Here is a 72,089-nt window from a genome sequence, read left to right on the forward strand (position 1 = left end):
GTGCTGGCACACACATGCTGTTTTTCGAGGCGATCGACAAGTCACTGTCAAATACCTCGCAGCCAACTGTATGTCTTTGTTCGTTGCGCTGACACAATTGTCCTCGAGTTGGGGCACTAAAAATTGTGTATCTCTTGGTTCCTCAGCGCCTAATGGAAGACCATAAAGAGCACATCTGTCCGGAATTGTTTGAGAGTTATAGGTCTGATCGTGACAATTTTTGTCCAACATCGCCACCGACGATGGAACATCCATTCACCTCTTGGAACCGGAAACAAGACACACCACTTCTCCTCAGGAGAAAAGCTCAAAGCCGCGCGCTAAGCCGGCAAAGTCATGGCGGCTTTCTTCTGGGGCTCTGAAGAGTTCATTCTGCCTTCCCTCATGATGCCACCGTCATCTCTGAAGTATGTTGTGTTACCTTCAGGGAACTGAAGAAACGACTTCAGCGTGTTCGTCGCCACCAAAATGCAAACTAAACTTTTCTCCATGACAACGCAAGGGTTCACACAAATCTGCGGATCGGAGACCAGCTCACAAAACTTGAGTGGACTGTTCTTCCTCATCCAACCTACAGCCCATACCTCGCACCTCCCGAATTCCATTTGCTTGGCCCAGTTAAGGATGCACTCCATGGGAAGCAGTATATGGACCACGGGAAGGTTATTACTGAGGCAAGACGTTAGCTCTGACCACGACCAATGGAGTGGCACCATGTGCACATACAAGCCCTCCCACGAAGATGGCGTAAGGCCGCCGCATCCAGCGGGGATTATGTTGAAAAATACAGTTCTGTAGGAAAAGGGGTGCATTGGAATCCTGAAAACAACTTACCTGCTTACAGAAAAAAATATATTGCATTACTTATTCAAGGTCCCTCGTGTTTCACTGGCCAAGGTTGCGACTGTTGGGCGTTACGCTATCTACTTGAAGGAATTCAGATAAATGATTCAGATGGCTCTAAGCACTGTGGGTCTTAGTATCTGAGGTCATCAGCCCCCTAGACTTAGAACTAGTTAAACCTAACTAACCTAAGGACATCACACACACCCATGCCCGAGGCAGGATTCTAACCTGCGACTGTAGCACCAGCGCGGTTGCGGACTGAAGCACCTAGAACCGCTCGGTCACAGCGGCCGGCTTGAAGGAATTCTATAATACTGCTAGACGTTGAAATATATTTGACTGTAGTTATACTTCGAAATATTTGCGACAATCATCGAACTTAGTGTTACTCTGATTCATGGGGACTTCAGAACTCCAGAACGACCAATGGTTCAAATGGCTCGGAGCACTATGGGACTTAACATCTGTGGTCATCAGTCCCCTAGAACTTAGAACCACTTAAACCTAACTAACATATGGACATCACACACATTCATGCCCGAGGCAGGATTCGAACCTGCGACCGTAGCGGTCGCATGGTTTCAGACTGAAGCGCCCAGAACCGCTCGGTCACACTGGCCGGCGAACGACCAATGATGTGTGTCATGTCAAAAGGTATAGTCTCGTTCCATATGGGCAAGACGGTTGATGGAGACATCATCTCTTTCTGGAAAGACCGCTATAGAAGCGAGAGCGCTTGTCATAGGCAGTAGAATGGGATTTGGGGCGTTGAGAGCTGGAGGGTTAAACCTGACATATATCTGAAAAAGTCTTATGGCATGTGCGAAATACCCAAATGCTGTTGTCCTCTGTTGTATTGAGTGCTACTAGCAGAGCGTGCTTTTTGCGAGTTAAAACATTTCTACAAGCTTTCTAAATCACTGTAATGAATGTCAGAAACTGAAGACATCCAACATGATGACCCAGATGTGTACAGACAAGGTGTGTCTCCTCCAGGAAGGTCACTGTACATTTACACCCTTGTCAGTGAGTGCTAGCAGTTTGTCTCTAATGATATCATTGTAGATCCAAATGATGATATGTTAAACTCCACTCATTTTTCCTATAAACAGAAATAAATCTACTGTTCAGTTTTGCGAGCACTGAATTTGTAAGTGATAGTCAAGAGTTTACTAACACAAATTGTAATTGTTTTACATTGTACCTAATATATCGGACATTTCCAACAGTTTTATAAATGGAGGTAGATGAGGAATCTAAAGGTTTGATCAACTTGGCGAAACTTTTTCGTTGTTGTAATCGACTGGTGGTGTAATGGGTCCTTTTTTTTAGCAATGTGGTTTTATATGGAGCCTGAACGTTTCCATAGGATTTTTGACGAATACTGGTGTGGTACGTTCAACTAGGATACTGGTTCGGAAAGTCCGTTGCCAGTCAAGACTGAAGGTGTGAGAAGAAGACACACACATGACCACTTAGAAAAATCTTCCACTGCAGTTGTACTTTCAAATATTCCTGACTATTGTCCAACTTAGAGTTATGCAAGATCACGGGGACTTTGATTTTATGAATGCTACAATGAGGTATTTCACACAAAGTTCAGTCTGAATATATTACATGAAGTGGAAATAGCAAGGGAAATACAACAATTCGTATGATGATCATTAGGTATTACAGCTACATGGGCCTCACTTTTGGTGACTGTGTTAAGGAGCTAATTAACAGAGTGGACTGATAATGCTAAGTTATGCTATTGTACTGTGGATACTGTTATTTCATCCCAAACATCTACACATCACAATAAAACTATAACTCTTACAATAATAATCTATCATATTGCCCCATTGTAACAGGAAATTGTTATAAATTTCCTAGAGTTATAGTAAAATTGAAACAAGAAGGCCCTGTTTATTTGAATAAACATAAGAGTTGTATAGCTTCATGTATACATGATACAGCCCCCTATGTACTGCTCCCATAGATACTGTGAGGACCAAATTAGATTAATTATAGCATGCATGGAAGCATTTAAACAATTAATCTTCCCAATCTCTATATATGAACGTACACTGGTACAGTGGATGCCTCCTACGCCATACATTTCACATTGGTCTACAGAGTAGAGATATAGATGTAGAGAACCCCCAAAACTATTACCCATATATATATATATATATATATATATATATATATATATATATATATAATCTCTACATCTATATCTATACTCTGTAGACCAATGACACATGTATGACGTAGGAGGCATTCACTGTACCAGTAAACGTTCATATATAGAGATTGGGAAGATTAATTGTTTAAATGCTTCCATGCATGCTATAATTAATCTAATTTGGTCCTCACAGTATCTATGGGAGCAGTACATAGGGGGCTGTAGCATGTGTACATGAAGCTATACAACTCTTATGTTTATTCACATAAACAGGGCCATATATATGAAGTTTCATGGAAATAGGTCAGTTGAGCTAAATGTAGAATCCAAGATGAAGACTTGTAAAAATTCAAGGTGAACACTAACTATAAAATCCAAGACAGTGATCCAAGATCTTTATCGAGTCCACTCAAGTAACAGTCCGAGGTAATGGGCCTTACTAAGTCTTCTGACAGCTTACATCACTTGTGCTAAGTTTAGAATCTAAAATGGTAATCCAAGATGATGATATGGTTGTCAAATTCTCGATGACAATGTGAGAGTCCAAAGTTGCGAACCAACACAGCAGACCTGAAGTTACATTTGCAGCCTGCAATGTTGCCATCCAAATGGATTACTCCAATTTCTGTGGCACTGCAGACACATACTCAAACCAATCATCCATAGCATCCAGACCTACTCGATGTCAAATGGACTCAGCGCTCATGTTATGTACACCAAGTGACAGACTGAACGTCATGATGTGTCATCAGAGATCTGCAGAGAAAACTGACTCGCGCAATCGATTGTAAGTATCAACCCATTCCTCTCTCAAAATTTTCATTATTGTTCATTGTGTATATGCGCGTGTATTTTCATGGTTTTCATTTATTTCAGCCTCAGCACAGTATCTCCCTAACATAGATGATGCAGTGCCTAATACATTTGTGCTGCAGCAGAAATCAAGTCAGCACATAGCTGCGCTTGCTGATACAGCTCCCAACACGTTGGAATATAAATTCAGGCTGCACACTGAACTGTTTCCAGACTTGAAGTTTCCACTACTCCGACGTCTGCGCTACTTGTGGTACCACTGTTCAGTCATTTCTGAATTATTATGTTCACCACTATTTATCATCTAACCACCAAAAGATCAAAACTTGTTAATGTTGGTGGAGCACCCGACATATACTTTGAAGTAATAGTAGACGTAGAGACTGACCAGCTGTGTAGATTGCGTGACAACCATCTAAAACCCCTTCCCTCAAGACATCGATATCTTCAATAGCAGCACGGCATCTATCGACAACATGTTTGGAAGTGGTACACTGAAGTTAACATCTCAAGATCCGGCAAGTGCATATATTTCCAATGTCCAAATGTTATGAACCAGTGCCGCTTATACACTACAATATGGATCACTATGGACAGACTCAGTCTGTGTCGTACACATTTTAAAGCGTTCTAGAAGGATTTGTTATGTATCTGCTGGAACATAAAGTTCAGTGGAGGAGGAGCTAGACAAGTGTGTGAGTGTTCGTATCTGTGTTATAGCTAATTGCGCTTATATAACTCCTATGAACAGGAGTTCCTCGCAGGTGGAGTTTACTAATGGCACATTTAAGTCTATTAGCGATCCTGTGGGTTTTCACACCATACAACGTGGACTTAAAGCATAGAAAAACCAATCATTTTAAAAATATTTCAGAGTGTTGAACGTGATTAGTGTAGAAACATAAAAACAGCAATGTTTTAAAAATACTCATTTATTTTCCACCGTTAATAAAGAAAAACATATGACAATGTATAATCGTTGTGTGGAAACATGCATTTTGACATATAGCATGTATAAAATCTTTACGTTTCTCAAGTCACAAACACTTGGAAGCTTGTTCAGTCCATGGATTGTGCTGGAGCGCATGAGGATGTGAGGGCAAGTATACACGTTGCCAAGGCTCCAGTTGATCACATCTCACCACCGCAAGCGTGGATCTCCATTTTAGGCATCAAGCATATCCGCCTGTCGTCTGAGGCCAAACAACTGGCTCCCACCGCGCAGAATAGCCACGCGGTGTGGGACACCTTGTCACTGTTTGCTCGGCTCCCCCCGCCGGAAGTTCGAGTCCTCCCTCGGGCATGGGTGTGTGTGTGTGTGTTTGTTGTCCTTAGCGTAAGTTAGTTTAAGTTAGATTAATTAGTGTGTAAGCCTAGGTACCGATGACCTCAGCTATTGGGTCCCATAGGAACTTACCACAAATAAAAATAATTGGCTCCCTGCCAGCATTATCTATCACTTCACACCAATAGTAGGAGACTAGCAGCGACCAACGTAGGGAATTACCTCCACATGCGTAGGTGCTGATAACACCTGAACGAAAATAGTTTAGTTTGGAGAGGTGCCGTGACTTGGAATCATTGACTGCTGATGAATGGCGTCGCATTCTGTTCAGCGATGAATCACCTTTCTATGCTACAGGGATGGTCATCGTCTCCGAGTATGGCGGCATTCCGGGGTGATAACCCATAATTAGAATGTTTCGGAGAGGTACAGCTGTTTTATTCTTGGCGGAGCCATCGGACATGACTTCAGGTCACGGCTAGTAGTGATCGAGGAAACTCTGTAGGCAAAACGTTAGGTCACGCATGCTGTGTCCTCATGTCTCATGCAACAGCGTCGTAGTGTTATTGTCCAACAGACAGTTCTCGTCCACATATGATCTGTTTCTGAACTGCCTGCGTGATGTTGAGATACTTCCATGGCCAGCCAGATCCCCAGATCTGTTCCTGGTAGGACTTAGTATCACACAACTCGGATGTCAGCTCTGTCTCAGCGCCAGTAACCAGGATGTGAAGGACCAGCTGCAACAGCTGTGGGGTACCTTGCCTCAGAAGAGAACATAACTGCTTTATAACTGCCTTCCCGACTGCATCCAGGTCAGAGGTGGTGCAACGTCCTACTGATAAGCGCGCTCATCAAGCCAAGTTGTCCGTCAAGTTGTCTCTAGTTCATAACCAATGAAATAAGTCACATGCCCGATCAACTAGCCTCATTTCCTTTTGTCCTCCCCTTCTGGATGGTTCGGTGGTGGTGGCGATAAGTTTCGTGTGGGACCTAACTGCTCAGGTCATCGGTCCCTAGGCTTACGCACCACTTAATCTAACATAAACTAAGTTAAGCTAAGGACAACACACGCACACACACACACACACACATCCATGCCCGAGGGAGGAGTCGAACCTCCGACGGGGGAAACTGCGCGAATTGCTGCAAGGCGTTTTCCTTTTTTTGTCAAGTAATGTAGTTAAAGATCGCAATGCGGTGTTTGATAATTGTATAGGTACTACATCACTGCTTCGTATGTTAACTGCACGTTTCCTCTACATATCTCCACACCAAGTTCTACATCACGACGCTCCCGCAACAATTTCTATTAGGTGGAGTATTTAACGCGGACTATATGCTAAGGCGCTCAGCAACTACCTGCTCCAGCGGCAGACTCACAGAGAATCTCTTAATGTTGCCAAATACATATCTACTGAACAGAGGGCAGACTAACCATTACAGCACGCATGTAGCTGGACTATAGTTTACTTTTACGGGTTATGCTGAAGGACAGATGGTGAACACTAGATGTATACAGAACGAAACATTGCGACCGCCCACAGCTCTTCCTATGATGTACTGTGATTTGAGATTTTACCATAATTACTTCAGTGCCCTAAATCACTTAAGGAGGCGGCTGCTGTGGCCGAACGGTTCTAGGCACTTCAGTGCGGAACCGCACTGCTGCTACGATCGCAGGTTCGAGACTTGCCTCGGGCATGGATGTGTGTGATGTCCTTAGGTTAAGTTGGGTTTACGTAGTTCTAAGTCTAGGGGACTGATGACCTCGGATGTTAAGTCCCATAGTGCTTAGAGCCATCTGAACCATCACTTGAAGGCTAATAACATTTAAGTAATGTCAGATTTCCTACAGCATCTTTGATTTATCTGATTTTCTACTTAGTCTTTTATAAACTCAACATCGACAGGAAAAATAGCTAATCTCTCTTCCTTCCTTTTTGTTTGCAGTTACGGCGAATCCCCTTAGTGCCGCGCGCGCAGCAAGTAACGACCTAATGCTCTCATTAAGAGCCAGATCTAACGTTACAACCACATTGTGATATTTCAGAAATTTGAATATTTTTCCAAGTAGTAGTAGTGATTCTGTTAGACAACTACTTCTACTATAAAAATCCTTTGAGTCCTCCCTACAAATTGTCAAATGTTCAAATGTGTGTGAAAGCTTATGGGACTTAACTGCTAAGGTCATCAGTCCGTAAGCTTACACACTACTTAACCTAAATTATCCTAAGGACAAACACACACACCCACGCCCGAGGGAGGACGCGAACCTACTCCGGGACCAACCTCACAGTCCCTGACTGCAGCGCCCGAGACCACTCGGCTAATCCCGCATGGCCCCTACAAATTAACCATGTCTTTACGTGAAATGCCGTGCAATCATGGGCGGTTGCGTCCCTGAAGGAATTTAGAGAAACCATAGATGATAAAATGAGAACTGCAAACGCCCTGCTCCCGAATACTATTCTACTGTCTTAACCTCTCTGCCATCTTGCGCAGCAGTATTTAAGTCGTTACTTGTTACGTTGCGCATCATCAGCCCACACCTGGACTCTCCTGTGTTCTACGTTGTTGCATTTACACACCAGAATCTATAAAATCCAAAGTTGTAAATGTTTAAATTATCTTCTTGAGTCTTATAGAAAAACATTCAAGACTAGAGGTAGCACTGCCCAGTAAGGACAAATAACAGTAATAGTATTAACACTATTTTCTTGTTTGTTTATATCTTTCAACAATTTTTCGAACTTCAGCGCGTTAAGCCTGTAAGCATTACGGAACACTGTTCACGTATTCAAGTTCTCCACACTTCAAAATCAAAAAACATTGAGATTCATTTGTCTATATGAGGAGCCTAAACAATAGGGAAATATTGATGTCTGAGCAACGACAATGTTGTTGAAAACAAAGAGGGTTACATTGACTTCTAATTGTAAAACAGAACTATTGCAAGAATACAGCCTGATATCCGAGTTGTTCGTTATAAGAAAAGTTTATTCTGTCTTGTTCCCATACATTGATTTCCGTGCCCACGACAAATAGATCAGAAATTCTGATCAATCGATACAACATAACTGCTAATGGATAGTAGAAAAACTTTTCCACAGTAAGTAAACATACTCACAGTGTTAGTTGTATCAAGCGTAACATGTATCGTTATCACTCCTAAATGAATACTTCCACTCCTCAGAAGGAAAAACCTGTGATATAAATTTATTTATCGATGTAACTTTTTCTAATCTAACATTAGCTTATGTACATATGAGCTATCTTTATTTTTACTGTTATAGTTCATCAATCAAATACCGCTGTTGACCGTAGATTTCTAAGCATAGTTTTCTGGAATATACACAAATGGCAAGTTTGTTCAGTCCAACAGGTACTAGTTATGACTTCAACTTTAATTGCTATACAAATTTTGATGCTACTAAAACGTAGCACGAATACATAGATAGTAAGTAATGTATCGGTGGCTCTTTTCTTGTTCTGCTAAATAAACAAGTAGATGAGAAGCTCATGTAAACATATTACGTCTGAAGCACTCCAAACCATATAGGTACAACGTGAAAATTGTTTGTGGGGAATACTTTTATTTCGTTGAAACTGACGCCACTGGTGGTTACAACAACGGCCAGCGATGTTATCTGACGCGCATCGCTTTGAGAGAAGAATTGTTACACGGTTCTGCGTTGTCTTTCCTGTATTATAACAGCATTATACGCACCACGGTACCCCAGGCCATTCGTCATTTCAGTGTAGGACAACAGATATGCGCTAACAGCTACACACCTTAGAAACATTTCTTCGGCGCGTGTGCAAAAAGTACTGTCTCATAGAGTAAGTACCTCTCTTGATTACACATCACAACACAGAGATCACCGCCGGCCGAAGTGGCCGTGCGGTTAAAGGCGCTGCAGTCTGGAACCGCAAGACCGCTACGGTCGCAGGTTCGAATCCTGCCTCGGGCATGGATGTTTGTGATGTCCTTAGGTTAGTTAGGTTTAACTAGTTCTAAGTTCTAGGGGACTAATGACCTCAGCAGTTGAGTCCCATAGTGCTCAGAGCCATTTGAACAGAGATTACCACATGAGCAGGAAACTATGCACTTGCCTTCCAAGGTTACAAGTAGGTATATGCAGCTGATGACTCGACGTATATTTGGCCAGTAACGAGTACGTCGGGAGTCAAATGAGGCAATGGATTCTTCTTACCATCTTAGGTCAATAATGATATTCTCATGTGGGAAATGTTTATGTTAGAGAAATAAGGCCCATGGTATACCAGTGACTCTCCTCAAAGGCGAAAGCTAAAGAAACACTACTAGGCAGGTAATGCTCAATATTTTGTTTTCCGTGCAAGAAAAGTAATTTCAGCGCGACATACAACCTCCTAGGCTCAATTCCACCTCATGTCGGTGAATTGTAAGCGGCTGTTGAACAGTCATGCACGAGTATAGCCCACCATCGCTAACGGTATTTTGTGCAGAGCATACCACGTCCAGTCACCGCCGTCACTACAACGAAAGAGTAGCATCACCCTACTGTAAAATAGATAGGCGCGTTGTCTAGACCTGATATTTAGCGGCGCTTGTATTTCTAGAATCTGATAAAAGATTAAAAAGTACTCCATAAAACACAGGAACATGAATTCTGTGGTTTTAGGTACTTCAGTGAATGACTCCGATGGGTTTCAAAAGACGAAATACATTTCACTCATCGGTAACAATGTTTTGCGTCTAGGCTACTTTTTAACTACGTCACCCAAATTCTTCGAAAATAAAGATATTGTGACACTGTATGAAATGGCAGCTTTTACTCCGCCACTAATGACACTGATATCGCAGAACATTGATCCGCGTCAATTAAGAAAATATTTGATTTGAAAACTGGCACAAAAAAATCACAATATATCGCCAAGGTCACGCCCAGGAAATAGAACATTCACATTGAACTTGAAAAGCTATCCTTGCAGTTCTAATCTAATCTGACATATGATAATCGCCACAAAAAACCCAGCGAAGTAGCCGCCTAAGAGGCCAAAGTTGGTTGAAGAGAAATTTCGCTTAAAGTACGACACCGGTGTCTCTAATAAGGCGGAGCTATCCTCCAATATTTTCCATCAAGCATAGAAAATGAGGAGAGCTACAACACCAAACGGTGCTCACTTAAGCGACACACGGGGACGTGCTACTGACAGACACGTGCTGGTCGGTCCGGGTGCAAGCAAGTTCAGATGATTGCGCAATTCTTATCTACGTGTGAAGACATACTTGGCGAGTTTTGTAAACCACTTACAGTGGCTAACGCGTGCAGTAAACTATCTTCAGATCAAGTGTCTCACTGAAGATTTAAAACGTTGCTGTTATTACGTTTCCACACATCAATGCCTCGTCCAGATTATTTGTAACGCAACATGAAATATTACCTGTATGTTTCGCTGCGACGACAATTGATTCAAATACGAGGTATGTCCACAAAGTAAGTTCCGTTTGGTTATATAAAACAAACATGTACAGATACAGAGAAAATATTTATTGTACAAAAATCTACAACTGTTAAATTACTTTCCTACATAGCTTCCGAAACTTTGTAGGCACTTGTCATAGTGTGGCACAAGTTTTTGTACGCTTTCTTCATAGAAGGTTGCCGCCTGTGTATTCAACCATGTGGTAACATGTGCTTTCAGCTCGTCATCATCATTGATGTGTTGACCACCAAGGACAGATTTTAGGTGTAAGAAGAGATGAAAGTCGCTAGGTGCGAGGTCCGGGCTGTCCGGAGGATGATCAAACGCGTCCCAGTGAAACTCCCGTAAGAGTTGTTTGGTCATATTCACCGTGTACGGTCGGGCTTTATTGTGAAAAAAAACACCTTTTGACAGTAATCCTCGGCTCTTGTTCTGTCATTAAACCTCGCAGATTTATCGATGAATTTCCTTTGGTTTAACTTTCTTTGCATTTAGAAAACGAATCACAGATCTGATTTCACACATGGCGTCATTTTCAATTACGGCTGACATTATAAAGAAGCACTACAAAGCACACGTCGGCAGCAGAGATCTGAAAATTTGGCGTACATGTCCTCTCCTTGAGTCAGAGCAACTGCCGCGCATGATCGGAACTGCGATCGTAGCGCTGCCGCGGATAGAAATAGAAACGGAACTTACTTTGTGGACGACCCTCGTACCATGTTTTTAGGTCATTGCATATTAGAAGGGTGGACCATCTATGTACGGAAGATTTTCTGATTTTTAGTATTTATGAACACATTTAAACTTAACACCTCATTTGCATTATTCACTGTATTTGAGCTTGAACTGTTTACAATACGCGGTGTTGATAATTGTCGTTTTATGTCTTTCGTTCGCCTTTCCTTTGTGTTGTGGTGACTGTATGCACTTTAATATTATTTGTGTGTTTGTGCACGTGTGTGTGTGTGTGTGTGTGTGTGTGTGTGTGTGTATGTGTGTGTGTGTGTGTGTCAAAGAGAGAGAGAGAGAGAGAGAGAGAGAGAGAGAGAGAGAGAGAGAGAGAGAGAGAGACATTTTACAGGGGGTTGTTCGTGGGTACTGAGTTACTATTTAGTCTGTTAGAAAAAAACTAAATCTGTAATGTAATAATAAATCCGTAATTATCTGGTTGGTGCGTTTTTGTTTTGCATGCTGGTGTTCCGGTTACTTTGGGTTTATTTATCGTCTGCCATTTTTTATTTTAAATTCACTGTTGCTGTTTGAATTTACAATTGTCATTTTGTCCTTTGCATATAATGAGTGGAGTGCCAACTAGAGAAATAGCAACATTTCAGACATATTCTTGTGGTTGCGTTCAATAGAGGGATGACAGCAACAGAGGCAGCCCAAATGACTTGCATTGTTTATGAGGGTAATACTACTCGACAAAGCACGGCAAGAAAACGGTTTTCTCGTTTCAAGGAGGATCATTTGACATTTGTGACACTCTTCGTTTAGGAGGTTTAATGAACATCGTTTAACGCGCTAATCCATAATAATCAGCATCATTGTACTCGAGAAATCGCAAATGCGGTGTTATCTGATCATTCCACCGTCGTGCACATCTGTATGAATCGCGATAGGTTCAGAACCTCGTGAACAGGTACCGCATGCTCTAAGCCAGAATCGCAAAAGACAGTGGGTGGCCAGATGCGCATCTCTGCTTTCTCATCATTAGCTGCCTTGTGAAGAAAACCGACCATTCCCTTTCTGTATTGTTACTGGTGACGAGAGGTGATGTCCTTGCGCTAATGTAAGGAAAAGAAACGAATGCTTGAGCCCAAACAAAACACCAACTGCCTGTGTAAAGACCTGTTTTCATTCCCAATAAACGATATTAAGCATCCAGTGGAACAGCGATGGTGTGATGTACTACCAATTGCTTCCCCGAGGTGTTACCATCACTGATGATATTTACTATTAACAATTGAGACATCTTGCCGACGCAATCCAAAACAACGACTAGAAAGCCTAGTCACTTTATCATTACCTCGACAACACATTTGTTGTCCAGTCTCAACGCCCGAAAAACTGGAATACTTCTTGGACCAAATCACCGATATCCATGACCACATTAAGTTCACAATGGATTGGAGAGAGATGATGGTATATCAGTCCTTAATATCCTTGTCTGCTGAAAATAAACGGGGATGCCTCAGTAAAAGAGTTTACCGGAAACTGCACGCTACCATCGCCCAGCACAGATTCATTCTGCTCTGAGGACCGTTGCTGCATCGAGCGAAAGCCTTTTAAGACACAAAAATCTTGCTGAAATAACTAAGTCACTTAAAGAAAGTTTTGAAGGAAAACTGGCAAAACAGCTAACTAATTTCGAGTACTATTTCACCCATGACTCGTATGCACAAGAACCTTGACTGTTTGCCGTTTCTGTGGCTCAGCAAGCGGGAAAGATCAGCTACCACCTAAAGAAGCTTGAAACAGATTCAGTCCTCACACCTCTAACAAAAATTCGAGAACTCCTAGTGAAAGATCATGTAGACCTCTGTATGCAAAGAATATATAGAATACCGCGTGGATGCGGAAAGTTACATTTTGGGTAGATTTTGTGCAGTATTGAACAGTGCCACATAAAACACGAGAGGTGTTTTGGCAATGGTATCCTGAAAAATTATTATAGGAGAGTATGCTCTGGAAAAAGGATATCTAATTGCATTCGACGAAACAGTTACTATTAAATGAACATGTGCTTTGTTTTACTGCCTCATGAAAGAAATAGTCAACATAAAAATTTCTGAAAACACCTCAGTAAGGACAGTGATGTGCAGATAAGCAAATCTTGGGACCTGGCAACTGGAAGGTTGAACCAGGTGCAGCGGTCTTGCATCCAAAACACACCTTATATAACGTAGGAAACCACTCAACGATCACCACTTGGCAATGGCCGAGCAATACTTGGTCAGTAGCACATGGGTTTTAATGTACTTTAGATGTCTGGAAGCCTTAGACAATTTTATCGACAAATTTCTTTCCTTACTTTCCCATATTGTTAGTTTTCAATTTATAACTGAAAGATTGTCGTGTCCTGTCTACACCTACATCTGCCTGACTCATCTGTTTCTTACTAAGATAACATGTCAAACTTATTTTCGCCTACATCACAAAGCTGTCAGATTATGATGCATGACTCTTCCTGCTATTACCTGTTGCCATTACCCATCCCCCCCTTTCCCCTTCCTCCCCCTCAACACAACTGTATCTATGACTGCTCAGAGAAACATAATTATTAATTATACATTTTATTGAAGAACAAACTATAACACTCTTAGCAATATACTGCAGCGACAACGCCACACGAGCGTGAGTGGAAGCAGTGATTGAGAAGGCGCTGATGCAGCAGGGGGCCCATTGTCTGAGGTGATGCCAATGGTTTGGCAAGAGCGCCAATATGCATTGTGTTTAGCAGTGCACTTTTTGTCAGAATTCAGAACAGGGAGGCATGTAAACGCACCTTGATCCTTGTAGAGAAAGGCACCTATCAGCAAGAGTGCCCACCCATGTGAGTCAAAGCATACAACGACTGTATGTCCTTCATAGTTGGAGGTGAACGGGGAGCTGCACCCGTCTGGTATTGGATACTTGCCCTCCAGGTAAAAAGACTGGAGGGGCTGGAAATAGGCCGAAAGTGGCCCACTGCTTGGACGGCAGTGGCATTACAGCCAGCAAAAGACCTGCAGATAATCAATAATAAGTCTCTCGGTGGCAGCTTGTGGAATCATGTCGTCTTGAAGACCCCCATAGACGGTGGCTGTCAACCTGCGATTCCTTTGACTAAAAAAGAGCGTTATTTATATTAGCCCAATACGTTCTTGTTCCGACTTGCATTGGACCTGGCCACGCAAGCCACAAGTCCAGGCCTATGGTGTGATGTAAACAGGACGCCCCTAGCCTTCCTGCTGCATTGATGTTATTTAAGAACCCGTTGCCTCCACTTGGTTAAAACAAGAGATAATCATCCTGATCCTTCAGCAGTCGTGCTCGTTGCATCAGCAGGTAGCCCTGGCTTATCTTCTGCCCAGTCGTTAGCCATGACCTGTTTCTTTGCTTACTGCGTTAGCCAATGAAAGTGTCCTAATTTTACAGAGCTGCACCAAGTAATTTATTTGCAGTGCAACATATTCTATTTCACTTTTTACCAACAGTAGGCCACCCTGGTTCATAAACCAACATTCCCTATTTTCATTACATAAATATGTGAGAAATTGATATATTTTTAGAACTGTAGGACACTTACAAATGCATACTTTTGAAAATGTCGTAAGTTATGAGTGTTGTGGAAAATTTGTTTAATAGCAGGTAACCATTTGTTGCTTACAGTTATTGGAAAAGAATGGTTCACACACTGTTTCAGTGTATATTAACATGTATGATAGTTTATTTTTTTGGATTTTTGGACGTTTGTATAAAATATTTCATAGTTACGGTAGCACATGCTATAACTAACACATGGTGTTACATCGAGTTTACCCTCTCAAAAGAATATACAGCATCTACATTTTTCGTTAATTTATGCAATTTTCTAGTTTGTTAGCGGCCATAACCTCAAAAAATTTTGGGTAACTAGTAATTTTTACCTCAGATTTTCGTGTTGTATTGACAGAAATCTCGTTTCGTGTACTAACTGCTTCGGTTCTTAAAACGAATTAATAATTTTTTAGCTCATCAGATTAAAAGATAATCAGCAGGCTTAGTTATTACTCACCGCCCTGAAAACACTGCAGCAGCCACAATGCGGCCTCACTGTGGATTGTGCGCTCGAACATGGGATGAGTTAGTTGACGTTCGTAAATCACTGGAAATCGCACTGACAGTCCTTTACTGTGGAGCCTGTTTTCACTGTGGGAAGTACGGGATCTGTCATTACTCGACCAGGTGACTGCGAGTGGCGCATCAATGGTAAGTCTAGGCGCACTGTACATCTTAGCCAGAGACCGAGGGGGACTTAGGGTCTTATATCGATTCCCCTAACGAACAGGTTTGAGGTGCTGTCTTCCATTCAAACTGAATCATAGCCCGTGCTATTCACTTCACCCATTGGAAAACCTCCTTCGTCCTTTGTCAAGAAGAGGCAAACTCAGAAGAGTAGGAGTCTGACAGCAGTCGGCAGTTCAAACGTACGGCGAATAAACGAATCCCCTAGGGAAATGGCAGCAAAGGCCAGGAAGGAATGCAAGTTGCACTCACTGTATATGCCTGGGGGCTCCATTCAAGATGCGGAAGAAGCTGTTCCAGCAGCCGCTGAGTAACAATGTGCAAGAAACTGCACTTGATGAAGTACATTGGAAAAAAAGATGCCTGCCGACTTGGCTCCGAAATCATACTTGAATCATTCTAGCGACTTGCAGAGGAGGTTGCGAAGACCAGCCTTGCCCATGGTGTTTCACTGAAGCGTACAATTTGCAGCATTGTCCCCAGGACTAATGGTGACCCCTGGTGCTCAGTCAAGAGGAAGCATTGAACCAGACACTTCGAATGTTCTGTGACAAGGCAGGCTGCGATTTCATGGACATGGACATGGGTCTCCCCAAATTGGTCAGGTGTGCACTACATATCAGAGGTACGTGGTATCCCTTAGGGAAATGGTAGCGAGGAACAGGAAGAAACACCAACTGCACTCACTCTGATGTGTCAGTGCCCACTTTCGACTTTGCTGCGTACTTTGATTGTGCGGAGACGTAGTTGTTTCTTCAAACATACCAGCCTGCTTCGTTTAGGGATGTGCCAATCGACCCGATCGTAATCTAAAGTTTAAAGAACCACATTTCGTTCGTAAGTGGAGCAATACAAGGAATGGACATGAATTGTGGTTGTGCTGTTTACTTTTATTGTTGTGTTTTTGCCGTGCGGGATTAGCCGAGCGGTCTAAGGCGCTGCAGTCATGGACTGTGCGGCTGGTCCCGACGGAGGTTCGAGTCCTCCCTCGGGCATGGGTGTGTGTGTTTGTCCTTAGGATAATTTAGGTTAAGTAGTGTGTAAGCTTAGGGACTGATGACCTTAGCAGTTAAGTCCCATAAGATTTCACACACATTTTGTAGTGATTTTGTTTCTGTCATTTGACTTTAAATTTCCTCTACTTTACTTAGTGTCCGTTCTTTCTCTTCTTTCCTGTATTTTTCATAGCCTTCCAAACCGCAAACGCTTAGACATCAGAGTCACACTACATCAAAGGTGTTGTCTCTACACAGGGCTACGTAATCGCTCTGGTTGTTGGTGCAGCATATCATGACCTAAATTCCTCCCGACGACAATTATTTATTGTTCACATTTCCTTCCTATTTTAAAGAAATTATGGCTGGAACAGCCGGAGAAAGCGGTTATGTGTGTGTATGATTACATGAATGTGTGTGTGTGTGTGTGTGTGTGTGTGTGTGTGTGTGTGTGCTTTGGTTCCCTTCCGAAGAAGGATTTGGCCGAAAAGTTATGTTACTACTCTTTTCGTCGTGCCTGTCTGCTGCTCGGCGCATCAGTATCAGTCTTCACAATATTGTTAATCTCTGATGACGTTTAATACAATTAGCTCATCCACATTAACAGGAACAATGATGTACATATTTGCAACACCAGAAGAAAAAACTACATTCATTGTCTAAAGCATTAGCAGGGTTTCAAAATGGTGTCTCAAAAGTCGTGATCACTTACTCATTGATTTAAAATGCCCGACAGAAAGCGAAATAAAATTTGAAACTAAACAGAAAACGTTCCTCTCTGACAACTCCTCGTATTCTGAAGAAGCCTATCTGTTACTGCAATGCATTATGGTGATGGATATGAATTACAAAAATCTATTACTTTTTAACTAAAAACAAAGATTTAATAAATGAGCAGCATTGAGGCACATTTCCAAAAATAAAAATGATGTTAGAATAAAGTGACTCACTCTATATCATTACGATTTATTGTGCCAGTGGTACATGAAACATCAAACTAACTAACTAGCAGCTAACTATTGTTATATCACAAAGCATGGTATAGGATTATATACCCTGAAAACATCAAAATGGAATTCGAATGTAAAACCAATCAGATGATCAAGGTAGACGTACATTAGAGCTGCTATATGTTTGATCATTCCTCAAAAACTGACAGACTTGCTGGTGAGAAATATTCCAGGAAGAGAAGCAAATAGGCTACTGTCGGAAAGATAGGCGTACATGTTGCAGAGGTTAAGCTATCATTGGTTATGCGAAACATATCAACAACACAAAACAAAGACAAGTTATGTTAACGAGGATAAATGAGTCGTAATACTAGAGCACAAACTCTTTTAAGTACAGAAAAACATTCGAAACTGCCTCCGTTACATTATGTTATTCATGTTGACATTGTAATTTTAGTATTTAAAGTAACTGTTGCGAGCACACGATAGAAATAATGAACAAGACGCAATCGTAAACAGTAGCCTGCTAATGTTTTGTGTTATTTAAGATGGCAGCAGGCCACGCTCACTTCAGCTTCAAAACAACGTACACCGAAAGTCTATGGTGCCATCATCCTTCTTTTTTTAACTCCATGGGCACGGCCTGTCTAAGCACGCTGTCTTTGATATTTCCTTTCTGTCAGAGTTTAGGTAACACTCATATGCTACTGTCACTGCACCACCGATATTTTTTAACTTGCCTTTTATTAGTAGGCTAATTTTTTTACATCCATCTTATTATATCAGCTCATTTTAGACAATAGAATGTGTAAGTTCATCGATCAGTAAGAGTATATTCCCCACCAATGAAACGGCCAGCCTTCTTTTTCACATTTAGTAAATAATGAATTAAACGGCAATGTCACTTCAGGTAAGTAAATAAAGCTTAATACACTACTGGCCATTAAAATTGCTACGACACGAAGATGACGTGCTACAGACGCGAAATTTAACCGACAGGAAGAAGATGCTGTGATATGCAAATGATTAGCTTTTCAGAGCATTCACACAATGTTGGCGCCGGTGGCGACACCTACAACGTGCTGACATGAGGAAAGTTTCCAACCGATTTCTCATACACAAACAGCAGTTGACCGGCGTTGCCTGGTGAAACGTCGTTGTGATGCCTCGTGTCAGGAGGAGAAATGCGTACCATCACGTTTCCGACTTTGATAAAGGTCGGATTGCAACCTATCGCGATTATGGTTTATCGTATCGCGACATTGCTGATCGCGTTGGTCGAGATCCAATGACTGTTAGCACAATATGGAATCGGTGGGCTCAGGATGGTAATACGGAACGCCGTGCTGGATCCCAACGGCCTCGTATCACTAGCATCGAGATGACAGGCATCTTATCCGCATGGCTGTAACGGATCATGCAGCCACGTCTCGATCCCTGAGTCAACAGATGGGGACGTTTCAAGACAACAACCATGAGGACGAACAGTTCGACGACGTTTGCATCAGCATGGACTATCAGCTCGTTGACCATGGCTGCGGTTACCCTTGACGCTGCATCACAGACAGGAGCGCCTTCGATGATGTACTCAACGGCGAACCTGGGTGCACGAATGGCGAAACGTCATTTTTTCGGATGAATCCAGGTTCTGTTTACAGCATCATGATGGTCGCATCTGTGTTTGGCGACATAGCTGTGAACGCACATTGGAAGCGTGTATTCGTCATCGCCATACTGGCGTATCACCCGGCGTGATGGCATGGGGTGACATTGGTTACACGTCTCGGTCACCTCTTGTTCGCACTGAAGGCACTTTGAACAGTGTACGTTACATTTCAGATGTGTTACGACCCGTGGCTCTACCCTTCATTCGATCCCTGCGAAACCCTACATTTCAGCAGGATAATGCACGACCACATGTTGCAGGTCCTATACGGGCCTTTCTGGATACAGAAAATGTTCGACTGCTGCCCTGGTCAGCACATTCTCCAGATCTCTCACCAACTGGAAACGTCTGGTCAATGGTGGCCGAGCAACTGGCCCGTCACAATACGCCAGTCACTACTCTTGATGAGCTGTGGTATCGTGTTGAAGCTACATGGGCAGCTGTACCTGTACACGCCAGCCAAGCTCTGTTTCACTCAATACCCAGGCATATCAAGACCGTTATTACGGCCAGAGGTGGTTGTTCTGGGTACCGATTTCTCAGGATCTATGCACCTAAATTGCGTGAAAATGTAATCACATGTCACTTCTAGTGTAATATATTTGTCCAATGAATACCCGTTTATCATGCGCATTTCTTCTTGGTGTAGCAATTTTAATGGCCAGTAGTGTAAATATAAGAAGAGTATTTGTATAACACTGCTAAAATAAGTAGAAGTATGCGCGTCTGACATTGCATCCGTCATTATCAATATTTTCCCCAAGACTAAATACTGTAACCTTCTCACGGGGCGAGAGCATAAGCCCCTTTTGAATCTCTTTCTCCTGTTCCTTTGACAAGCAATGCTCCCCTCGTTACAGAACACAACGCACCTGCCACACATAACATGCGTAATACCTTGCACAACACACTATGACCAAACTTTCTTTCTTTGACGGACAGAAGTGCAGACACTACTTTTTATACTACGTAATTAGACCATAGCACTGTGCTCCAGTATTCACTTCAATTACCACTTTAAATATCATTACAATTAAGACCCTATAACACGTTAATGCTGCAACTGCTGATCACTTTTCCTCTCGATACACAGCTTATAAAGCTCAAATCGTCCTCAGAGTATTCTTTATAATTTAAATACTTTACGAAGTTAGGGCATCGGCCATCATAGATCCTGGTAAGCTCACCTGGGTATAAATATCCTGTGTTGAAAGGATACTTTAAGCTGAAACAGTGTCTTCTGTTCCCTCTTGTATCTCGTACCCCATTCCTATGCGTCTGCTCTTCAATATTTAACATCATAGATGACATTTCGAAGTCATCAAAATGTTTAAAATGGCTCTGCGCACTATGGGACTTAACATCTGTGGTCATCAGTCCCCTAGAACTTAGAACTACTTAAACCTAACTAACCTAAGGACATCACACACATCCATGCCCGAGGCAGGATTCGAACCTGCGACCGTAGCAGTCGCGCGATTCCGGACTGCGCGCCTAGAACCGCTAGACCACCGCGGCCGTCTAAGATGTTTAAAGTGCAGTGAAATTAATACAATGACAATCTTGCGGTAATAATCCATCAAACGATTCTAAAAATACCGTGGGGTGTATGGTATCCTTTGGATCATATGTAGCTAATTCTGTACTGCTAATTTCGTAGTTCTTCTGCATGGATAACCTTAAATGCTCTTATTACTTCTTGCCTTGCTGCATCACTATTTTCTGTCAAGAGACTGGATTTTGCTTGCTTATTTCACACCATCTCATCAGAGCCCGTAAGTTCTGATACTTTAGTGTTGATAGCTTTCAAAGACTCATTTTTCTTCTTTCTTCAGTTTCGATTTCGTTCGTGTTTTCATTACTTAAACTACGCATGAAATTAGATATCTCTTCCTTAAATTTAATAAAACGTCCTTGGCATTATTTTATATTTATCGTCAGTCCGCATCAACTATATATTGCAACGAATCAAATTTTCCCTTTTATGCGCGAACAGTCTGTTCCAGATGGTCCCAAAGATTTTCCATTGTATTTAAATCCGGAGAGTTTGGTAGCCAGTGGAAAACTGTAAACTCATCCTTATGTTCTTCAAACCACACGTGTACACTGCAAGCTGTCTGACACACTTCATTGCTGTGCTGGTAGATGCCTTCGTGGCAAGGAAAAACAAACTGAATATTGGAGTGGACATGTTTCCTAAGGATAGATACATACTGTGTTGATCCGTTGTGCCTTACAGAATGACGAGATTACCCAGAGAATGCTACAAAAAGTTTCCCCAGACCATAATACTCCCCCCTCCAGTCTACTTGACTTTCAGACGTTTCACGCTGTACGTGCCAACAGCCTCTGTCTGATGGAGCGTAGGACGTGATTCATGTGAAAAGGCTACTCAGTGAATGTCCATTTGCGGCATTGACGTGGAAATTCCAGCCTTCATAACTGATGAACAGTAGTCAGAATGGGTGCATGAGCCAGGGCTCTGCTGTGGACGCCCATGTACAACAACATTCGCAGAATCGTCGTTGAGGAGACACTGTTGTTAATCTCTTGATCACCTGGGTGGTGAGTTGGTGAACAGCTGCTGGTTTATTGGCGTCCACAGCCATCATATATAACTGACAAGGCATCTCAGTTGCCGCGGTGCTGGTATGGATAGAGCCATTTTACCATGCAAGGCATACTACAAACACAGCGGAGAATGAAGAGTTTACAAATTTAGCCGTTTCGGAAATGCTTCCTCTCTTGGCCCCAAAACTAATGATCATGCCCATTTGGACGTCAGATAAATCTCTTCATTGCCGTATTACGACAAAGGTTGTACCATTTTTCACATCCACCCGAGAAGCTTCATATGCTCCATTACTGGAGCTACTGTCTGTCATCTGTGAGTGGTAATTTCATATTGATACATAACTTAGTCTGTGGTCACATTAATGTGACTGGACCGTGTTTTAATCGAGACTAGCGACTCATGACAAATAACTCAGCTTTAGTAACTCGTTAATACTCTTTTCAATTTTAGGCTCTAATTTTTGATAATCAGCACGCAAGCTCTTAAATATAACTTCTATGATTAATAAACCATCTCGAAGACCCCATTTTACCACACGCCTCCTCGTTGCAGGAGTCCAGAGATCACTTGTCAGCAGAACGTATTTCACTCCCACCACCTATAGTTTTTGGCCTAGCCTGAAGCCGTTTAATCAATACACATGACGCCGAAATCACTCTCATTACTCTTTCATCCTTCCTGCATATGGGGTCAAATATGTCCATGTCTGTGGCAATAACACAGTTTGATTGCCCATGTTACCACCACTAGTCTCACCAGGTATATCAACTATGCCTGGGTAATCTCTGTCCTTCCCCTCCATGTTTATTTACTTACTTTACACCTGTAGTGACGTATGGTCGATGGAGTATAGTCTGCCAGCATGATGTGCCAAGTTCTACTGCAGAACCCACAAACACTTGAACTGTGACCTGGAACCAGCGAGTCTCGGTTTCTGCTGGCCAACGTTGAACGGTGCGAAGTACTGCGTGCACCTGTGGACTGCTACGCTGCCACAATAGCTGTTGCTGGCGGGTGTTTAGCGCGACTTCCCGCTGTCACAGCTGCCGTTCACCCGTTGGCAATATAGGACGGCTAAACAGAGTTGAGCAGTCCGCCAAGGGCTACCAAGTGAGCTCGTCTGCTGTCACCCGTCTCGTGGATACCACAGACGCACCGGTTCGCCTACCCTGCTGCAGTCTCCAACTTCTGCGGTAGCTGCACATGCTGCCGGCTGCCCTCGGAACAGCGATGCCAGTTCCAGACTCCTACTGGAATGCATTGACAGCGCCCACAGTGTGTTGAGCATGCCACATGTTGCAAAATGTCGACCATACTCGCCGCACCACCGAAGAGAACCTATCACTTCTCCTACACTCTCTCGACTAATATCAGCTATCGGATCCTGGCTTAAATGGTTGCCAGTGTGTCGGACTTCCTATTTATGGTTTATGATGGAAGATCCACCAGTTGGCCCAGCAGAATCTGAGTGCATTTGGTCAGAATTATAGACTCAGGGAGATAATGCAGCAGAGGGGCCTGAATTAATTCCTGAACTTTTGCTGTTCTGTAATAGACAAAGTCACGAAATTAAAATCCTCTCACTTCCATGGAGCAGAAAATTTGGCAGTTTTGTAAAATATTCAGCTATCAAGAGAGATTCCAATCAATCCTGACTTTAAACCAATACACCAATTACCACATCAGTCAATGAGAACATCACCGAAGTTCAATCTACTAATTGCTTTCAGCAAATGTGGAACCCACCATCAATACATATTGTCTCTTAATGCATACTACAAAGTGGCTATTCAAATACCTGACTAAACATCGATCCAGTAAGCACATTCATGTGCGAGTGAAATGATCTGGCTTGGCGCTGATAGATGGCAGAAGCGATATGTCTCGTTCCATTAAGGCAGGGCTTGCCAACCTGTGGTCCGCGGACCCCTTAGGGGTCCGCCAGCTCTTTCTAGGGGGTCCGCGGCCACCTTTCACCAAATCGTGTAAAATAATGAGTAAAATTATTGAATAAAAACGTGAAAATTAAATTCATCACTATTGTTTTTTTCGTGTTAAAAACATGTGTACTTTTACTTCAGGTCGTATTCCCAAGCAGCCTTTGCGGTTCCTAAGTAAGAACGTATGCACAGTTTAGTGCCGGAGAATGCGGCTTCTCTGATCGACTGTTTAGCAACAATACGGGGGTCGTTCGAGCGCCGGCTCACGGCGCTAGATGTGCGGTGCGAGCTTTGTCGACCAATCACAGCGCTCGCTGGCACGTATGCGGCCCCAGGCATCATTAAATGTTTAACTTGCTTGTCAGTGCACTACCTGTTCCATAAGTCAATTTTTTACCAGTTTATTACTTCTAACGTGGATCGGTGGCTGAAGTCAGGATCATTGAAGAAGGCTGCGGTTTCTCCATCGCCTTCACAACAAGGGAAGTTTCCAGTTGAAATGAATGAGGAGGGAGGACGACCAAAGGAAGACTTTACATACATCTGAACATTTATCTTCGGATTTCACGAGAAATCACACACACACACATACACACAAACACACACGACTGTTACGAAATATGCATGCTCCTTACACAACAGTAGCCAATTAGTGGAAGTGAATACACCACAAGCGACAGCTTGTCAACAGCGAACAGTTTGGACGTGACGTTGATTGCTCTTGGAGGACGAAAGCTCCATCGTGTGAAATTTCAAGTAATTTTTATCAGGCTTTAGAGTGTTGAACAAAGGGAGTAAATCAACTAGTAAGTGTCAGGATACAGTGGGAATTCAAATTGGATCGTTAATTGCAAATTGTTTTCATTCATCTCTAAACCAAAAACTATTGATACGATACTTCGGGGGGGGGGGGGGGGGGGGGAGGTCATTGGGAACATGGCACCTGCATTAAGAAGCTTTCAGTTCCCATGGGTTTCACTCTGAAATTTGAAGTTACTGTGCTCTTGACTGACTAGGGGTCCGTCATGGATTTTCGACTGAAGAAGGGGTCCGCCAGCTGAAAAGGTTGAGAAGCACTGCATTAAGGTATTCTTTCTGTAGCATTATCACATTGATTAATATCCAGAAAATTCCTCAGACTGGACTCTAGTTGTACTCTCAGCCGTCTGTTTTATGTAGCGTCACCCCTAACTGATTCGCATTGTTTGACTAACGAGTTAAATTAGAGCAGTCGCCATAAGCATATCGTTACACGGTTTGACTTGCATTGTGGCATCAGTGATTTACCATGAATTATTGTGCCTTCCCACTGCATTACACGGGAGATGCCAACAGCATTCTTCAAAAATTTGCAGCTGTCATGGGCTTGCTGAGCATGTGCTTTGAGACCCGTGACGCCAACGTCGTGTTACACGACCATAAATGCTTTAGTCCTATGGTTTCCGACAGCCAAAGGAAACCGCACCAGTGGGGGAAACTCTGCCGACCGTTTTGTGATAAGAACATCCCTTCACATTGTATTCAGGGCCGGGACTGTCTATGGAAATATTTCATAGGAAGGTTCAAATGTTTTCTTTTTCATTTTTACTTTCTTATTTTTTGTTTTATTTTTTTATTTTTATTTTTACCTCTATTTCCTACATTGCTTCAGCAAATGAATAAACATTTTTACTTATTTTCTTAATTCTAATTTCTCTTTTAATTTACTACTACAAAGCCAGACATTTTTAAGATCATGTGAATCCCCCGAGTCATTATATATTCCTGTTACATCTTTTAGCCTATTATGAAGACCTACGTATCTTTTTCTTCTCTTTTGAAGAGGCAAGCCTGTGGAATCTTTTTTTAATTTCAAATATAACATTCCTCCTTCAGCTTATTTAGCCAAAAGTATGCATTCAGTTGCTTTAGATTTGTTGAAGAGTTTAGTTTCCCATGCCATCCTTCGACCGCGTGCGTGTTCCTAAGCCACTACATAAAATCGTTCCAAGTTTAATTGGTAAACTAGAATTTTCCATCCCTTAATTGACCATTAAGTCTGCGTATTTCCTCCACTGGACATTTCCTCCATTATTCACATGCACGCTTCATCAACACCATTAAGTGGCTGTTGTGCCACTCCAGTACACACGCGGAGACACAGCCGGACTTCTCCCGTATGCTTGTATTCCTCCGTTACTCGCAGTTCTTGTATTTGCTTCTGCAGATTTTGGCCGAAGTGAAACCTGTCCCGTCCATAAGTGCACTTCCATTTAACCATTGGATTTCCTGGACACAGGATTTACGCAACCGACCACTAGTATTCTTTTGTCGACAACAGAAACATTATCACTTTTCAATAAAACTACTACCTTCAGTTAATTTCCCTCAAATGTCTTCGCTCAAATTGGAAATTTGTGGTACGTTCCTATGGGACCAAGCTACTGAGGTCATCGGTCCCTTGACTCACACACTACTTAACCTAACTTAAACTAACTTACGCTAAGGGCAACACACACCCATGCCCGAGGGAGGACTCGAACCTCCGACGAGGGTAACCGAGCGAACAATAGCAAGGAGCCTCAGGCCGCGAGGCTACCCAGCGCAGCTATCTTCTTTCTGTTGAATCTATGAACTAGTGGCAGGGCTCTGGGTTTTCGCAGTCTTAGAGTTCTCATAACCTGGCATACTTGCGAAGAAATCTAAACTTTTATCTTTCAAATCTTGAATTTCCCGTTTAAAACTTGGAAACAGGCCCTGATCTTTCTTCGTCGACTATTTCCCTGCAGTTATGCATTCTGTTCTTAATCTGCTTAGTCAGAAATACGAGAGTGTTTCTGTTAAGCCACGATTCTGCCGTTTGCCATTTTTAGACGGTCTAGGCACTTGCTTCGTTTGGAATTCATGCACTCCAGTTCGTATACTCATCATGTTTTCTAAGCACCCACTTGCAATCATTTTCATTACTCACAGTGTACAGAAGTCAAGTAGCTTAGGTAATTACATCACCGACACCCTTCAGTACACGGAACACATCCACTGCTGGTGAACGACTGGCGTACGTCAGCAGTGGGGACACAGTGGTAGACGGCCGGTGTGGCCGTGCGGTTCTAGGCGCTTCAGTCTGGGACCGCGTGACCGCTACGGTCGCAGGTTCAAATCCTGCCTCGGGCATGGATGTGTGTGATGTCTTTAGGTTAGTTAGGTTTAAGTAGTTCTAAGTTCTAGGGGACTGATGACCACAGATGTTAAGTCCCATAGTGATCAGAGCCATTTGAACCATTTTTTTTTTTTTGACACAGTGGTAGGGAAACCCCAGCTCGGTCGGCGCCTACAATAGGGTCAGAAACGCCACTGTTGGGAAGCCCACGTACCCCTTTTCGGCATGAAAAACGAAAAAACAAGAAATTAACGTCGACTCCCTCTTTCCCTAACTAGTTTGAAAACATTTTACTTAAATTACGATTCATTTTGGTGCGGAAACGAAGTTATGTGCATGTCTTTGGTTTCTCTGCTTTCGAACGGTGTTTTCGTGAAACACAAAAAAAAAAAAAAAAAAAAAAAAAATTTCTTGCAGCGTGGACTTATGAGATAAGGTGAATTCTGTATACTGTTTGCATTCATGGTGTTGTTATTGTTTTAAATAGCGTACTGATTATTTATGTGTCAGTTGATTATCATAACTATATTTTACGAGGGCATGCTGAACAGAAGTCCCACCAAATTTTGTGTGAAACCTCCTAAAGCTTTTTCAATAGAACAAGTCTCATTAATATTCTACACACACACACACATATATATATATATATATATATATATATATATATATATATATATATGTATATATATATATTCTTCATGTGTACATACGTATTTGCAGTCTTCTGCCACTAGAGGTATTCGAATTGTAGCGTGTCCTATAGACATACTCATATTTAACTTAACTATGTTGGTGCGTGAGAAACCGAGTGCTGTAAACGAGTTTCGGAATCGATTATGGAATTTGAAGAGTTCATCTACACTCGAGTCCCCCCCTCCTTTAGCATGACAATGTCAGACCACACACCAGCGCTACATGTGCAACAACCCGTCGCCTTGGGTTCACTGACATCGATCATCTCCCATACAATCTCGGCTTGACCCCATCCGATTTTCTTCTCTTTTCAAAACTTAAAGATCACCTCCGATGAATTCAGTTTAATAGCGACGATTCGATGCAACAGAAGGTGCAGTTATGGCTCTACCAACAAAGACAAATATTCGACAGTGACGGCATCGAGAAACCGGTTTCTAGTTGGGAGGAATTTGACTATGCTGTGAGAAATAACTACGTAGACATTAAGAATGATGATGCAGTATGTTAATAACGTTTGTTTTCTTTAGGACTTTCGCTTCCGATTCGTAAATTCAATTTCGTGGCTTCTCTTTCAATGGCACGGGCAACATACATAATAAGTATTGGTGTTATTTTACCCACGCTACACCTTTTTGAACTCCGTGGCTGCTATTCTGTTAAGGGTTGTTAATGGAGAACAGACAGCTTTTAAGAAAGATTTGTTTTATTACTATCACCGTTTTGGCTGGCTAGCCTTGTGTTACTACAGTATTACGTTCGTTAGCAGCCCGACATCCGCTCCAGCCTTGCATAAGAACGTCTGTTAAGCTACCACAGCAGAAAACATAGGTAGCTATCTCAAAATCGGTATATCTCCCAGAAACCTCTCGTGGCAATACAATAAAGCTTTTGTAAAGTTTTGTTGCTGGCTGCGTTCCCCGTCATTAATGCATATAATAAATGGTATATATGATTCACGCCAAACTTGATTTGTAATGTGAATTGAAAGGAATGGAGACCAGAAGAAAACGCGAGCAGAGAATATTGTAATGCGATTTTGCAGTTTCTGTAAAACTGAATTATGCAAGCTCATTATGAAACCAGTTGTGTATCCCGGTTTCAACCAACAACTTAGGAGAATTGTGGATTAAACGGCACACAATAACGAAGAACGCAGATAAATTTTTAGAGTATTTTTATTACTCTAGTCTCAGATCAGATTACAATTGCAGCGCGACGTATTCAGGCGTACTGGTTGACAAAGTCCAAGAAAGCGGACACCCTGGTGAAGACGGAAGGCGCTCCAGCAGAGCCGCAGGGCACGATGCCCCAGGACACGACTCCGATGAGGGCTCCGTCCTGGGCCAGCGGTCCGCCGGAGTCTCCCTGCAGAAAACCAAGCCACGTGGTCAGCACACTCACTCTCGTTCTACGACACACATCACGCTCTACAATAACTGCTAACTTCTTTATTGTTAGTTGTTCCACATTTATAGATCTCCGAACGTTCATATGTTGCGGAGAGAGTGAAACTTCAACATTGCAGGTGGTCTGTAAGGCTGCTCTCAGACTGATCATTCGTTTTACCCAGAATTACCACAAAGAAGTCCCTTGTTGAAACTCTAGCGTATGCAGACGAAATAGTGAACAAAACCATGTTCTTATTATGGTGCCTGCTAAGGTAGATTAATACTGTGCCACCACCAAGTGAATAAGATAGAAATATTAACCATTTTGCGTTTATGAGTACATTTGTAGGCCTGGCAGGTAAACGGCCATATCGCTAAGGGCATTCACTTACGCCCAGCAGGCAGAAAGGACTGACGGTTCGGTGCACGAGCAGTTAAACATACATAATAGAATGCTGACTCCTGTTGACCGCATTCCATTACTGCTGCCAACACCGTCGTTAACCGCTCTTGTTTGTTACGTCGCAAATCACTACAGCTATCACCTGGTCGTGGTCCTTTTTTGCATGAGTCTATCGGTCACGTACGATTTGATTACACAAATATATATTATTTGAAGAGCATGAATAATCCTAATGAACTGACGTAACGGATGTTACAAACGACCAATAGTGCACCAAAATACGTACAATCTAGGGTGCACGGGACAGAAAACGCCATGCTCGGCAAAATAACTGTAATTTGATCTCCTAATCTACAAGGCACACGTGATACAAACAGATATAACGTGACACGGCATAAATTATCCTACGCAACTGACGTATCAGATGTTTCAAATGACGCTGCAAAAATAGGTTACAGGCACATATACTGCTAATGTAACGCGAAAGGGTTAACACGCTTAGCTCACCACCACTCATGTGACTTGCAGTAGTCAGCTACGTACCGAGCAGGCGGAGATGCCGTCGTTGACGGGGCCGGTGCAGATGTTCTCATCGTTGAGCGGGCTGTTGCCCAGCAGCTGCGCGCACTGGGTGTTGCTGATGATGCTGACGTCGACCCACTGCAGGATGTCGGGGTAGTTGGGTATGCTACCCGTGCTGACGCTGCCCCAGCCGGACAGAGTAGCCGTCGAACCAGCTGTAAAAAACAAGGTCTAGCCGTAAACCCTCCTGTAGTGCGCCACGTGATCGCATGACGGGTTTCCGTTTGGCTTAATCAGCTTTAGCAGAAGAGGACGAAAAATTGTGATTCCTGTTGATGGTTACAAATTCATCAGAAGAAGTAATAAGGAAACGAGTAAAATAATCAATACTAGCGGCCACACATTCTTTTTATAAATAGCCATGATGCCGGAAGAGGTGATTGACTTACCGCTGGGGACGGATCCAGCGGTGGGCAGCGAGATAGCCTGTACGTTGCCGCTCAGAGAAAAGCTGGACTGCAGCAGGAAGACGGCGATGTCGTTGATGGCGACATTACTGTAGAACAAACGACAAATCAAATTAAACACCCATCGTCACTTGAAAAACCTTTATTGCAGGCATATCTGCAGTACATGTATCATATTGGTACGTAACTAATGGTCATACAGTGTACCAGAAGCAGAGTCCTGTAACCTGAAAGACAGAGCGATAATCTCGACATTCGTTATTAACGATTGTTATAAGACTAAATGATTGGGAACTCGCCGTCGGCACTGGAGAATAAAACTCTACGGAAGAATGAAAACCGTTTGCAAACTCCACACGAGGATACCTCTGAGTAATCAGAACCAATCCATTATCATAACTCTTAGTCACATTCTCAAGAACAGTACCGCCAAGATTAACAGGCTATAACGTATTCATCCCAGACGGGTTTACAGCACGCTTAATATAGAATTTGTCTGCGACACTTACTCAACGTCCGCGTAGTCTGGGTGCACTACCTGCTGGGATACGCGCACCCTCTGGCCGTTGGAGTTCAGGGAGTTGATACCAGCCACGGCCTGAAACACACGACAGGAGACAACGCAGGCAGAGAGAGTTATTTCTGTTTCTTCGCACAGTGTTAGCTGTGAGGGCATTCGAACGTACTAGGGGACTAGAGTTATGTTATACTATCTAACACATATCTACCCTCTCAGGAACTATATGCAATTGTTCGACGCAACAATTACTTAACCGCACTGTAAGTGCTCTCACTCATATGAATCACACACACAATACAAAATATAATTTGGATATACTGTGTTGCTTAATATGAGGCCGTAAAATCTGTTCTCTAACGAAAAACCTAGGGCTAGCTTATCCATTCCCAATAGCCCAAACGAAAATTATTCCAGCAGTTGTCAATGAGGTGACAGAAGTCAGGGGATACCTATATGCACATATGTAGACGGAGGTACTATCGCCTACAACATCTGATTTGAACTCATGTGATCCATGTGGAAAGGTTTCCGACATGATTGTGGCCGCACGACGAGAATTAAAAGACTTTGAACGTGTAATCGTAGTTGGAGTTAGACACATGGGATGTTCCACTTGGGAAATTCAATATTCCAAGATACACAGGGTCAAGAGTGTGCCCAGAATACCAAATTTCTAACAATACCTCTCACTAACGACCGAGAACTCCGGTGTCTTGGTAGAGTTGCAGTGCTAGCAGACAAGTAACACGGTGTGAAATAATCGCAGAAATCAATGTGGGACGTATCCGTTAACGGGGAATGGCAAGAAATGCCTCACTCAAGCTTCTTTGCTAACAGCACGCTATCGCCCACAACGCCTCTCCTGGGCGCATAGGCCCTAGACGACCGGAAAACTATGGCCTGGGCAGATCAGTTAGTAAGAGGGATGGTAGATCTCGCGTGTGGCGAAGAACCACCGAGCCATGGACCCACGTTGTTAATAAGACACTGGAAAAACTGGTGGTGGCTCCATAATGGTGTTGCCTGTATTTACACCGAATGGACTGGGTTATCTAACCAATTCAGCCGATCATTGATGGAAAATTGTAACGTTCGGCTACTTGGAGATCGGTTGCAAAATTCATGGATTTCATCTTTCCAAACAACGATATGCCCTGTCACTCGGCCGTAGTTGTTCGTGATTGCTTTGTAGAACATTTTGGACAACTGGAGTGAATGATTTGGCGAACCATATTGCCTGATATGAACCCCATCGAACATTTATGGAACATAATCGAGAAGTCAGTTCGTGCACAAAGTCCGACATCGGCAACGCTTTCGCCGTTATGGAGTCCTGTAGATTCAGCAGGGACTCCCAGGGACTTGCTGAGTCCATGCCACGTTCAGTTGAGGCACTACGCCTAGCAAAAGGAAGCTCGACACGGTATTTTAAGCTATCCCATGATTTTTATCACCTCGTTGTATGTACTAACATCCTTCATCGTGGCAGTACAATATACCGAGGTTGGCTGCAGTTACTTAACTACATTAACGATAACTTCATCATAAATTACTGCCTTCCGTTTTGATAAGCGTTAGGCAGCCTCGTACTCACCTCGTAGTGTCCGATGAAGGCGGGGTCGGCGCAGTGGCCTGCGGTGACGACGGCGCTGGCGCTCACGATGGAGCCGCCACACGTGTGGGACGCCAGCCCCAGCTGCACCCACTGCAGGGACACCTGGTACGGGAACTGGCCTGTGCACACAGAAAACACCGGCTCAGCGCGCCTACCAGTACCAGGAAGCAACGTCAACAATACCGGCAGTAAAAGACTTGATCCCATCACCAGCATACAGACCGAATGCTTGGGATTCTGTCCTTCTCTACGATGTCGTTTCTCTCCTGTCTCTGGCACAATGACCGTGTCATAGCAAAACCTCAAACTTTTTATTTCTTCTTCCTCAACTTTAATTCCTCCTCGAAATTAACCTTATTATGAATATCAAGGTGATCAGTGCTTCGTTAGCAAGGACTGAAGTATATATGAAAAGGCTCGCGCCGCAGAGGAAGTCCTAAGGAAGCAGACCACATGACTCAGAAGACAAAAAGAAACGCATATCACGAGTTTCTATCCCAGGGCAGAACTATATAACATGTGCTGGAGTTGATGGCTGATGATTTAGTACATAAGAAGACGGATAGGAAAGAAGATTGCAGTTTAAGGTCTCATCCACATTAAGATCATTGGAGACGGAGCACAAGCTCGGAATGTATCAAGGATGGGGAAGTAAATCGGATGTTCCTTTTGAAAGGACCATTTTCCTGAATGGATTCAGAGAAATCGCGGAAAGCCTAAACTGTATAACTGGACGTAGAGGTGAGTCCAGTGTGCCACAAAATGCGCCACATCGCTCGCTGGTATTTATGGAGTACGCAACACGACATGAAAGAAGGAGCGACTTACCTAGGGAGGCATCTGAGCCACCGGTGATGCGACCGTGCTTCAGGCCAAACTTCCTGTGGGGTCCGCTGTGTGGAATACGGCGGACTGGCAGCTCAGCAGCTGAAACAGAATTAAATCCACTCTCAGTGACCTGTGGACATCGCCCATCTCTCATGAATAAACACAAATAAGTATAAACGCTCTTCAAGTTAAAAATGTGCGTTACAACTAATTGTATCACTTTAACACTACACAACCTTATCGTAAATCTAGAATTGTGTGGTAGTTTCCTTGCATGTTGGTACATAGGCAGAAATAAATAAATAACATGATGTTGCCTTTGTCGTTCATTACATAATTTTTCTCGATTTTAATATTTCATAGTTCTTACAACAAATTTAAAAATTTAAAGCATATTATAAATGCGTCCGTCTTGTTTTTCCCCATTTTCTCCGTTTTTGTTTTCGAATTAATTTAAATTCAATCAGATAAATACTCTCCTTATTTAATCTAAAATATTATTTCCTTTATGGAAAAGAAAATCAAGAAAAAAATTCGAAAAAATTTTAGTTTGCTTAATTAACATCAATACAATCGGCGACAGATTCGCTCCGAATGGAAGGTTACGTATTCTCCTATGACTAAAATACCAAACGTTTCTGGATAACATTACTGCACCGTCGAAAGAGATCGCATTTTCTCAACATCATCAAATCAGCATTTCACCTACTTGTCACACTTTGCGACACTGTGGAGATCGTACGGATAAAGTCAACACGATAAGTGTCCCGTACATCACTGCTGTAAAGCCACTGGTGTTATACTGCTTGATAAATCTCAAATCACTCCACAAAGGAACCAAGTCTTCATCCGCTACTGAGCCATCAGTTTGGCCGGGTGAAAATACCGTCTCACCGTTCATACCAACATTTCTTGGACAAAGCAGTCTAAAATTTTTGTGGTTGACTGTATCTGATGTACTGCCCGACTGAATCCTTCTTTGAATGTAACTGCTGACATTAAGTGTCGTACAAGTACGTACTAAATGGTGCTGGGACTAACACCAGGTGTGTGGTCACTGCCGCAGGGATCTTCTGCCTCAGCAGTTGTTAGCTTTAATGAGAGTTTCTTCGCCTGGCACCACTAAGAACACTCTTATTGGGAAACCGTCCCACTGAACTTCTCATCTCCTGCTAAAAGTTAGAATTGGCCCACATCGGTATTGACGTTCTGCTTATGAAGTGAGAAGTAGTCAGTGTGTAATAATTTTTCAGTTCGTTAATTGTGATCAAAATGTGAAACATTTCGAGGTGGAATTAACTTCCCAATGTGTTACATAATTTCGGTATGTAAGTCTTTGATAGGATCGTTGATGTCCACTACGCTAAAGACTTTATATTGTGTTTGCTGTTCAAATATAATGGGACACTTCTTATCCTAGAACATTAAAAAAAAAAAGAAGAAGAAGAAAGGAGAACAGAATCAAATAAAGGAAAGTTAGGTCCTATGCTGCGAACACGCTATTTCGGTTGTTTCATGATTTCCCACGTTAGATAGAGACACAGACAAAACTAAAGAAGCTTTAGGAATGGCTGCGTGCTTTGACATCGTACAACAGAGATAAAAATATGACCTGCAGCGACGTCACTCACCCAACACGCAGGCAGCGAGCGCCAGCACCAGAACGGCCTGCCTCATCATGTTCGACTGTTGGTGTCTGAAGAGGAGATGCCCCGTAGTGCGATCACACGGCCTTATATACCGGTCCGCTAAATGCCATGGGCCGAGTTTTGCTCTTTTGGTCCAGGGATGGCGAAATTCAGGAAATCTAAATACTTGATAGCGTGACGCAGGGCTTAGATTACAGGTGGCAACTTTGGCGACCTCGACAACCCAGTCTTGTCGATATGTATTGCAACACACATTCATATCAGTATCGGTGCCCCTGTAACGCAGTAGCCGTGGATGATCACGAGGTTTCTACTGCTGATGTAAAGAATTGAATGACATGAAGATGTACATTTATTAACCCTGCAAGTGAAAAGGAACGAAGTGTTGTGAACGCACAGAAGTGAAAGGCGTAACAATGAACGAAAAAAAATTATCTACAATTAGCGTGAGGAATGGAGTTGTGCCTCGAAATGTTACAATCAACTGCGATAAAAAAAACGTACAAAACACAGGGAATTAGTGTAGCTAACGATTAAATTTTTCATGAAATGTTTGCACTAATTGAAGCGAGTAATAGTAAACGTTGGATACAATTGACCTCGATCTATATCATAGATAACAAAAAGGAAACAAATTTATTTGTACGATACTGCAGTGCCCGTGTTATTCTGAATTACGATGCGATGTTCCTTTGGGTATTCATACATGTGCAAAGAAACAGGCCATGCAGTGTCTGCAACCGTTATGAAATACATTAAACGCATTCGTAATTGCGAATATGGACAACCATCAGCTGTAGAATGGAATGACAAGAATGAAAATGGAAACCGAAGAGAAGTTAGAGAAATTGGAATAGGTTAGTCCACAGTAAAACAGGAGGTCAGGAAAGAAGTAGAGAGAACAAAGGCTTTCATTTTCCAACTCGCAGAGAAGTTGGAAAGTTACGTTAAAAGTTTGTATTCCTCACATTCAGAATTACGATCACAACTGTTGACACAGAATAGGGTGAAAGGGACAATGAAAACTCTCAAAGGGAAAAAATACATAATTAATTTTCACAAGATGCACATATTAATCAAGTGATAATATTTCTGCGATGTAGGGTAACTATCTTAGAGGTTGCCGAATTTTCCTTCTTCGTTGCCCGTAGTCTTTATGTGCGTGATATTTCTTTCAATGACACCAAAAGCGTTTCGACTATTTGGCATCTGTGTTCGCGATCTTTTGCAACTTCGTTTCATGTAGCATTAATACTGATTATCTGTATCCGAGGCTTACAATGATTATTGTATCGTCTCATAGGATTACCATGCTGTCCTCAATACAGGTGCATTTCACTGTAATACATGTGTCGAGAAAGCTTGGTGTTACTCGTACGGCAACAAGATCTCAAACAGCTCAATAACTGTCCAATAATACTGACCTCATTTCTGTCGGTTTCCACATGTCATAGGATATTCTTTGATATCGGTGTGATATGCCTTCCAACAGATTGGCAGCAAAACACATATTTTAGATATGCTGGACTAGTAACTGAATGAAATGTTTGGGTCGTGGATACTTGGATCTAACGAACTCCTTACAGGGTTCTGCTGATTGCAACACTGGTCACGAACCATTAAAACGAGAAAAATTGCACCTTGGGAGCAAAAGTTTCTGATCGGTCGTCTCTGCTCATGCTATAGAGGTCAGCCTTGTAAGTAAACAAGCGCTTCACCTGTAAATTGTTTTTCACTCTATTTCGGTAAAACAATGTTTACTTCGAAACAAGCTAATGAGAGTCAAACTCCCAGTAAAATGACTATGTTGTCCAATCAGGACACTGGACAGCTCCCAGGGTAGTGATCGCGAAAATATTTCTTAGGGCAGTCATTCCCACTGTCAGTGGTGTAGTTAATGTATCTTTCGTAAACGGTAATGAAGTATCACGAACCTTACGGCACGTGATAAGATCGATCGATGCATATCGGCCGAAGCATCGTAACATGACCCTCTGTCCAGGTATTACGCAACAAATGCGTTTATTTATTTATCTGTCAGGATCAGGGGAGCCACAGTTACTTGGTTACAGAATGCGTCGTAACATTACAGAAACCTGATTAGAAAAATCGGTAAACGAAAGAATTAAAAAACACAAAAAAGTGAATAATACAGTGTACGCTTTCACAGCCAGTATTAATTTCACTTACCGGTGTGACAGAGTATACGAGTAAATGAAACACTACACAGAAAACTTCTCAACTACTATGAGCAACTCTTGTGTAGAATAAAATGAGTGCGCCACAAGGAAACTTTTCAACTTGGATTTAAAGACTTGACGTTTAGCATTACAGCTTTGAATTCTACTGGAAGTCTGTTGAAAATGATTCATGCTTAATAGGCAAACCTTTCTGTATAAACCTGAAGGAAGTATTATCCAAGTGTAGTTCGTTTTTCCGACTAGTGATCTCTGTATGAATGTTTCAGTCGCTTTTGAATGAGACAATATTTGCAACAACAAATGTTACGATGGAATATGTCTACAGTTTAGGAACAAAAAGTTCACCAACTGTCGCAGCAGATCAGTCTGATCGCTCTCTCTTGATCTGGTAACGTTCTTGGTGATTGCACAGAGTGGCCGAGAAGTACAATATGATACCAGATAACGGAGTGAAGGTAATGGAAGTAAATGTGGTTTCGCCTTTGACACAGACAGTGAAGATTAATTTTATAGTGAAGATAGTAGAATTCAGTTTCTACGCAATATCTTCTATTTCATACTTCCAAGAAGGCTTCCATTTATCCTCAGACTCAAGAATTTAGAACATCATTCACAGTGGACCACCCTCGAACAGTAAAACTGAGCGTTTAGACGAGTCACGTGTCAGAAAAGGTATGCATTGCGTCCCTAGTCTTAAAGTCGCTATACTGCGTACTTGCTCTCAGTTTGATTTGGTTTCCATGTCTTAATGTCGCGATACTGCGTACCTGCTCCAGAACAGCACTTCGCGTTTTCGTGTGGAATTCTAGCAGCCTACAGCCTATAGACCGCACTTGCTTCTTGAATATCGTGACAGGCGGCCGAAATGTACTGGCCAGCTGCGTTGGCCAGGAACACGTCTCATCCATTTCGACCGTACAGCTGAGTCTCAGCCACCTCAGCGCTACAAATGAGTCCACTAGATCACATCATTCTCAGTTTTCTTTTCAGTGTTATGGAGTTTATATTGTTTTAATTTCAATCATTTTCTTTCATCTACGATATTATTTTTTTCATTCCCTTCATTCTCACGATAGGCCTATACAGGGAGAACATTAACAAAACCGACAAACGGCAGGGGCGGATTCCTGAGTGGAAATGGAGAAAAAAGGTACTATGAACATGTCCCCAGAAATGCATCTCTTAAGACAGTAGATGGCGCTGACGAATGACAGTTCCTCTGACCACGTACCGTGTGTTCCTTGTGTGATACAGGTAGTGTGGTTGCCGCAGTGTACTGTAAGCAGCACAACGGTCCGGTAATCACGTCAGGAACAAGCCGGTATGGTCGTTGTGGACGGCCAAGCAGGTGGAAACGGTCGAGAGGCAGCATGGTTATACCAAAACAAATAACCTCACAGACACCAGCCACAAGGCCTGAACGTACGAAAGCGTCCATAGCATCCTGTGGAGGTCATTTCGAACATCTGTTGTCACGAGGATGCGGTTCAGCTCTGTACTGTGTCCCCGAGCGATCTGCTGTCGTTGCACACGCATCTTCCATTTCCAGACATATCTTCATACGACCTTTTTTCCTCCACTTCTAGTCAGGAATTCTTCCCTGCAGTTTATCGGTTTTATTAATGTTCGCATAGTATGCACCTTGCGTTTCATTTTCACATTGATGTATAATAGTATAAGCTAACAGTAAAGTTATCAGTGTATTACCCATCTGTTTGTTTCTTTAACTTGTGGTTCAGTCCTTTTAGAAGCAATTTTTATATTTTTTCATGCAACACCGAGTCGGCGAAGTTTTACTAGTCTTGGATAAAAGTAATTTGTGTGGGTAAAAGTGACATGTATCGGATGACTGCACTTCATTTGTGGTTTCTGGGGTGTGTTTACATTTTATTGCTTTGTTAGGACAGCACTTTCTCTCATGTTGCTTTGCTATGTTTGTCTTTGAACCTATATACGCAACTCTCAGGCTTCCTGCCAAGAAGGAAAGAAACAGTAGTATTATTCGGAACCTTTCGAGATGAAGACTGATTTCGTTTAGCTCCCTATTATAGCTTTTCTTTCTGGACTAAAACGATCTGTTTTACTTGTTCACCCACATTTTGTGAGCTGTCTGCTAAATAAAAGTACAGTTAATGTGAAAAAATGAACAGCAGTTACATAGCAGGCACTGGGGTAAATTGTCGCCCAGACACGCACAAGTAAAAGGCATTTAAACTGAAGTTCATCTACGTTATACAAGAACAATAATTAACTTATCAGTCGTGTCCCAAACTGTAAACAATCTGTCGATGTGAAGACTACCGTTTCAACATAATTTGACGTAGTTTCGAGTGTTAGGAATTAGCCGGAAAAATCTGTACCACTCTGCAGTCTGTTGGAAGGAATAATTCAAATGGTTCAAATGGCTCTGAGCACTATGGGACTCAACTGCTGTGGTCATAAGTCCCCTAGAACTTAGAACTACTTAAACCTAACTAACCTAAGGACAGCACACAACACCCAGCCATCACGAGGCAGAGAAAATCCCTGACCCCGCCGGGAATCGAACCCGGGAACCCGGGCGTGGGAAGCGAGAACGCTACCGCACGACCACGAGATGCGGGCGGAAGGAATAATTACTTATCTGCTCAACATCGAAATTAATGAAACAGTTTACATGAGCAGTCGTGCGCAGATTTATCGTCCTGGAACACCATGAGGTCTTAACTAACGTATTCCACTGTTTAACGAAGATAATAAGCAAAGAAATTCTTTTCAGTTTTGGATATTACGTCGACATGATAATGGTTGTCTTACTAAAATTAGCCTTATAATGTGGAATGGATTCAGTAAGCAGCTAACTTTGTCCCACAGGGATGTTAGTCCATTAATAAAACTGTATTTTACGAAGTCTTGGTGTTATTTTACTTCTTACAAAATGTAGATTTGCAATTTCTATATTTGTACATTTCAGTGAAATAATGATAGTAAATTGTTTATGCAGACATCGACTCCACGGGAATCAACTTTGTCAACAGTTAAGATAAAACGACATCACACCATTTATCAGACTGCGGAACCGCAGACTTGTTGGAAATATGTTTTCTTATGCATTGAATAAGGACAATATGACGCAATGGAATTTCTAAGGCATTCCACACTGGGCATTGAAGAGAAGATACACTTGTCTTCAAAACCATATTGGCAGGCAGTTGAAACAGCTGCAGTGGCTAAATATCTAAGATGGCGGCGGTGAGAAATTTTAAAGTGGTCGGTAATGAAGGTGAGAAATTTTTTAAAAATGGAGTATGGCAGTGGCGCGAAACTGAAAAATGCCCGATGGCGCTGGTGGTAAATGTAAAGGATTCAAAGTGGTTGTGATGGGAAATTCAAAAATATAAGATGTCAGAACTAGCCCAGTTGTGCTTCGTACTGTCTAACCTCCTGACCTCTCTTCTCTTCAGGCAATCACATTAAAATGAGACAGCCAATCACAATGTAGCTATCAGACTACTGAAGCCTCACTTGAATTGCATAAAATGGCATGAATGTCAAAGATATAAGGTATCCCCCCATCGAAAAAATATGTAGCCTCCACTATAACCGCGTAAAATGACGCCATGTTAATAAAAATAGGTCACTTCACTTTAACTGTGCAACCTGTAGACAGTATTGTCAGTACGAGATAATTTCCGAAACATTGTCACCTGAATTGTGAAAACAGGTGCCACCACACACACACACACACACACACACACACACACACACACACACACACACGCACACACATGAATATTGCATTCTGTTCGATCTGATGTTTCGTGTCATGTTGGAAACAGCATAAATAAAAAAGAATCATCGTTAGTAACATACGCCTCAGAAACATATTACGGACTTCAATGCAGCAACTGGCTCGACGGCCAAGAGCAGGGACCTCAATTTGAGAGAGAGAGAAAGAGTATTTAGGAGGTAGAGTGTAAGCTGTCTTGTCAGTTTTCCTATGCATGTCAAGCGAGTAATAATATTTAAAGCCATACTACAGAACTCAATTTCCATGTGTTAACAAACTATTGATTACACAATATCAAGGTAAATCCCTTGCAACACATTTGTCCAATGAAAGCATGCATTTTAGATACCGGCCTTCAGCCCCATCACTGCACATATAGTATCCATGCAATGTACAGTCCAGCTAGATAGACCTTAGGTGTTGGGGTAGCGTCTTTGAATCATAAACTATACCTTTTTCGCTCCTGCGTTCGAGTACCGCTGCAGCTTACATTTTGATTAATAATCAGCGTTGATGACAGAAGACATTCGTCATAAGAAGTCAGCCTCATTCTGCCAACGTCCTTGTCAAACAGGGCGGAGGAGCGGACAGAGGTTCCGGGCACTCTCTTGTCCTAGGGGTGGGAAACTACCGCTAAAGGCGGATGAATCAGCAATGATCAAAGGCATGAGGATGCAGAGAGCAGTGTACACCATTGCATTAAAGACACATGCCGTGTATCCATGGGATACACAGCCTGTAACTGAAGAAGTGTCATGTTGATCTCTCCATTAGCAAAAGATTCCAAAATAGTCCCCCATTCGGAACCCCGAGAAGGGAATACCAAGGGGGAGGTGACCATGAGAAAAAGATTAAATAACAAACGAAAGATAGCTTTCAACGAGTCGGGGCGTGGAATGGCAGAAGCTTGAACGTGATAGAGAAACTACAAAATCTGAAAAGAGAAATGCAAAGGCTCAATGTAGATATAGTAGGGCTCACAGAAGTGAAATGGAAAGAATACAAGGATTTCTGGTCAGACGGGTATAGGGTAATATCAACAGCAGCAGAAAATGATATAATTGGAGTGTTGTTGTTGTGGTGGTCTTCAGTCCTGAGACTGGTTTGATGCAGCTCTCCATGCTACTCTATCCTGTGCAAGCTTCTTCATCTCCCAGTACCTACTGCAACCTACATCCTTCTGAATCTGCTTGGTGTATTCATCTCTTGGTCTCCCTCTACGATTTTTACCCTCCACGCTGCCCTCCAATACTAAATTGGTGACCCCTTGATGCCTCAGAACATGTCCTACCAACCGATCCCTTCTTCTAGTCAAGTTGTGCCACAAGCTTCTGTACTCCCCAATCCTATTCAACACCTCCTCGTTAGTTATGTGATCTACCAATCTAAGCTTCAGCATTCTCCTGTAGCACCACATTTCAAAAGCTTCTATTCTCTTCTTGTCTAACCTATTTATAGTCCATGTTTCGCTTCCACACATGGCTGCACTCCATACAAATACTTTCAGATACGACTTCCTGACACTTAAATCTATCCTCGATGTTAACAAATTTCTCTTCTTCAGAATCGCTTTCCTTCCCATTGCCACTCTATATTTTATATCCTCTCTACTTCGACCATCATCACTTATTTTGCTCCTCAAATATCAAAACTCCTTTACTACTTTCAGTCTCTCATTTCCTAATCTAATACCCTCAACATGTCCGCAGCTCGTGGTCGTGCGGTAGCGTTCTCGCTTCCCACGCCCGGGTTCCCGGGTACGATTCCCGGCGGGGTCAGGGATTTTCTCTGCCTCGTGATGACTGGGTGTTGTGTGGTGTCCTTAGGTTAGTTAGGTTTAAGTAGTTCTGAGTTCTAGGGGACTGATGCCCATAGATGTTAAGTCCCATAGTGCTCAGAGCCATTTGAACCATTTGAACCCTCAACATCACCCGACTTAATTCGACTACATTCCATTATCCTCGTTTTGCTCTTGTTGATGTTCATCTTATATTCTCCCTTCAAGACACTATCCATTCCGGTCAACTGCTCTACCAAGTCCTTTGCTGTCTCTGACAGAATTACAATGTCATCGGCGAACCTCAAAGTTTTTATTTCTTCTCCATGGATTTTAATACCTACTCCGAAATTTTTCTTTTGTTTCCTTTGCTGCTTGCTCAATATACAGATTGAATAACATCGGGGAGAAGCTACAACCCTGTCTCACTCCCTTCCCAACCACTGTTTCCCTTTCATGCCCCTCGACTCTTATAACTGCCATCTGGTTTCTATACAAATTGTAAATAGCCTTTCGCTCCCTGTATTTTACCCCTGCCACCTTCAGAATTTGAAAGAGAGTATTTCACTCCACATGGTCAAAAGCTTTCTCTAAGTCTACAAATGCTAGAAACGTAGGTTTGCCTTTCCTTAATCTCTCTTCTAAGATAAGTCGTAGGGTCAGTATTGCCTCACGTGTTCCAATATTTCTACGAAATTCAAACTGATCTTCCCCAAGGTCGGTTTCTACTAGTTTTTCCATTCGTCTGTAAAGAATTCGTGTTAATATTTTGCAGTCGTGACTTATTAAACTGATAGTTCGGTAATTTTCACATCTGTCAACATCTGATTTCTTTGCGATTGGAATTATTATATTCTTCTTGAAGTCTGAGGGTATTTCGCCTGTCTCATACATCTTGCTCACCAGATGGTAGAGTTTTTTCAGTACTGGCTCTCCCAAGGCCGTCAGTAGTTCTAATGGAATGTTGTCTACTCCCAGGACCTTGTTTCGACTTAGGTCTTTCAGTGCTGTGTCAAAATCTTCACGCAGTATCGTATCTCCCATTTCATCTTCATCTACATCCTCTTCCATTTCCATAATATTGTCCTCAAGTACATCGCCATTGTATAGACCCTCTATATACTCCTTCCACCTTTCTGCTTTCCCTTCTTTGCTTGGAACTGGGTTTCCATCTGAGCTCTTGATATTCATACAAGTTGTTCTCTTTTCTCCAAAGATCTCTTTAATTTTCCTGTAGGCAGTATCTATCTTACCTCTAGTGAGATAAGCTTCTACATCCTTACATTTATCCTCTAGCCATCCCTGCATAGCCATTTTGCACTTCCTGTCGATCTCATTTTTGAGATGTTTATATTTCTTTTTGCCTGCTTCATTTACTGCATTTTTATATTTTCTCCTTTCATAAATTAAATTCAATATTTCTTCTGTTACCCAAGAATTTCTACTAGCCCTCGTCTTTTTACCTGCTTGATCCTCGGCTGCCTTCACTATTTCATCCCTCAAAGCTACCCATTCTTCTTCTACTGTATTTCTTTCCCCCAATCCTGTCATTTGTTCCCTTACGCTCTCCCTGAAACTCTGTACAACCTCTGGTTTACTCAGTTTATCCAGGTCCCATCTCCTTAAATTCCCACCTTTTTGCAATTTCTTCAGTTTTAATCTACAGTTCATAACCAATAGATTGTGGTCAGAGTCCACATCTGCCCCTGGAAATGTTTTACAATTTAAAACCTGGTTCTTGAATCTCCGCCTTACCATCATATAATCTATCTGAAATCTGTCAGTATCTCCAGGCCTCTTCCACGTATACATCCTTCTTTTATGATTCTTGAACCAAGCGTTAGCTATGATTAAGTTGTGCTCTGTGCAAAATTCTACCAGACGGCTTCCTCTTTCATTTCTTACCCCCAATCCATATTCACCTACTACGTTTCCTTCTCCCCCTTTTCCTACTACCGAATTACAGTCACCCATGACTATTAAATTTTCGTCTCCCTTCACTATCTGAATAATTTCTTTTATTTCATCACACATTTCTTCAATTTCTTTGTCATCTGCAGAGCTAGTTGGCATATAAACTTGTACTTCTGTAGTAGGCGTGGGCTTCCTGTCTATCTTGGCCACAATAATGCGTTCACTATGCTGTTTGTAGTAGCTTACCCGCATTCCTATTTTTTTATTCATTATTAAACCTACTCCTGCATTACCCCTATTTGACTTTGTATTTATAACCCTGTATCCGCCTGATCAAAAGTCTTGTTCCTCCTGCCACCGAACTTCACTAATTCCCACTATATCTAACTTTAACCTATCCATTTCCCTTTTTAAATTTTCTAACCTACCTGCCCGATTAAGGGATCTGACATTCCGACCCGCAGAACGCCAGTTTTCTTTCTCCTGATAACGACGTCCTCTTTAGTAGTCCCCGCCCGGAGATCCGAATGGGGGACTATTTTACCTCCGGAATATTTTACCCAAGAGGATGCCACCATCATCAACCATACAGTAAAGTTGCATGCCCTCGGGAAAAATTACGGCTGTAGTTTCCCCTTGCTTTCAACCGTTCGCAGTACCAGCACAGCATGGCCGTTTTGGTTAGTGTTACAAGGCCAGATCAGTCAATCATCCAGACTGTTGCCCCTGCAACTACTGAAAAGGCTGCTGCCCCTCTTCAGGAACCACGTGTTTGATTGGCCTCTCAACAGATACCCCTCCGTTATGGTTGCACCGATGGTACGGCTATCTGTATCGCTCAGGCACGCAAGCCTCCCCACCAACGGCGAGGTCCATGGCTCATGGGGGGGGGGGGGGGGGGGGAGGACAATTGGAGTAGGATTCGTTATGTATACGAAGGTAGGGCATATAGTGTGTTACTGCGAACAGTTCAGTAACAGGGTTGCTCTTATTAGAATCGACAGCAAACCGACACCGACAACGATTCTTTAGGTATACATGTCAACGTCGCAGGCTGAAGATGAAGGGATAGAGAAAGTATATGAAGATACTGAAAGGGTAATACAGTACCTAAAGGGAGACGAATTTCTAATGGGGGACTGGAATGCATTTGTGGCGGAAGGAGCAGAAGAAATGGAATGAGAGAGAAGAATGTCTAATTGAGTTCTGCAATAAATTTCATCAAGTAATAAGCGAATACTCTGTTAAAGGACCACAAGAGGAGGACGTATTCCTGAAAGGCCGGTTGATAGACGAAGATTTCAGCTAGATTGCATCACAGTCAGACAGGAATTCCGAAATCAGATACTGGATTTTAAGGCGTACCCAGAAGCAGATAAAGACTCATTCACAATGCAGTAGTGATGAAGCGTAGGCTAAAGTTTAAGTCATTAATCAGAGAGAATCAATACGCAAAGAAATGGGATACAGAAGTGCTGAGGAATGACGAGATACGCTTGAAGTTATCGAAGGATACAGATATGTCATTAAAGAATAGCTGAGTAGGCATTATAGTTGAGGAGGAATGGACATCTCTAAAACGGACAATCACATAAGTTGGAAAGAAAAACATAGGTGCAAAGTAGGTAACTGCATAGAAACCATGGGTAACAGAAGAAATACTTCAGGTGACCGACGAAAGAAGGAAGTACAAAAATGTTTCGGTAAATTCAGGAATACAAAAATACAAGTCACCGAGGAATGAAATAAATACGAAGCGCATGGAAGCTAAGACGAAATGGATGCATGAAAAATGCGAAGAAATCGAAATAGAAATGATTGTCGAAAGGACTGACTCAGCATATAGGAAAATCGGAACAACATTCGGTGAAATTGAAAGCAAGGGTGGTAACATTAAGAGTGCAACGAGAATTCTGCTGTTAAATGCAGAGGAGAGGGGGGATCGGTAGGAAGAGAACACTGAAGGCCTCTATGAAGGGGAAAATTTGTCTAATGTGATAGAAGAAGAAACAGGAGTCGATTTAGGAGAATTGGGAGATCCAATATTAGAGTTAGAATTTAAAAGAACTTTGGAGGACTCAAGATCAAATAAAGCAGAAGGGACCGATAAAAATCCATCAGAATTTCTAAAATCACTGGGGGAAGTGGTGACAAAACGACTATTCACTTTGGTGGCTAGAATGCATGAGTCTATCGACATACCATCTGACCTTCAAAAAACTATCATCCACACAATTACGAAGACTGCAAGAGCTGAAAAGTGCGAGAACTATCACACAATCAGCTTAACAGCTCAAGCATCCAAGTTGCTGACAAGAATAATATACAGAAGAATGTAAAAGAAAATTGAAGATGTATTAGATGACGATCAGTTTGGCTTTAGGAAAGGGAAAGGCAACAGAGAAGCAATTCTGACAATGCGGCTGATAATGGAAGCAAGAGCAAAGAAAAATAAATACACGTTCATAGGATCTGACCACCTGGAAAAAGCGTTCAATAGTGTAAAGTGGTGCAAGATGCTTGAAATTCTTAGATAAAGAGGGGTAGTTATAGAGGGAGATGGATAATATACAATATGTACAAGAGCCAAGGGAGAATAATAAGAGTCGACGACCAAGAACGAAGCGCTTGGATTAAAAAGAGTGTAAGGCAGGGATGTAGTCTTTCACCTCTACTGTTCAATCTGTAAATCGAAGAATCAATAGTGGAAATAAATGAAAGATTCAGGGGAGCGGGGTGGGGGAGGGGGGCGTTAAAATTCAAGGTAGAAGCATTTCAATGATATGATAGGCTGATGACATACAGAATATGGACTGAGAGTAAATCAAAGAAAGACGAAAGTGATGAGAAGTAGCAGAAATGAGAACAGCGAGAAACTTAACCTCAGAATTGACAGTCACGAAATAGATGAAGTTAAGGGATTCTGCTACCTAGGCAGCAAAATAACCAGTGACGGACGGAGCAAGGAACACATCGAAAGCAGACGAGTACAGGTAATAAGGGTATTGCTGGCCAACAAAAGTCAATAGCATCAAACGTAGGCCTTAATTTGAGGAACAAATTTCTGAGAACGTACGTCTGAAGCACAGCATTGTATGGTAGTGAAACATGGACTGTTGGAAAACCGGCACAGAAGAGAATCGAAACATTTAAGATGTGGTGCTACAAACAAATGTTGAAAATTAGGTGGCTGATATGGTAGCGAAAGAGAACGTTTTGCGTAGAATCGGAGAGGAAAGGAATTTGTGGAAAACACTGAAAGTAAGAAGGAACAAGATGACTGATATCTGTTAAGACATCAGGGAACGACTTCCATGGTAGTAGAGGGAGCTGTAGAGGGCAAAAACAGAGAGGACGATAGAGATTGGAATACATACTGCAAATAATTGAGGACGTTGGTTGCAAGTGCTACTCTCATATGGAAAGGTTGGCACAGGAGAGTAATTCGTGTAGGGCCGCATGAAACCAGTCAGAAGACCGATGTCTAAATAAATAAATAAATAAAGATAAATAAATTAAAAAAACCTGCTACTCGTGTCCAGAAACTTCACAGTCAAACTCAATTTCAACCTCTCTAGACACAATTTTTTCGTCGACGTCAGTGAACACGCGTCCTCCTATGGTGCTAAATATTTCGAAGCTTTCTACTTCGGATATCTGCCAGCTGTCGATTTCAATAATAATTTGAGCAAGATACAGAGAATCAATGTATGTTCATGCCCATTAGCATCACCATTCCTCGAATTCTGGCATCATCGCATCTGGACTGCTGCACCAAGGCTGTGACGCAACCGCTCTCACAATTCTGAAGTCATCGCAGGTGGGCCATGTCACTGCACTGCCAACTTTAACAAGTCTGTCTGTTGTAAACATCGGTCAGAGAAATGTACTCACATCTATCTAGATCACGAACGGAAACGTATGACATGGGAGAACGTATGACTGTAGACAAGAGCGCTATTGTTCAACGAATAACAACAACGCAACAGAATCGCAAGAAGATTCACTACCTGACGGAATCCGCTAACACAACGTGTTGAATTTGGTGTAGTTTCTCACCTTTTCTAAATGTCTATCCAGTCTCCCTAAACACAAGAAGCAATAGCGAGTTATGTATCGAGAAAATAACAGCAACGCTTTACATGTGTCGACCCTCTCTGTAAATGCTGAAGCGAATTGTAAGTATTCATTCATAGGTAATTACATTATAACGTGTATGATGTTATACTGAGGGCAGTGTTATTATTATAGTGTTAGCAGAACCACTACTGCACCTGACACAGAAGTGTTCCACAAGTCACTATAGCCACCAGTCTGGGCCATGGAAGTGTCCTACACAACTCAGCAGTTGCATTCTGCAAGTATGGAAGTGTCCTACACAACTCAGCAGTTGCATTCTGCAAGTGTGTATAGCAATCAGGGGGTACATTGTTCTCTATAGGAGAAGCAGTTGTAAAATTGTCGCTATGTATACATAATGCTACGCTTATATTTTATTTTGAACCCAATCAATAAAAGCACACGGAGTTTATAAAGTGCCAAATGTTGAATGTGTGATGTTTCTTTGTATGGCAGAGCCTAGATAACAAAATGGTTAACACAGAGTGTGTTTATATAGCTACGAAATGAGGATTGCCTTGCCTTCATCTGCCAAGTTTAGGCAACTACGAGAGGACACCCAATGGACGTCACATTTCAGATGTGTTACTGCCCGTGGCTCTACCCTTCATTCTATCCCTGCGAAACCCTACATTTCAGTAGGATAATGCACGACTGCATGTTGCAGGTCCTGTACGGGCCTTTCTGGATACAGAAAATGTTCGACTGCTGCCCCGGCCAGCACATTCTCCAGATCTCTCACCAATTGAAAACGTCTGGTCAATGGTGGCCGAACAACTGGCTCGTCACAATACGCCAGTCACTACTCTTGATGAACTGTGGTATCGTGTTGAAGCTGCATGGGCAGCTGTACCTGTACACGCCATCCAAGCTCTGTTTGACTGAATGCCCAGGCGTATCAAGGCCGTTATTACGGCCAGAGGTGGTTGTTCTGGGTGCTGATTTCTCAGGTTCTATGCACCCAAATTGCGTGAAAATATAATCACATGTCAGTTCTAGTATAATATATTTGTCCAATGAATACCCGTTTATCATCTGCATTTCCTCTTGGTGGAGCAATTTTAATGGCCAGTAGTGTAGCAATCAACAAATACTTACGGAACAGTTGCTGCGCGGTGGTAACTTGCCAGAATGCCACCATCTTGGTTCTCTATAGAGTATCAGAGGAGTCTTAACAGCCACAACCAAACACAGATTTGAACTAGCATACTGCTACTACAAAACAGTTTCATAATGGGTGTAAGCACATTTAAAAACTTCTTGCTAAGGAGCATAACACTTACGACGTAATTTATGTTGCCTGTGTGAGTAAGAAGACTGTCCTGGTTCTCTAGTTATAATACAATCCAAAGCTTCATCGGTTGTTCTCATTCTCCTCGGATGTTTAGCACTTAGGAGAAATACATGTTGACGCTTTCTGTCGCCAAAGAAGACTGTTTGCTTATGGCTATTAAGCGTTCTTTTATACTCTAGGAAACTACACTGGTGGCGCTTTGGCAAGTCACCACCGCACAGCAGCTGTTCCGGAAGTTATTTGTTTACTGACATTACAAGGAAATGATTATCAGACAGTACAGTGGGACGCATTGTAAGTACTGTTTGTTGGTGTCTACACTAAGGTGACCATAGTCGTGGAATACCTCGTAACATCATGCTGGGCCTGCTCCTTTTGTTCTGCATTGTGCAGCAACAATGTGGCACGGACTCAACAAGTTACTGGAAGTCCCGTGCATAAATATTGAGCGTTGCTGCCTTTATAGCCGTCTATTACGCGGAAGTTTGTGGTGCCGGATTTTGTGCATGAACTGACCTCTCGATCACGTCCCATAAATGTTCGATGGGATCCATGTCAGGCGATATGGATGGCCAAATCATTCGCTCGAATTGTCTAGAATGTTCTTCAAACCACTCGCGAGCAACTGTGATCCAGTGACGTGGCACATCACCACCATCCATAAAAGTTGCATCGTTGTTTGGGAATATGAAGTCCATGTATGGTTGCAAATGGTTTCCAAATAGCCGAACATAACCAGAGGACCCAGTCCATTCCATGCAAACACAGCCCACACGTTTACGGAGCCACTGCCAGCTTTCACTGTGCCTTGTGGACAACTTGGGTCCACGGGTTTGGTGAGGTCTGCACCACACTCGAACCCTACCATTAGCTCTTACCAACTTAAATCGGGACTCATCTGACCTGGCCACGGTTTTCCAGTCAGCTTATTCCAAGCAAAATGGTCACAAACCCAAGAGATGCGCCACAGGCAAAGCCGTTAACAAAGGCATTCATCTGCTGCTACAACCCATTAACGACAAATTTCGCTGCACTGTTCATTGTACATCCAACATTGATTTCTGTGGTCATTTCACGGAATGTTTTTTGTTTAAAAATTTAGACAGTATTGTCCATGGAGTGCAGCGATCTGGTGCTATACTTTGGTTAAAACATATTCGTGATTGCAATAACATTTGTTTCTTGTGATCGGTTTTGGCTTACGTTAAAGCCATCCCCTGATTTTTTGGGTCCCCTATGGTTGGTGCTGGCGGCTCCTTAGTTTTTCACGTGATATCACTCTACACTTTACTATCGTGGTACCATGTGAAAAAATGAAGAGCTGCTAGCACCAGCCATAAGGGGCTCAAAATTTCAGAGGATGGCTTTAACATAGCCAGAAACCAGTTGCAATAACCAAATTTTATTGCGATCACGACTGTTGCTTTAACCAGTGTTGTTTATTTGTTAGCACAGACCCACCAAAAATTGCAGGAAGCTTCCTATTCACAATCTTATATGTGCACGTATTTTGAGTAGAGAAGGTGGGTAGCTGCGTGACTTTCAAAAGTTGTAACCCTCATTTCATACCTATACTAACAACTCCTGTATTAACGTTTTGCATTAGCATCATCGTCTAGACTGTTCCATACTTAGCGACAGCACACATTCTCTTACTGACACTTTATAAGCTCAAAGTGTGTGTGCCATTATTTATTGGGTTGAAAATGTTGTGACATGTGAAACTCTTCCATATCCTGATCTAGTAGTAGCTCTGCTAAACTGTACTGGTAAGACTGCATATCCACATAATTTAATTATAGGAAAACGAATACTTACTGATAGGGCTAATATTTCTTTTCAGCAATTGCAGCAGGTTCCATCCAGGCAAAGCATTCCTATTATTTTTTCACTGCACAAACCGTATCGCTTCCTGCGTGATGAGAGACTGGACATTTTAAAAAGGGTAAATAATTACAGCAAATGCAACATAATGTGTTGGTGCATCCAGTCAGATAATGCATCTTCTTGCCAATCATGCGGAGTCATTATTTGTTGAGTAATATTCCCACTGCTAGAGTAATACACTTCTCTGTTATCATGCCTCTCTGTTCGTGATACAGAAAGATGTGAGTACATTTCTCTAATAGATGTTAATGACAAATAGACTTGTTAAATTCTTCTTTACTCGACGCAAGTGTCATCTCAACTGAATACATGAGACCTAGATGTACATACAAACAGTGAAGAATTGATAGAGCTCATGCAGTCGAATTATAAAAACTGAAATTGCTTCGGGTTGTGGTGCTGAAATTGCATGCTATGTATGTGCGTTTACAAATATTAAATATATTAACGTAAAATACACCCAAGTGTCCTTACATCGCAATCACAGGCTTGCCCAGCTCACATCTTCCCTGCAACACAGCCGTAGGCCTTGTAAAACACATTTATCTGATCTATGTTTAAAACAATTAGACTTGTTAAACTCGACACTGCAGTGACCTGAACTTTTCGCATTTGTCCAACTTCGATGATGTTAGAATTCTGGGAGTCGCTGTGTCACGACCTTAGTGCAAATGTCTGGATGCGACTGCATCAGAATTCCAAGAATGCTGATGCTGATGTCAGCAACTCTTGGGCTAGAACATACACTAACCCTCTATTCGCAACAACTTTCCTGGATGGCAGTAAATTCAGGAACTTCGTTTTGAACAGTCCAAGAATTTATTGAAATTTGGACAAAAGTCTCTACATTGTGCACGTTCTGATTTAGCTGTCCCCATATCGACTGATGAGAGTTCATCAGAAGACGTGAACGTGCTTCCTAGCCTAGACAAAGCCTCATGTGCACTCCACTAGTATTCTGCTACCCGGATAGCAACTTCCTATGTGTAGTGTACCCCTGACCTATCAAGGAGAGTCAAACAATTCTGCGCTCCCGAATGCAGGTGCGGATATCTGCGGCAAAGACCGTCGCAGAGTCAATTAAGCCTCTTACTGAGGACCTCCACTCACCTCCGATGTAAAGGATCCTGATCAAATCTGGAGACAACGCTGCAAACTGCGTGATCTAATTGCACCCCACATATGAGGGCAGCAGTCTTCACCACTCCTGCCATCAATCCATACAAATTGATATTAGCCTCAAAACCCAAGTGAGAGACGTAGTTGGTGATGACATGAACCACAACCTGCAGATGGCTACATCTTCCATGCTCAACTGCTGCAGATAGGGACTACTCAATATCTCAGATGAGTTCTTCTAGCATGGACACTTATTACACATTCGTTTTCTTTCTGACCCTGGATGATTTCTCCCTAATACCCTCCATAATGTGCCTAATTTTGGTGGCCCCAATAACTTGTAACCCCCCCCCCCCCCGTCTTGTGCGTGCTTAGACCCTGCTGAATGAGCAGCCACCTGTCCACTCACAGAGTGATTGAGCGAGACCAGCCTCTATGCTGACTGTCTGATTCGAGTAACACAAATGCGTTAGATCTGCCACTCACCTTGCTGTGCATGAAAATATCTGACAATGGGTACTCTGCAAGGTGCCCTCGGCAGCAGAGTCTGTGGGCGAAACAAACGCCATCTGAGGTTCCCTGTGCTATGAACCAGATGCTCCGCCTCTGCTGCACCCTGAGGCGGCCGTCTGCAAACGACTGGCCCTGGCAATAACCATCTTCTGATGCTCTCGAACTGCGAACTGCTCTTCCTACGCCAACACACAGGAAGCACATATCCTGTCCATCCTAACAGTACTAACTAAATTATGAAAGCTCATAGAAAAAGCATAATCTATAACTTCCTACTTTGCTCGTGCGTCACCAACAGTGGTTGACGGCCGACTGCTGTGATTAACAGTCATTTGCCTTTGAAAACAAATAACAACTGTTCTACAGCGTGTGGAAACATTCAGCATACAGATACTAAAACGTGAGACTACCCTCCCAAGTACAAAGATACGCAACGAATTTAATAACTAAACCATGCAGTCACACAAAACAGCGCAAGGAATTTGAGATAAGCTGTGAAAACAAGGAGAAAAAGTTAAATATGTGACTTCCTACTCCACTGGTGCATCACCAACGGAGTCTGGCGGCTTACTTCACTAGCTGTGTTGTGGCAGTAAACCAGATTTTGTGTTGTGTCTGGTGGCTCCAGAGCTTACCAGGAGGGGACACAGTACTGCCTCTAAATTTCATTCGGTGAATCGCAAATGAACATCGCAGGTGACATCAACGAATGGTTGCTTTGCTTTCAGTTATGCCTGTGAGTGGTCATCGAGCAATGCCCCTTGCTGCTGCACGACGGAATTAGCCGCAGTTGCAGTCTACATATAACGAGTGTCCATTAGCAGAATCAATAACCTGTCAGTGGCTGATATAGTGGTGGCTGCATTCCAATATCTTGTTGGCATACTTAAGCTGTAAAAAACAGTTTTTTAATAATTGATCGAAGGAACCATAGAGGTGAAAGATGAGTATGAGATGGACTTGGGTTTCTGTGTGGTGAAACAATTACTTGTGTAACACAGTCAGAGCCTCTATCAAGTGACAGTGATAAAGACTTGCATATCGTGGGGTCTAAAGAGAAGGAAACTAGTAGAAAAGGTAACGACTCTGCGGGTTAGGTAATTAGATAGCAATTTAGACTCTATAGTAACTGGCATAGTTATATGCTAATTACGAAAAACTGAAATTTGTTCACTAATAATGAAGCGTAGGAGCGTGAGTAAATTATAAGGAACTGAAATCGGATTTTGAAGATAATCTCGCATCTATTTTCAAAGAATTAAAATCATAAACACAAATTTAAACGAGTGAAATAAGAAAAGGGAAAAATGAAACTATCCAAATATGAAAGGGTGTTCAGGAGGCCAGGCAAGAGATGACAGAGATATTTTAAGTAAACTGTAAAAAGAGGATAGCTGTAGATCAAGTTATTGGTGTAAGTAGTAGTCAAGAAACTTTAGTGATTCAATTAAAAAACTGAGTAGGTCGGAGTTACTAAGTAAAAAAGTAAATCCACTGTTGAGGACAATCTATGTGATAAGTCAATGGAAATCTAATGTATGGAGCTATTTATAATGTGCAAGAAATGTTATTATTTCTGTTCAACTATCTCCAAGTGATGGAGAACAAGCCTAGTTGTTATAATAGTATCGTTGGTCTTATGCAATAGAGCATATGCCTGAAGTTAAAGAAAATTCTGTTCTTGAGTACGAATGCCTATACCAGTTTCTTTGGCGTTTCAGTGTACTACACTGAGTGGGCAAGCACGCAAGCAGACTGATAGTCTGAATGTAGCTGATCAGCCCTCCTCTTGTAAGTCACAGTCCATCAGCATATTAAATGTTTCCGCGTTAAAATTGTGCTCAAGTACCACTTTAGGATGGATAAAGATAATGCATCGTGTTATTCACTAAAAGAAATATAATCGATGATACTGATTAGTAATTATTGCTATTATTACAAATGACAAAGGCATACTTTCGACAAAGATGTCAACCAGAACAATGATGCCAGGGCTCTATAAAGCTTTATTATTTCCCGCAACTTTGATGTCACAATTTTCTAAAACGTTTGCAAAGTACATACGTGATGTCACAGTATTCTAAAAATCCGTCAAAAAATTAAGTGTTTATGCAAGAGCAGTAACTGAATACTTAAAGTGTGTATTCAGTGTTTGCAGCTGCATTCGGGGAAACTACGTCTAGTGAAAATAATAAATCAGTACATCACACTTACACCCACAAAATAATTGCCTTATTTTGGAAGGAAAAAATAACATGCTTTCATCACATAGGCCGTGATATACAATACATCACTTAAACTGTGAACGAAAAGAACAGTTGATGCGTACACGACCGAAGGCTGTAGTAGTGAGAGATCTGACATTTCCAGAGACGTTGTCCTATTCGCTGTATCGGAAATAAGTAATGTTACTCACCATTAATTGCGAGACGCGGTGTTGCTGAGGATATTAGGCGTCTATTTCAGCTGTAGCGTCATCAAGGGCGAGTAGAATCTCTGAGGTCGTTTCTGCTTGTAACTCCTTTAGCATTAGAACACAACTACGTCCGGATCTACATCTACATATCTGTGCGTTATAGAGAATAATAATACTTTAATACGTGTTGTATCATTCGGTTATATTGTATAGCAATGGAGGGTGATCACACAATGATGCGCTGACATAGAATGTCTTGTGTCAGGCGTTTTGCGTCATGTATTAGGCGTTATGCTTTATGCATTAGGTGTTAGGTGTTAGCACTTAGGCGTTAACCATTAGGTGTTGGCCGTTAACATGTAATGTTCTTAGCATGAGTGCTGAGGACTGTCTAGGGCAGTATCGCACGAAAATACACATTGTCCACTTTGCTACGATCATTTGCACTAGGCTGGTTGCTTCCACAAAATACCATCATGTAGTCCATCTGTAACACCTATTTTTGACCTATTTTGTATCTGTATTGATACTTCTATGTCCGTTTATAGTGTTGTTTATCTAGGGTGATGTATCTATCATGGAAACTTTTTGGTTACTTAAACAGGTTTCAGTTATATGAAACTTCTGAAGGACGTTCTTTAAACTGTACTTCTGAATTTAAACAACGAGAGGAATTATTGTTGTATAATGTATTGTAAATGACTTGGTCCACAGCTAGGGAACGTGGTGTTGAATGTAAGAGGTATAGGGAAGCCCCGCAGCTACGGAAGTAGCCTGGTGGAGTGGAAAAGGTGTGGTTAGCGCGCAAGGGGCACTTCGTCCTTTGTGATGGGTAAGGAGTCTGGGCTGAGCAGTGCTGTGGTTAACATCTCGATAGTAGTAGCGGATCATTGTGGCTCATACTTTTGGAATTTTGAGGCCAGAACAGCTTAAGGGCCTCGGTTGCTGCATTTGGTGATGCCATTATGACGGCATAGTTTTTTGGTCCTATAAAAATATTATTTCGACACCAAGAAGATCAGTAATAGGACGAGGCCAACAGTACTGCCATGACTGCATCGCTGCTAGGTGAACAGCCATGCCAGTTATGTCATCAGTACCACCAGCCTTCCACTAAACTGTTTATACCTGGCACTCTGTAAGTGGATCAGGTATTTCTTGAATTTCGTTGATTTTATAATAACAATTGTAGTGTTGCTGAAAGCTCTATCTTACACCCGTGATTACCCCAAATCACAAACCTGGACAGGAATCCTATCCTAGTGAATTTAATTCCGAGTGTCTTAATTTATTATGAGAAAGTGGTTGAACTTGAATTTAATGTTGTGTTGTCATTTGCACTTTTGAATAGGTCAAAAGACTGGTCATTAAAACACATTTGTTATTTAAAGAGTTATAGTTTGTTGTGATTTACGTAATTAATAATTAATCATAAGAATACTTACGATTTCTCATACAAACTGGTGTAGTTTTGTTAATGAGCGTGGTTCTTTAAACCATGAAAGTTTCTGGGTCCTCATACCCTAGGCTACTTAGTTAATGAAGCAATGCAAAGGCTCCTTCAGAGCGAGTGTAGTTAAATAGTTAGATCTGCATTCTGTTTAGCTGCTTCAAACTGGGGTTAAGAAAGAACTATTTACTATGTTACCTATTCTAATGCAAGTTGGTTAATACACAGGCACAGATACTCTGTACTAAGCAATGAAATTATACATTATAATCATCAGCAGACCCCCTGATTTAAATTCAGAATCATTTCAAGCTTTTCCCTGTTCAGTAATGCTACTAGTTTCATGCGTGTCGGTAATTGTTTTTATTAACTATTACACCTAGTTCATTTAAGGTATGTGTCCGTGGGAGTCATATGTCACTGTTTATTATCTCATTGGCCATTTGTTTCTTAATAGCACATTTATCTACAAAGTTAGGTTACTGTGTTATAGTATGAACACATTTGAGGAAAGATTTTAGCGTGTGTGTCAAGAAAGGCTGGGTTAGTCTTAACACTGCCTTCTGCTTTATTATTTTGCTTGACATAAGAATGCCTAATTAAGCTGGCGACCAGTTTTAATATGTAATGTTACAACTTGCTTTTGTGCTGGGAGAAAGTTTGTTCCTGACCCACCTGTTTACTGTTGGTTATAATCTGCTGGATTGTTTCGGAAACGAATCCCAGTTTGACTGTTCTGTTTCCATTAGGTTATCTGACAGTTAACCTTTCAAAAATTCCTCACAGAGGTATAGCGGCAGCATCGATTGCCGTTTAAGTTGGTCGATGGTAGCGTTACACACCAACATTTAAATTGTTGTTAATAACACAAAATTTTGTATTTATTTATTCACTTAATATTTCCCACCTCCTCACTTACGTGCTGCACGTAAGTACTTGATATACTTCGTCAGTGTTTCTCTTGAAGACTAGGAGAAATAATTCGGGACACATCGTCAATACGGCGATCAAAGTGCCAGCAGGCGATTGCTGCTTGCATCCAGGGTCCCTTGTGAGGCTCTCTGTGTATGGTAAAATCCAAGTCGTCCAATACACAAACTGATCAGCACATTTGGTCCGGAAAGTAAACTCACTTCCTGGCAAAAGTGGCACAGTTATGGCTGTTAACCAGCAGTCCCATCTGTTCTCCAGCGTCACCAGTAGGTCTTGAAGAGCACAGCTCCGAGTCGTCAGTTCTCAGGCTCTCGGCCTTGGACGATACCGAGAAGAGCCTTGCCGACCTAGCCTGTGCCTCAGGTTGTACTGATGGTAATGGAAGAGGCCTGCAAACTCACCCTGCTGTCTCTGCATGTGTCGGTACTCATATACCCGCAAACAGATGACCACGCATCCGAGGTGCCACCTGTATAATATCATTCTGCTCTTTCTGACTGCTTAGAGTCCATGTCGAGCTGCTGGGCATCATTTTCTGCATCATCCATGAGATTTTCGCATCTCTTTGTATTTTAACTTGCAAAATATCACAGCCATCACTATAATCCTTACACCAAAGATCCTACAAGATGAAGTTACTGAAATGTTACTTAACAGCGACAGACTGTACTGCGTTAATGCAGATATTGCTGAGAACATAAATGAAATGGATGCTATGTGCTAGCCTGGACACTTATATCATATGACAGTGAACATAAAAATTTTGTTCAGTAGGGAAGAAACACTTCACGACTTCATGTAATTACGAAAGACAGTCATCAGTGGTTAGAGACTTACGCAATGCACCGATTAAGCTGGCCAGGTTGCAAATCAGACCAAAGGCAAAAATATCACCTACGTTTTTACACTGTACTACTTACGAAACATTTAATGAACACTACCAATTTCATTTATCAGAATATAGAATCTATGGCAGGTTGATGTTTATATTTTATGTCACAAATCTGAAATTAGAGAACATTCCAGGGTGCTACGCAGACAAACGACGCAATTTCAAGTAAACAGTTACTTTAGTGAATCCTTGTTGGGGACAAATTGGTAGTCCATGTATAATTAATTATTTCAGACGTCAAATTAGCAAAGTTCATGATACCAATGGCATTCAGACATTATGTCACGATTCCTTCTTCAATTACCTTCTTTCATGCACTGAAAATATTTCATTATGTATGTATAGTGACAATCACTTAGACCAAAAGGTAGATTATAATGAAGAGGCACCAGTACAACAGGAATTCGAAAACCTGCATGGTGAAATTAAATGCCATAATAAAGAAAATATGATTCACAGAATTCGCCATATGCAACAGATATTACTATGTGGTAGGTGTCCAAAACTGTGGTTTGTCTTTCGATTAACTTACTGTTTCACAAACGATATAATTACACAAGACACCACTGTATATGGTAATCACACAAGACAAAGACAAAGACCAAGTCAAAGATTGGTTGCCACCCAAGGGGTTTGTTTAATTTTTCAGAGTATCATACAATTAATACAAGAAACTGTGTGAGTCCCATTAAGTTATATTCATCAAACCAAAACTTGGTTAGTGATATTTCAATAGCCACATTATCTGACTTTTCTCCCTCTTTTTCAGAAATGTACTCATACATGTTCAGATAAAATAAAAGTACTTTATTGTACCTGGAATGTATGCATTTATGAAAGAAGTGAAACCACACACCGTCAGGTGGCTTGCGGAGTATGGATGTAGATATAGATGTAGAATAATGATAATGGCAGTAGATTAATAAATTCACCACTTTTGGACTGCACAAATGTGTAAATAAAAGAGTAAGTATAATGGATGATCCAGATTTTTCGATAGAAGTTCACTTGAAGTGCCAAATTTCATTATGCCAAAACTCCTGTACTCCTGTGTTCCAGTACTGATATGTTCAGTTTTTTTGGAAAATATGTGAAAAAACTATGGGAAATAATGAAATCCAATGACACTGTACAAACTTTTTTTATTTATTATAATTTCTCTTACACAAAATGATGAATAACGATCTTTACAAATAAATACCTTCCTCTGTTGCTTTACCAATCATTTCCACATCTGCACCAACAGGTTCTTGCTTTGCCGCAAGTTCGAACCTACATACTCGTAATACTTGCCTTCATATCTGTGAGGTTGAATAGATGTAATAATGTGTTTGTTGCATCGTGGATATCATCTTAAATTATGCTGTATTACAGTAGTAGGTGGGGTGCCCTGCATATTGTTAAATTCCAGAGCGAAATTAATTTGGTATTTCAAACACCTGAATACTCAGCTGCAAAGGAGGACATTTTGCCTGAAAACAGCTCAAAACAAGTAGCTATCAGTTATTATTCAACGTACATGATGACATCCTCCTTCCTTTTCAACTGCTCTGTTATCTATACTACCATATAAAGACAAGTTGCATATTTTAATGTTATTACCAAAAATCTCCGAAAACTGTCGACCGATTGTCTTCACATTTTCAGATTTTTGTATGATATGTCTGGACAGACATAAGCAGCATATTTTGTCCAAACGTTTATTAGAGTCTCATATGAAGACAAATCGGACTTTAAAGTTGTTACCAAAAATCTCGAAAAGTTGTTGGTCGATTTTCTTCAAATTTTTACACGATATTCTAATAAACTTCCGGAAAGATGTGGGCTGTAAATTTTTAATATACAGATACACTGTATATATTATATAAAAGGGGTAAGATTTTTAGCAACAATCTCTGAAAGTTGTTTATCAATTTACTTCAAGTTTTTACACAGCAATCTAATAAACAATTAGACCGACCTAGGTTACACATTTTTGTTAATGTATATGGTGTAAATACGCACTGTTCAAAAGAATTAGAGAAACACACGTACTAGCGTCTGGTACGTTAAATCGGTTTTGGTGTAGACAGCACCTTCAGTCTTATTGCATGACTTGAAACTTTGCTTTGCCATCTGCTGGCTGTGTTATGCATTACAGTGTCAGGTAAGTACCAATGTCCCAGTGTTTTCTAGCGAGGTATAGAGATGACAGTTATCATTTGTGGACGTTGTACTCAACCATACACATGTTTTTACGACGTCCTAATGGAGTGCAAATTGCAAAATCAATCTTTTTAATCTAAAAAGGGTGGATTTTCGCTTGTGTTGCTGTAGATGCCAATGCCTCTCCATGTGTCATCCATAGTTTGTGGACACGCTACAGGGAGACATGTCGGTACACGAGGCGACTTGGACAAGGTCGTACACTCATTAAAACTTCACGAGAAGATCGATATCTAGCCATCTGTGAGTTGTAGCGTCGTACAGATACTGCCAGGGCACTGTAAACGATCTCAGAAACGCCACTTCAGCCGCTGCACCTCATCAGACAGTAACGAACAGGTTACAACCAATACATCCTGGTAGAGCACTCCCATTGACATGACAACATCTTGCTGTTCACCTCCAGTTCTCCCATTCCCATGGCAACTGGCAGCTTCGTCACAGGCAAAACAAGTTATTTGCAGATGAGTCCAAATATCCTCTGATGCAAGGTGATCGCCTTGTTCATGATTGGAGAGCCGTGGTGAGTGGCACCTGCCAAATGTTGTCCAGGAAATGATAAAGTCATTCACTCTCTAAAAAATGAACAAACACTCTGTCTGGCATCAGAACCTAGGAACTTCTTTCTAGTTTTAATATATTATTTTGTTTTTTATATTGATAACCATACTGCCGGTAAACTGACTGAAACATCGAAAACTTAGGGAATTGCCACCAGAGTGGACTAGTCAGTAACCAGAGTGATGATGTACTAAATTATTATACATAAAAATACTATTGCAGACAACTTTTGTCATCTGAAACATTTTGCAGTAACAGTGAGAAAACACATTTTAAATAGACGTTTGATATGAACAGTATCAGTGCGTGAATATCACGAATAGATTATTCAAAGGTTGTTATATGGCTAAATGTCTCACTGATATTCGTAAATCTGTGGAAAATAATTCAGCACAAAGACTACTCAGCCAAAGACGACTAATGCCTGTTCATGCTTTTATTGACCTTAGTCGAGTAAACTATACAGGGTGTTACAAAAAGGTACGGCCAAACTTTTAGGAAACATTCCTCACACACAAATAAAGAAAAGATGTTATGTGGACATGTGTCCGGAAACGCTTAATTTCCATGTTAGACCTCATTTTAGTTTCGTCCACCTACGCTCAATGGAGCACGTTATCATGATTTCATACGGGATACTCTACCTGTGCTGCTAGAACATGTGCCTTTACAAGTACGACACAACATGTGGTTCATGCACGATGGAGCTCCTGCACATTTCAGTCGAAGTGTTCGTACGCTTCTCAACAACAGATTCGGTGACAGATGGATTGGTAGAGGCGGACCAATTCCATGGCCTCCACGCTCTCCTGACCTCAACCCTCTTGACTTTCATTTATGGGGGCATTTGAAAGCTCTTGTCTAAGCAACCCCGGTACCAAATGAAGAGACTCTTCGTGCTCGTATTGTGGACGGCTGTGATACAATACGCCATTCTCCAGGGCTGCATCAGCGCATCAGGGATTCCACGCGACGAAGGGTGGATGCATGTATCCTCGCTAACGGAGGACATTTTGAACATTTCCTGTAACAAAGTGAAGTCACGCTTGTACGTTCTGTTGCTGTGTATTTCCATTCCATGATTAATGAGATTTGAAGAGAAGTAATAAAATGAGCTCTAACATGAAAGGTAAGCTTTTCCGGACACATGTCCACATAACATATTTTCTTTCTTTAAGTGTGAGGAATGTTTCCTGAAAGTTTGGCCGTACCTTTTTGTAACACCCTGTATAGCCAGCCACTTTAAGGATTACTGAAGCGCCGGCCGGAGTGGCCGTGCGGTTCTAGGCGCTACAGTCTGGAGCCGAGCGACCGCTACGGTCGCAGGTTCGAATCCTGCCTCGGGCATGGATGTGTGTGATGTCCTTAGGTTAGTTAGGTTTAATTAGTTCTAAGTTCTTGGCGACTGATGACCTCAGAAGTTAAGTCGCATAGTGCTCAGAGCCATTTTTTTTATTACTGAAGCAGCAAACATACAATGTAGCTATGGCTTAACGCTAGAAACTTAATGAAGATCAAGAAAACACAGATATATTAAAGTATGTCGTTACATGAATTATAACGACCAGTCAGATTCCTTTACATCCATTGTAGAATGTTTGAGATTTTACACGTAACCCAGTGACTGTTGTTTATATTACCACACGGCAAAAGGGGACTATCGTCACACCAGGTCCATCTCGCATGCAGATAGCTACAACAGAAAGCAGTTCATTGATTCCTGTGGCCAGTTCATTTTAACAGCTTCCTGTTATAAACCATTTGTGGTATGCTTCCTGGATCTTGTTGCAGATCACAGTTCTCCTTCCCATGTGCAGCTGCAAAACACTTACTGCATTCAACTGTTATGGAACATACATACACCATCATTGACAGCTCAAATAATCGATGTATCGTTTGTTGAAGTAATCACGTTCTGCATTGTCGTTACGTGTTCTCTACTATCTACTAACCTGCTGTTACTTACCTTACTTTTTCCTTGAGTATGTAAAGTCAGAAATTGTGAGTGAAAATAAGCAATCCCGTTCAGTGTACACGTCGTGTCGTGTGTTCCGTCTTGTCTTATGACTTAACTTTATTTAGGGTCTTTGGAAGTTTGAAACATTTGAGTCAAGTAAGAGTAATGAGTCTCTGACGCTCAACTGGACTTCTGTTGGTAATGTCGGTTGTAGAATGCACGCTAGTTTGCGTAAGTCGGCTGAAAACACTCGTTATAGTGCCGTGTTCAAATGAGTATATTCAAAATAGCGCCAGCTGCGAGGTGACTAGCTTAATCTCGTTTCTTCTACCAAAGCGAATTCCGCTGTTCCAGACTTTTAGACACATGAAATTTGTTCATGGGGATGGTGCGATAAATTGCACTAATGCGTATGTGTAGCATCGTTGCGTCTCTCATTCGTGACCGACGATTTGGTGAACAAGGTTGAAGAAATCATTCGTAGCGACAGTGGATTGTCTTGGACGAGATAAACGCAGTGTTTTCTGAAATCTGTAGAGCTCTTCTGTATAAAATCATTAATAAAACGCTTGGTTTTCGGAATTTCTGTGCGAGATTGGCGCGGTACATGGGTGGCCTATTATATCTCTGAGACGAAAACATAATTAATGCATCGGCGACATCTCTCCTCACCAGCAGTGAAAAAACTCAAATCCGTTGTTTCGGACACAAAAATCTGTCTTTCTGTCTTCTGTGACCTTAAAGGAATTCTCCTGGGAGTAACAATGAAAGCTGCACGGTTCTGTAAAACCCTTAAACAGCTACGGAGCGCGATAAAGAAAACAGGAAGAGAAACGATGACGAAAGGAATGTGCTTGTTGCACGCCGCATGTCCCCGTCAGCCAACGCAACAAAGTAACACTTGGATTCATTCAGCTTGGGTGTAACAAACCACCACGCTGACAACCTTGAGCATTGATCTGGCACCTTCATACTTTTATTCTTTCACCTCTGTAAAATTGTTTATGGTTGGGAAAAGACTTTCTCCCATCGATGACGTCCAGAGTTGCGGCAAACAAAGGGTCAAAAAGGTGGCTGGGAGATTTGTTTGCCAAAACTATCAGAAAGCACACTTGTGGTTCATAAAATGCACTGAGAGTCTAGAGTCATTGTTTACTTACATCTGCAAATTTGTGAATTTTTCGTAAATATATTGCCGTTTTGATCCTAAGGCTACTGCATACTCTTAATTTCTGGACATTCCTCGTATCTTTAGATGGTTCTTTCAAAATTTCTATCCACAGTTTTAGCCTTCCTTTGTACAGTGATGGAACAGTGAGCTCAATAATATGGAAAGAGAGAAAGATCGCAAACCCATCTATCTGCTATCCATAAAGGAAGTCTGACGTTTCCCTTCTTCACTACTTTCGTGCTTGGTTCTCAGTGCCAAAGGTCTGCAGTTATTACATCAGACAGTGCTCGGTATATAATGAGAAACATATATGGTTGTTTTTACAAGATGGTTTCAGGCGAATAATTACCTCCATGTGATACAGCAGAAGCTTTTAGGAGGAATGCTCAACATGGATTCAAATGCAATTTCGGTTGCTTTGAAACACTCGAAACCAACAAAGAAATAGTAACACGATAGAATCTGCCATCACGTCATTCCAGTTGAAAGTGGGTAGTGTCATTGGGAAAAACCAGAAGATAAAGCCGAACTAATGCCTCTGTCCATTGAATTCCCTCAAGGCCAATTTCAGATAAGCAAGTAGATTGCAGTTCTAAATCGTGAATGAGCTCAGATTTTATTCATTCGGTCTTTTTAACTTATTGTATCGACAATGTGGGTTTAAGAAACCAGTCCGCACGAATGGCCAAAGAATCACTTTATAAAATGACAGTGTTACCGAGAAGATACAGGTAATTATCACAACATTATAAGTCATCGGAGATCGTGCGATGCAGAATATGACTTTGAGGACTGTGTGAGTCCAGATTCGTAAAGCAATGCAGGACAAATTAGAATAACAGGAGCAAAGACTTAATGACGTCCAAGTTGGCTGATACGCAAACGTAACTTCACGTAAAAATTCGTCTGACGGCGCCACAACAGAAGTAGCAACCAGCGTAGTTTGACGCTTTGTCATTTAGAAATACGCTATGTAGGGCTACAATATTGCCAATATTGTTTAAACTTGCTAATTCTTTGGAAACTGAGTAAAAAAGTCTAGGTCTGACAGTGAAGGACTACGTTTCCAAGGCAGAAATGCACTTACTTTCAGACACAGTCGCGCTGTATTTTGCTAAGTGTTTATCCCTGGTGTATGATTCTGGAAGAACTGCAAAACATCCATTTACAGCTGTCATAATCTCTTGGAGCACACGTCCCAGTCAGAAACTTCTTTGGACGTAGAAATTAATAGAATTCGGAGGTATGAATTCTGGTGAATAGAATGAATTTTACAACAATTAATACTCATGTTCCTGTATGCAAAGTACCACTTTAGGCTAGTACATTATCCTAATATTTTTCGCGTTTGTTACACATTTTTCTCATCCTGCTGGCTCACAAAACTTGCATCGTATTTATCAATAATAGGAATCAGTTGTTGTGAAGTATACACGAAAATAAACATCAGGAAAAAATTTTCGTTAATGACGATAGAATCTGCCATCACGTCATTCCAGTTGAAAGTGGGTAGTATCAGTGGGAAAAACCAGAAGATAAAGCCGAACTAATGCCTCTGTCCATTGAATTCCCTCAAGGCCAATTTCAGATAAGCAAGTAGCTATCAAGAACTTTTCTCCTTCTCCTCTGAATGTTTATGCGTTTGCTTGACTGTTTCACAATCAAACGCGCTACAACCAAATTCCAGAAACTCCCACCCAACATGAAAGCACCTGTAGCTCTTAGGTTTGCCTGAGTTCTGAGGATTAGTTTTTGGATCTTTCTTATTTCTCTTCAGTGTTGTGTTGGCACCTTCGTCAAAAAAAAGTAAGACTGAAACTTCCTGGCAGATTAAAACTGTGTGACCGACCGAGACTCGAACTCGGGACCTTTGCCGTTCGCGGGCAAGTGCTCTACCAACTGAGCTACCGAAGCACGACTCACGGCTGGTCCTCACAGCTTTACTTCTGCCGGTATCTCGTCTCCTACCTTCCAAACTTTACAGAAGCTCTCTTGAAGTTTCATATCAGCGCACACTCCGCTGCGGAGTGAGTATCTCATTCTAAAAGTAAGATGGCTCTGAGCACTATGGGACTCAACTGCTGTGGTCATAAGTCCCCTAGAACTTATAACTACTTAAACCTAACTAACCTAAGGACAGCACACAACACCCAGCCATCACGAGGTAGAGAAAATTCCTGATCCCGCCGGGAATCGAACCCGGGAACCCGGGCGTGGGAAGCGAGAACGCTACCGCAGGACCACGAGATGCTGGCTGTAAAAGTAAGATTGAATCCCGCGGAAATAAGTATTAAGTTGGCGAATAAGTTGTAGAGTTTTTGTTTTTGGTGTTGGTATTCCGGTTGCTATAGGTTTACTTATCATTTTCTATTTGTAGTTCACTGTTGCTGTTTGAGTTTACATTTTCATGTGAAGACAGTGACTGGAGCTGTGGACGATAGAAAATGAACTGCGAAGTGGAGAAATCGGAGAATTCCAAGTATCTTCTTTTATTTGACTTCATTGGAGGGGTGGCAGTAGCAGAGGCAGCCAATAACACATCCGCCATGTATGGGGATAATTTGACAAAGCACGGCAAGAAAATGGTTTCTCATTTTAAGGACGATCGTTTCGACATTACTGAGTCACCGCGTTTAGAAACACCCTCGCCTCCCCCCGTCGGAGGTTCGAATCCTCCCTCGGGCATGGGTGTAAGTGTCGTCCTTAGCGTAAGTTAGTTTAAGTTAGACTAAGTAGTGTGTAAGCTTATGGAGCGATGACCTCAGCAGTCTGGTCCCATAAGACCTTACCACAAATTTCCAAATTTTCAGAAACACCTTCGCGGTTTGATGAAGATCGTTTCACCGCATTAATCCACAATGCTCCACGTCAGTGTCCTCGAGAACTGGCAAACGTGTTGAGCTGTCATCATTCCACCACCGTGCGACATTTGCCTGCAACTTGGAAAGGTTCAAAAATCGGGCGTATGGGTACCGCATGCTCTTAGCCGAAATCACAAAAATCAGCGAGTGACCATATGTGCATCTCTGCTTGCTCGTCATCAGTCGGCTGGTGAAGAACATCGTTACTGGTGACAGAAAATGGTGTCTTTATGCTAGCCTAAAGAAAAGAAAGGAATGGTTGAACCAAAGCAAGGCAGTAACTTCCGTACAAAGACATGCGCACCCCCACAAAAGATAATGTTACGCATCTTGTGTAACAGTGACGCTGTGGGCTACTACGAATTGCTTCCCCGAGGTGTAATCATCATTGCTGATATTTACTGTCAACAACTGAGATGTCTTAAAGACGCAGTCCAAGAGCAACGACCAGGGAGACTAGGAGACTACCAGAAGTGAACCGCGGGACCGCTACGGTCGCAGATTCGAATCCTGCCTCGGGCATGGATGTGTGTGATGTCCCTAGGTTAGTTAGGTTTAAGTAGTTCTAAGTTCTAGGGGACTGATGACCTCAGAAGTTAAGTCCCACAGTGCTCAGAGCCATTTGAACCATTTGAACTACCAGAAGTGATGCTAATCTACGATAATACCCACCCACATTCTGTTAGACCGACAAAAGCCGCTATACAGGTGTTGGGCTGGGATGTCATCCAACACCAACCTTATTCACCTGATCTTACACCCTCTATTTTCTCCTCTTCCGCTCTCTATCAATCAGCCTTCAAGGAACTTCCTTTCCGGTGCGCTCTGATCATAGCTCGACGAGTTCCTTGCCTCAAAACCACGTGATTTCTACAGTCGCGGAATCGAAAGCTTACTCCAGCGTTGGCAGGCTGTTGTAGATAGTGAAGGATAGTATGTTATTGATGACTAATGTTTCTGTTATTTGTATTTGTTGCGTTTATTAAACTTGTGGAAAAAAAAACGCTAAGAACTATGCACCAACCTAATAGCTGGTCTCGTACAGCACTTTTTAGGCTGGTGTCACTTCTGTTTTCTGATTTTCTGAGCCAGGCTGACTGCTTTGCAAGATTAACGAGACTCTATGTATTTGGCTGGCCTGGCAACGGACAGGAGATATTCTGCTTGGTATTAAGGAAATACAGACTGATCATCTACCTTAGCACACATCCTAATAGACAGTTTCCTGATTAACCTTCAGTTGCGACAGATTAAATTCTGTTCATAACTTTAAGATTTGACAGACTTCTGGTTATGATCACTGAAAGTGGAAAGGACTTTGATAAATTTTCGTTTTCTGAGCCATGTTAGGGCAGCTTTGGCTCTAAATGTCGTTTATTCAGTAGCTTCACTCAGGATCATACGTTTATGCTTCCGTTAGAATTTATTATGCTTCACTTTGTTTTGAACTTTGCACAAATCTAATGATAGGCTTTCCTCTTGTGTCGGACTTATGCCGTCGTCCTGTTTAACTCAGATTTGGGTAGGATTTTTCGGAAAATTGCTTCAGCATATGGCAGCTTCAGTCGTGAATCAACCACCGCCAGTCATATCTATAAGCACAGACCCAGCTATGCAGAACGCACGTCGACCAAGTACAGTCGTCGAGGCCACAACGCCGCAGTACAGTCACTCGCTACGGTAGTAAAGTACCGCTCAGCCTCGGCATGGTAACGAACTCAGGTGGAAGGATTCTGGCTAATTTATTTTCTGTTCAATAGTTTTTCTTCGTCTTTAATGTATGCACAATTTTTCATGAACACCTACAATGCACATTTACTGTAATTCTGGAAGGACAGTTTGTCTCGTGAACTAGAAGTAGGAATCTCTTGGTTTCTACTTCCCCTTTTTCCGCATCCAAACACACGTCAACTAGCTCAATTAAATTCATTCTTGTTTTCCGATGGGGTCTACGGTTCAAACTTAGTGTGATCAGCAATTGCTTAAGCCATCTTCAGTGTCCATTTTTATGGGGGTGAAATAAATGGTATGAATTGAATGTAGCATCTTTGTTCCAAGCAGTAGCGCCATTCATCCTTGAAATTTGTATTTTGTGAATGCAGATTGAAAGAACTACTAAATTTAAATATGTGTAAGTCAGATGCGTTATTAAGAAGTACCAGCTTCAAGTCATGTAAGTCAGATGCTTTATTACAAATAGCTAGGAGGAGAACTAATTTGTGCTAAATACCATACCTTAAATTAAATGTCACAGGGTCAAATTCATTCCCTTACACGCGATTTACACTATATCCTTGCACGAGTTTCTCACACTTTCAACTTGAGGACAGTACTGCGCCATTTCACATAAGAAAACAAGAGTCAGAGGACAGTTAATAAAATAGTAACTCCCACCGATATACCGCAAGTAATGAAAACAAGTTGTCCTCATTCCTCATTTAATAAAACACTATTGCAGGATTATGTCACAAATGCAAATGCATTAGCGTGTTAGTGAGATGACATTGTGTAAACTTTGCTGTGTTTTGGCAAAAGAAATACATTTTACCACAGCCACAAGAGAAATGTAGGCACTACTCAATACTTGCCACTGATGATGTTCCTCTGATGTAATTTCGACATTATGCTGTAACACAACGCACTTTTGATACTGAACGGTCGGGGGCGGGGGGGGGGGGGGGGGGTGAAACTTGTGGGCGACTTTACTTGTATAGCTCAATGATCTGGGAAATATTAAAACGTCTGTGCCTGTCCATACTTAAATCGATTTCCTAAATGCGTTGATCTCAGACATCACTTGAAAAGTTGCAGATATAATCTATTTTCATCTTGATGAGTTGTCAAAACTGGCTCAGTGTGTTTTAACAAAGAGAAATGGGCTCATTTTTGACCCTGATAGTAGTTCTTGTTGAAACATATTTCGTAGCTCTAAATGTGTGATCACACTGACAACTTGCAGCATCCTTTCGGCGGAATATCTATGACGAACTAAAAGATACTTGAGGCGAATAAGATAAGTCTTTCACTCATAGTATCAAAAACATGATGCGATATTTAGTGTGAATTTTTTCATAGTTATCGGATCATTGAGGTATAGAAAGAAAATCTTGATAAGGTGCGATACAAGCTGTTCTTAATTAATGAGACACTGGCTTACAAGATTCCTCTGATGTTGAAATGGAAGGGGCAATTTAGTACTGCCTGACTCATTTCACTTTCAGAGAAGTGTCGTCAGTGGCGAGCTTTCTCTTGTTTACCAAAACACAGTGCCGTTTACAAAATATAACCTCACTAACATGATAATGTAGATGCAGTTGTGACAGAATCCTAAAACAGTGGTTTATTAAATGAGGAACTGACGCCAATTGAGGTTATTAGCTTATGAAGAAGCACATTGTCATTACAGAAATAAAGATGTTAATACCGCCACTTTCGTTGTTCCGAAGCGATACTATCATTTCACCAGCTATCGTAGACTTTTAAAAAATTTCATTATTTTATTGAAAAAGTCTCTACTTACTCATGTATCTTAGCAGATAATAAAGTCGCACATGTTGACAATATGACAATATACTCTCCTCTTCGCATGCCATCATTTGCCAGATTAAGACATTATCTCTATCCGTTCAGTAGATACAACGCATGTTACGAATACCTGATTCTCGCTGTACCGTTACCGCAGCAAGCAGAAATTATTTCGCTACATATAATCAATTTTCTCGGAACTATAGGTCTGTTAGATATGTTAGCTATATTTCGTACATAGCAATGTATTACCTAATCTGATTCTGTAGCTCAGTGGTTAACATAGATGGCTACCATACAGAGGACCTAGATTCAATTCCTAATACTGCCAAGAATTTTTCCTTCGTGGAAGGACTTGTATGGGATTCACTCGGCCTTCTGATCTTACTGAGAAGCTACTTGACGGAGTAGTAGCAACTCCATGCTCTGAAAAGTCAGCAGAGCGGCCGGGTGAGTGGTGTGTTGACTACATGCCCCTCCATACCGCATCTGGATGGCTCTTCAGGGCAGAGGATAACATAGTGGTCCGTAAACACCCCTACTAACCTTCATGGCCTGGCGAGGACCTCGTAATGTATGACCTAACATACACCA

At 41.8% G+C, this 72,089-nt stretch overlaps 1 protein-coding gene across 1 annotated transcript; it reads right to left on the reverse strand.

Annotated features, from left to right (window-relative positions):
* Positions 1–28,698: 28,698 nt before the first annotated feature.
* Positions 28,699–34,983, reverse strand: LOC124544665 (trypsin alpha-like). Its single transcript, XM_047123287.1, has 7 exons — positions 34,914–34,983; positions 33,283–33,381; positions 32,434–32,573; positions 30,829–30,917; positions 30,302–30,408; positions 29,874–30,067; positions 28,699–28,904 (listed from the first exon to the last, which is right to left on the reverse strand). The coding sequence occupies exons 1-7, from the start codon at positions 34,960–34,962 to the stop codon at positions 28,761–28,763; spliced, it is 822 nt and encodes a 273-aa protein (XP_046979243.1). The 5' UTR covers positions 34,963–34,983; the 3' UTR covers positions 28,699–28,760.
* Positions 34,984–72,089: the final 37,106 nt, after the last annotated feature.

Source organism: Schistocerca americana, chromosome 1 (assembly GCF_021461395.2).
Source record: "Schistocerca americana isolate TAMUIC-IGC-003095 chromosome 1, iqSchAmer2.1, whole genome shotgun sequence".
Classification (NCBI taxonomy): Eukaryota; Metazoa; Arthropoda; class Insecta; order Orthoptera; family Acrididae; genus Schistocerca; species Schistocerca americana.

What these genes read in the sequence shown, in the direction of transcription:
- LOC124544665 (XM_047123287.1), bottom strand. Translation starts at nt 34,962, where the DNA reads ATGATGAGGCAGGCCGTTCTGGTGCTGGCGCTCGCTGCCTGCGTGTTG. An exon ending in TGGCTCAGATGCCTCCCTAG is followed by an intron (nt 32,574 to 33,282) that starts GTAAGTCGCTCC and finishes CTGTGTGCACAG; the next exon opens with GCCAGTTCCCGTACCAGGTG. An exon ending in ACGGCATCTCCGCCTGCTCG is followed by an intron (nt 28,905 to 29,873) that starts GTACGTAGCTGA and finishes GGTTTTCTGCAG; the next exon opens with GGAGACTCCGGCGGACCGCT.